The sequence below is a fragment of the Schistocerca gregaria genome, chromosome 5 (assembly GCF_023897955.1).
Source record: "Schistocerca gregaria isolate iqSchGreg1 chromosome 5, iqSchGreg1.2, whole genome shotgun sequence".
Classification (NCBI taxonomy): Eukaryota; Metazoa; Arthropoda; class Insecta; order Orthoptera; family Acrididae; genus Schistocerca; species Schistocerca gregaria.
Genome location: NC_064924.1, coordinates 25,072,274 through 25,144,362, shown reverse-complemented (window position 1 = coordinate 25,144,362; position 72,089 = coordinate 25,072,274).

Sequence of the window (72,089 nt, the reverse complement as noted above, 5' to 3'; positions counted from 1 at the left end):
ATACAAAAGCAAATTGTCGTATCCAGTCCAAAGGGTGTATTTGTGTTTTGCATTTTTAAATACTTTAAATTTTCTCACGCATATAACGTGCTTGTAATCAAAATTATCGTCTCTGAATGTTTGAACAGGTTCAGGGTTGTATGAGAATCTATTTGTGTGTGTCTGTTCGGATTCTAACCCACGTACTCTCTGTAAATTATCTAAATTATACTGGATGTGTGAGTGTGAGAAATGTTTGGAGAGTGGCGTATGCTGTGTCGTGTTACAGGCTGACATTTCTCATCTCTGTCATCTCTTGCTGTAAAGACGACACTTTTCTACGTAATGTATTATTGGACGAACCTATCTCCCAGATCGTCTGCTGTAAATTTTGGAATTCGGGTGTTTGATTAAACGAAACTGGTGGCGTATCGTCTGATTTGGTGTCATTATTATTTTCGATAACATCAATATGACTGGCCAATTTATCATATTTTTCAGTCAGTGCTTTTACCTGATCATCGTTTTTAGTGTCACAAACATTAATTTGTTTTTGTATTTTGCGTGTGGTTTTGTTCAATTTCTTAACGTCTGCTTTGATGGCATCGGAATCCTATATTAGTTCCAACTTTTCAAGTCTGTTGGTCATTGTCTGAAAGTCTAATGTGTGTGTGTCTGTTTTTGTTTTAAGATCGGAGATTTCATCATGCAATTCGGTGTTCAACTGTTTGATTTCGTCTGATACTGTAGCAATATTGTTGTCTACGTATGTTTTTGCCTTCGTAAACATATTACGCTTATCTTCCTGTCTCTGTGCAGTAATTGTTTCCATGACTTGTTTCTTTACTTTATTCTGTTCCTGTATAAAATTACGGTAACGCGTTTCACTGTGTTTTAGGTGATGATTAAAACGTTCGTCAATTTGGCTATTTCGTTGTTCAAATTTCTTGTCGACTTTCGCATCCAGTATGCGTGAAAGTTCTGCTGACATTAATTTAAACTCGTCGCGTAAGTGTGTTGCGTTTTCTGAACATTGTTTAGCAACTGCTCTATTTTCATCTCTAAGTAATTTTGTTGTGGGTGCTTGCGTATTACTTAATTCTTGTGGAACAGATCTAATTTCTCCACTACTGTTCCTAGCACAAACCTTAATTTCCTCGCTTAATTGTTCTTTAGTATCATGACATTGCACGGCAATGGCTGTAATCTGTTCACTAAGCTGTTTGAAATTGTTGTCTTGTTTTTCATTAAGTTGTTTGTTCGATTGATTAAGGTTGTCCTATTTTTCATTCAACTGTTTGAAATTTTCATTAACTTGTTTGCTCGATTCATTAAATTGTTGTTTGAGATTTTCATTAATTTGTTGTTTGAGATTTACATTAAGTTCTAGCAATAATGCCATAACTCGATCCATGCCAAAATTAGCGGCTGTATTCTCTGTGCTGTGTGATGGTGTATCTGCATGTGTCACGTTTTGTATAAGCATTTGGTCATTGTCTAATGCACAGAAAGGTTTGCTAACCGGATGTACTCTGTTGGTCACTACATCGGAATCAAATAAATCTGACGCCTTTAGTATATACTGTTCACCTTCGTTAGAAACATTTGTCTCTTCACTGTGTAAATTTTTCAAATCAGGTGTTTCAAAATGGGCAGCGTTCATTGTAACGGAACGTGCCACGTTATCAATTGTCGTTAAATTTACAGTGGACGCAATTGAATTTGTTTGCTCATCGTTAGGATTAAAATCATTACTAGTGATCGGCCCGCACTGATTATCTATAATTAGAGGATTATCACTATTACACTGAGTGTCGCTAGTATTATCGGCCAATTTATTCGAATCGGCTTTTTCACTCATTGTACATCGCGATGAACTGTTAGCAGTTTTTGGCGGCACTTTCACAGATCAAAGCTAAACACAAAATCAAACAAAGACAAAGCACAATGGAACAATTACAATTACAACAAAGAGCCATAAATTGCCGATGATCTGTGAAAGAAAGAATGACAAGTTAGTAAAGGCGTTGCGCCAGATGCAAACTACCTTTAACAATAGTGTTAATGAGAGCAGATATATAACTGACAACTTCTCAGAAATTCACAAAAATACGATCCTTGCCGGTTGTCGACATATGTAACCTCCCCACAAAATAGATTCCGTAACCACCCAACATTAAAAACAATATAATTATTTCTTTCTTTCAGTGTAACCTCCCCACAGTTAAATAATTTCAGTAATATGCTCATTTAGTGTAACCTCCCAAAAAATAAATTGCGTTACCTATCAATAATAAAATGTGACTAATCTCTAAATAATGAAAATGTGACTCACTTATAACCTTTCAATAATTGACTGCGAATTTAAACTGGTAAAGTTTGGACGTCATCAGTGCTGTGTCATGGCCCTGAAAGATTGCAATGAATAAATTGAGAATTCCTACCTCAATAAGGTCGCCGGATAACGCAATATATCTGCTCCTATACGAAATTTTACTGGCACAGCCGAGTGCAATCTGGCCGATAAATTTGTCATGCATAAAAGAACAACTGATTTTACTTCGCAATAACTGGGATGACCAAGGATTGGAGAAATTATTAAATTCTTTTAATTGAAACGAATTATTGTCAGTATCTTTTTATATGCAGGATTATTATTGAGAGATTTTTTAAAAACATTTACATGGGACTTGATACAACAATACTACATATGCATGAGGCTGCTTTTACCTTATATTATATCGCTCAGGCTCCGCCACCCCTCCACCACGACCGGCCCAGCCAACTCGATACACACGACTACTCGCTAGCAACTACTTACTCCAAATGCACACAGTTCCTACTGCATACAACACTGCTCTTTGGTCTGAGACTCTCTTATAGCTTACATATCGCAGGCAGCGCGTGAGCAATCCATCGAAATTACACCTGCTCTAGTGCGCTAACAACAAATTCCTTAATCATGGACCTCTTACAAGGGTAACTAGAGTTTTCTGTTCGCTTCTTTTGATGTTATGTGGAGAATTGTACAAGAGAAACAATAAACCGTTATTATTCCATGAGAACAAAGGTGAGCGTCACGACCTTTATTAGTATTTTTGGAAGTGTTGAAATAGCAGAATGTTTTAGATTGAATGCGACGTGTATGGGAAGAGACGTGGACAACAGCCTGCAATTTCATGTATGAATAGTTGCTAAAAATATCCAGCCGTCTCTCCCAAGACTCTTCATACGAGGTTTGTCCGGAAAATACGTATAAAAGTTGAATACTGTCTTTATGTTACAAGTTGAAGTTACCGCCAGGTGGGACTACTGCTGCAATCAAATCCATCAACGCTCCGTTCGAATCAGAGCACTCTGCGTGAAGGTGGGAGTGTGCGGCAGCTTGTTGACAGTTACCCTTTTTCACCTGCCGTCGGCATGGAGCTCTCTCTGATTGAGGAACAGTGCGTCAACATAAAGTTTCTTGCAAAGCTAGGCAAGATGGCCGTGAGATTTTTGAGTGTTTGAAACAGGTTTACGGAGACAATTCTCTGAAGGAACCAACCATGAACGAGTGGTTAAAAAGATTCCGGGATGGCCGAGAAGAAGTGAACGATGACCCTCGCCCAGGACGGCCGTCGACATCGAGTTCCGATGCAAATTTTGAACTAATTCGGGCTTGTGTTCTTAAAGACCATAGATTGACAGTCAGAATGATTGCTGACAAGCTGTCAATCCCCAAAGCAATCTTTCACGAAATCCTCACTCAGAAGCTTGAAATGAAGAAATTGTGTGCGAAAATCGTACTGAAGCTCTTGACGCCAGAACAGAAAGCAAAGAGGGTTGAGTGCTGTGATGATTGGCTGGAAGCAGAGGAACGAGGGGACTTTCTCAACCGAGTCATCACTGGAGACGAGTTCTGGTTTTACGAATTAGATGTGGAGCTCATATCTCAAAGCAAGGAATGTAAACTAGCGAAGAACAGAGAACAAAAAAAAAAGTCGAAAAATCAAGGTCCAATGTGAAGACAATGTTGATTGTTTTCTTTGATTCTAGGGGCATTGTTCATAAGGAATTTGTCCCTCCTGGCTAGAGAGTGAACGGAAATTTTTACGTTGAAGTTCTGACACGTCTCAGAGTTCGTGTGGCCCAAGTTCGACCGGAGTTGGCAAAAGGGGGCAGGTGGATCCTTCATCACGACAATGCGCCCGCTTACACGTCGCTCGTTTTGCGCGAGTTTCTGGCCCGAAGCTCAATCACCGTGACAGACCAACCGCCTTATTCATCCGATTTAGCCCCGTGTTACTTCTTCATGTTCCCGAAATGCAAAATGGTGCTTCGGGGACGGCACTTGGGAGATGTGGAAGCCATCAAGGCGGTAACGTCACGGCAACTGAACAACATCACAACTGAAGACTTTCAGCAATGTTATCAACAGTGAAAACGGCGTTGGCAGAAGTGTATCGTTCCTCTGGGCGAGTACCTTGACGGAGATCATATTGTAATACCTGAATAATTGTAAAATAAAGTTATTATTCAACTTTTATACGTATTTTCCGGACAAACCTCGTATGCGCAACAAACAGTAATTCTCTTAACAGCACTATCAGAGACAATTTTATCCCGTTGTCACGACCTTTTACTGCGAGCATAATACATCGACAACAGACAAACAAAAAATAGACAAACACATAAAAGAATCTACCACATTTGACGGCCGTGACAGGACACCATACATGAGCACACACACACATGGTTGTCGTAGCAACAAAAGTTTGTATGTGTATTGTGATTAATGTTGTATGATGTTAATTGTATTTTCTTTTTCATGTAACCATTTGTGACGAAACGAGAGCACAAAGTTACAACAGAGGAGATGAATAGCAGAGATATGCCAGTCTCTATCGCTGTTATCTACAAGCAGTAAGTGTACATTGTCCTATTCTAGTCTGCTGACTCACTATGGGTAGTAGCAAAGAGATAAGTGTAGACAGGCACATACTTCCTTAGTAGATTAGCGGTAGTTTGTGTTACAAATTATGTGTCAGTTCAATACGAGTATTTGTCGTAAAACGGTCATCAGCATAACCATTAGCACGTCATTAGCTACTGAGTAAACAGTATATGTTAGTATTAATTATTGTGTGATTGTATGGTTAAGACACGATCTCAGACCAAGATGGCTCAATCGGGTGAAACTAGTGTGCCTCAAACTAATATGCAGGAGGTAGTTGGCCCTATGACAGTTTTACTGAAACGAACAGAGGAAATATCTCGAGAATTTCGAGAAAGTCAAGCTGCGTCTCATAACGAACTACTGTCTGCTCTGCAAAAACAAATAACAGAATCACAGTCGATATTTAAATCAGCGATTAATATAATGAAAACAGCTTTACAAATGCAGGTTGTAAATACGCAAGAGGAAATTAAAAATAAAATAGAACAAGTTTGTCTTACGCAGACAGTTTTAATAACAGAGTTTGAAATTTTTCGGGAAGCACACAAGCACCTACCAGTAGCGGTTAACAATCTTCAGTTAGAATTCAATAAAGCGCCGCAAAAGCATGAGGAGCTATCGGCCACAGTTACAGAAATGTCACAGTAATTACTAATCTTCACAATTGGGCAAGCTAACGTGGTTAAGCAACAGCTTACACATCAGATGGAACAGTTTTCCGATGTTTTTAATCAGTGGTTCGGTGATCGTGATTCGCAATTAGTGGACGCTGTTGAGCAGAAAGATCAGTCCGCAGTCACCGCAGCGATAAATGACACTGATTCTCAGAACAAAGAATTATCAAATGACTTATTGAAAATTAGGAAACAATTCGAAGAAGTATTGACAGACACAGAGCTTTCACACCAAGAATATTTCAAAGGTGTGCAAGAGGTGCATAAACAAATTGACGATAGGCGTCAGTGTGACCAATATTATCACTCAGTAGGTTCCGCGACATCTACACAAGCGAGAGAGTTAATCCATCTCGCATCCAACAAACTGCTGGTGTACATAAACATCGACATACTGACAATTCCCCATATAGTTGTGGCATGCGGGATCGTGTATCAGATTATGCAACACTTCATATGCAGGAAGACCTTATTAAATATAGACAATTTCCAACTTTCAATCCAGAAAAGAAAACAATTCATCCAATCGTGTTCATAAAATCGTTTAAAGGAGTTTTACCCAGCATTTGGACAGAAAGACAGAAAATTAGTTATGTAAGTGGACATATGGTAGGAGACGGAGTTATGTGGAGAAGTGAGGCAATAGACACTTATCTTATGTACTCAGATTTTGAGCAGGCTTTTATCGACAAATATTGGTCTCCTTCAATACAGGAAAGGATAAGAAAGCAATTATATAACCCAGAACCATATAATTCAAGACTTGGAACACTCAGGAAATATTTTGAGCGATATCTCAACAAAACAAAATATTTGTGTGGACCAATTTCTTCCAAATAGTATTAAAATCCAGATTGCCGATTGACATACAAACAAAATTGCTGCATGTCAACGACAATAACCTGGAAGAATTCTTGACAGCAGTCGATGCAATCGATATGCTATTAGAGGATATTAAAGCTAGATCCTACATTCCACATGAGTTCAATGGTTTAAATGAAAGGAACTATAACAATAGTAATCACAACAACAGCAGGAAACAACAATCAAATAGCGATAATGGGCAACAAGGACAGAGTTATGGATCAAATAGTAATTCTCGTCAGGATAATGGTAACAACCAGTGTTACAAATCCCATAAGAACAGGAAACAGGGAGCAAGATATAATCCTGGATAAGTCAAAATTCCAGAACCTCTGGTTGGAAACAGCTACAAAATAACAACAATACTCCACACAATCACAACAATAACAGCAATAATTAGAGAGATTATTCCCAAATAATTACTGATGTTAGTGATGAACACAACGTACCTAAAAATGAACAAGAAAACATAAATCGACCAACTTTAGCCCCGAAAGGCTGGTCGGAACTTGTAAATGGTGTGTGACAATAAAATAAAATTGATTAGATACAACCATGCTGATATCAGGGAATAATTGCATGAAGGTGATAAAACTTGTAACTTTAATACATGAAGCATGCAATAAGCAGATACAGAAATTAATATTGAGGGTTTTAAATTCACAGCAATATTAGATACAGTGGCAAGTGTAAATGCCATCTCCACAGCTCTCATGAAGAGGTTACAGGAACGAGCAAATATACCGACCTTATCCGTGGCGCAGTGCAAAATATTAGGTGTTGTAGGAGGACGCTCCCAGTCAGTGAAGCTACAGACAAGAATTAAAATGAATTTAGGTAACGGAGCTATTGATTGCACGTCCCTAATTGTCCCAAATCTTGTCGTAGACTTTATTTTAGGACATGAATTACTGAGGGAGTTAAATGCAATTATTGATTTCGCCTCCAGTAAACTCATGTTGACTGTTGATGGTGTATCTCTGACAATTAATTTAATTCAAAAGCAGGAACTACATGAACGCTACTGCCGCAGTATCGAAATTAAGCTGATAAAGAGAAGTTTCAACAGGATGATTTCTAGCTCTCTAACCGAAGAATCAGAGTTAAATATACGAGAACAGATTGATGTTAAAGTAACTGAAGCAAATGCCCGGATATCTCAACAGAAGTATGAGTTGAAACAATTGTTAAGCAATTACACCATGGTATTTGATAAGAAACTGGGTATTATCAAAAATTATGTGTGCCATTTAAATATAGGCCACACAAAACTTACTGTCACCGATATTACTCCATTCCATGGGCATTAAGATCTGCTACCAATCGGGAGATTAGCTGGAACATCATTGAACCAAAGGAAAAGAGAATATTATAGCTGATGCTCTTTCCAGACTACCAGAAGGATTAACTAAATCTGAAGAAGATCAAACAACAGAATTCAAAATCTTATTAATGAAGGATGTTGAAAACAGAAGAGGTTATAGTAAGATGTGCAAAGACATGACACATTTACAACTAGAAAATCCTCAATGGACGCAAATAATTCAGAAGATACAGGCAAATGACTCACCTAAACTGAAAGAGGTGTATCAATTACATGACAATGTCTTATTCCATGGAAGACATTCCCAATCGAACCAATGGTGTGTCTGCATTCCACACGATTATGAAAGGAAATTAATAAGGCATACACATAGTCTGGGGACATTGTGGGGTAAGTAAATGTACAGAAAAGATAGGTAGATACTGCCACATTCCTAACTTGGGAAAGGTTGTACAAACTACAATAAGGAGTTGTCAGATTTGCCAGAAGGCAAAGTCTTTGAACCATGGAGCAAGAGGACTGTTACATCCGATTGCGATTGAGGAACCTTTGAAGGTAGTAAGTTTTGATGTAATGGGACCCCTACCACGAGCCAGAGGGAATGTTAAGTATATTGTGGGATTTTACGATTTATTCACCAAGTATGTAAAACTGTACATAATCAAGACTTGTATTGCAAAGGCAACTATTAAGAAAATCATCACTGATTATATCCCAGGTGTTGGAAAACCCAACGTTTTATTATCTGATAATGCATCAAATTTCACTGGATACAGATGGAAAAGATTCTAGAAGGAAAGCTGGATTAAACACCTATTAATTTCTAGATTTCATCCAGAAGCCAGTCCTATTAAGAGGCTATTCCGAGAAGTTAACAGATTTCTAAGGATTTATTGTCACCATAAACAAACTTCGTGAGTGGACTATTTAAAACAATTTGAAGAAGTTTACAATAATTTACCACACACTTCAATCAACTATACGCCAATGGAATTGATGTTTAATAGAAAAGAAAATAATGAGTGGATAAATTGTCTACCTAAGTTATCAATCAATGAAGAATCTAAGGAGGTAAAGATTCGTCAGGCACTACCAGTGATTAAAAGAAAAGCTCAACAGAGAAAAATTTAATATGATGAAAGTTTAAAACGGAAAAAGACGTTTCAGACTGGGACGAAGGTGTTACTCAAGACACATCCCAAAGCACCATTGTTCAAGAAAAGGAATAAGAAGTGGTCATTAATTTTTTCTACATGCTGCAGAGTAATTTCAATGCCAAATCCGGGAGCCTATATTCTAGCACATCCAACGAATAACAAAGTAAAGGGCGTTTACCTGCATAAAGATTTAAAGACATATTTCTCAAAAGACTGATACAGTCAATGATCTAGGATAATTGTGAAAAGTTTGATTTTAATTGGTATATTGTACTAGTGATGTTGTGTTATTTGATCTTGTATGTTGGTATTAAGTGTTTTTAAGGTGATGTTTCTATAATTTAGTAGTTATGTATATAAGCGCTTTGCCATTGAACTTCATACATAGCACATAAAGGTAGGGTTGTGTCTTTCCATCCTTAACCTAAATGGAATCGAGTTGAATATTCATTTGACTTTCTTGGGAAGGAGTTAATCCTTTTATGACCTGACGTATTAGGATGTCTTTTGCCCTTGAGATGAGTCTGTATACATGAATATGGGGACGTACACAATGTGGTACCAAAGGTATTCATGTTATTTAAGTTTTAATTTATTTGTATGATAGAGTAATAGACCATCCGAAAATTGTGAATGTGGGACATTTGTTTTCTACAGATATTCGGACACAGTGTTTGATAAGGATTGTTCTGTGGATTCGTATTCTCATGCAATGACTTAAATGGACACATTATTATGTGTGAAAAGATTGTACATTGGATGACTTCAGTGTTTCAGTGGAGAACTGTATTCATTTGAAAAGTTTGAACACGGTATTGGTGGGAGGATGTGGTGCCACACAATGTGATGTGATCTGACATGAACTCTCATACAGTGTCATGAAATATGATCCAAACTCTATTCACACAAACTTGAGTGAACAGTAGTGTTGCAATAAACATCGCATTTCCTAAAGTGATAACTATAATTTCTTATGAAACCTATAATAGTGACATTTGATAATTTTTTGTTTAATTTTGACTAACTGTATTGAGTGTTGGTTTCACTCAACTGTGCGAACTAAATAGTGACACCTACAGTGTTGTCTGGGGAATTCATGACAATAAACTCTGAATCCGAATTTCCCAAGATCACAGATTCGTCATGTGAGAATGGATTTGATTTGTAAATTCATTCACATCTTACAGGTGTATTGAGTACTATTGCAAAACTCTAATATTTAATTTTGAATGTTTCATGTCCTATCCGTGAGCTGAGTCCCAAACCAATCCCATGCAAGAGTAGACTTCATGTATGTTATCAGTCCTGAACCAGAACCTCAATCCCGATCCTGGTCTCTTCTTCCCATCGCCTGCAACGTCGCTCACCACAACCATCATCGTTCGTTGACATTTAAAGAGAATAATTTGATGTATTGGACCAGAAGACTGTAAAACATTTAAAGTTTTCCTCTATTCAGGACAGTGAAAGATCAATGTGTCATAGTAAAGAAAACCATTGCAGTTCACAATATTGAAAGCCTCGATGCGGTTTTTTGTCTGGTTTTCCCGTTATCCATGCTCGAATGAGGAGGCAAGAGATATATCCAGGATTGTCTTTTTGTTTTCCGATACTGAGGACTGTAGTGGCGACACAATACACACACACACACACACACACACACACACGCACACACACACACACACCATACAATACCATCGTTCACAAAACAAACATTAAAAAGTGTTATCAGTTTGTTGATATTATACATGTGTTAAATAATGAACAACTATGCGTAGGAGTTCATAATCGACCTTCAGTACTCTTATGTACTCCTAGGGAGGCATGTGTAGAGTAATAAATATGTAATGTACTGAATCGACTTGAGAAAGCTACGTGGCAAAGACGTTATCTGAGAGACTCTATGATAATTATATTGTTGACTCGGAATCTGCATCTACATCTACATCCATACTCCTCAAGCCATCTGACAGTGTGTGGCTGAGGGTACCTTGAGTACCTCTATCGGTTCTCCCTTCTATTCCAGTCTCGTATTGCTCGTGGAAAGAAGAATTGTCGGTATGCATCTGTGTGGGCTCTAATATCTCTGATTTTATCCTCATGGTCTCTTCGTGAGATATACGGAGGAGGGAGTGATATACTGCTTGACTCCTCGGTGGAGGTATGTTCTCGAAACTTCAACAAAAGCCCGTACCGAGCCACTGAGCGTCTCTCCAGCAGAGTCTTCCACTGGAGTTTACCTACCATCTCCATTACGCTTTCGCGATTACTAAATGATCCTGTAACGAAGCGCGCTGCTTTCGCTGGGTCTCTATTATTATTTGCTTTGTTTTACTATTACTCGCGCAACAAGGAATATATGAGATAAAATATGTTGGTACGAAAAGAGCCCCGAAATACTTTTAGTGATGCTGTGCTATGACTTTCTTTGGATCATTAATTTTCAACAAAACAAAATATATTATGTCCTTGTTATTCTGGATCTGGCTTTCTATTAAAGGAACATTTTTTTTTCGTTACTGTAATTCGCCGTAAAGTTCAACATATCTTCCTTACTTTAAAGTTAATTAAAAGGTTAATGAAAATTATTCGTTATTAATATTGATGTTACAGTGTGCAATGATGGTTCAACATCAAAATTTTGCAGTGGATTTTTGTTAACAGTAAAACACCAATAATTACCACGACTAACACGAGAACATGAGACTATTATTGGAGAAAAAGATGTTTTTACTATAAGGTTTGCCAGACCAGAACTACGCACTGCAAGATTTCATTTATGTTATGAAGGTAAATTATCTTTTTGCGCTGTTAGTAATATATTATCAGCAGAGCGCGTCAACCTGTAAAACACTGCATAAAATCTGCTGCTCTGCTCTGTAATTCCGAAAGCTGAAAGAAGTAATTTTACTTCACTATTACCTGCCCGCTTCTTTGCGGTATGACAGATTTCATTTAATGCAGTTGGAATGCGTCGCGGCAGCGGCTCGTTCGTTCGTAGCGCAGCTCTGCACCACGAATAATATTTAAATAACTGAAAATGTCTTAAAGGGATGGGATAAAATACCAGCCAAGCTTATTACAAATCATAATGCAAGGTTTAACTAAGTAACTCTATTCAAAACATTGAAACAAATCAATTAATTACACACCTTTCCAAGGCTATGTCTAATGGCGTCCCCCTCACAATCTTGACAAAAGAATGCTGCGCTAGCGTGCAATATAACGTCACAGGCTATCCTACTCACGTAGCTCCATGAAGAAGACAGAGAAATTAATGTTCGTTTTTTACTATTTATACTAGTCACCTATTCTCATCTTTGTTTGATATTTAATAAGTATCGTCTGTGGCGGTTTCAGTACTCGCCGACACAGATATTATCTGAAAAAAAGCAGTACATAATTCTATACAAGAACAAAACATCACACACAATGTTTTCTCTTTATTACATAATATGTCTTTTGCTAAGAGACGTTACAATACCCCCTGGCAGCAGTTGACTAACGTTAAGAATGTTCGGCAATATGCTGCCACTAACGACCGTTTTGTCATTGTTTGTCACCTTATTTGAAATATTGACTATTCACTTGTTTGCTCTTTTGCACTATAGTTTTAATTAGACTCTTTATGGTTTTCTCACACTTTGCGAGGTGACCGTAAACCTAGTCCCAGGGTCATTACAGTTTTCTGGCTCCCCGTCACAATGCATGAACCAAATATTCCACAACGGTGTACTGTCTTTAAGGACACAGATTATTAGCTGTGGAAGAAAATGCAACTTGGTTAAAAGCGCTTATTGTTCAGTAAGCCGTCGTTTCGCTGGTATGCACAGGATGTTTTGGGGTGATAACGGGTTTCTTGTGACTTCACAAGTGAATCGCATTGTGTATTTAGGGTTCGTCACACGCACGTTGTACTACACACTTTCATTTGATCTCACGGTCGATCTCACGTGTCTCTCAACACGCAAAAATGTTTCGGTTCACACACACTAAATGTTTCCTTCGAGCGATGTTTGTTTGAATCGACTCCGAACGGATCAGTAACTACCGTTTTTACACACAGTAAATTCATTGTTCGTTGAGCACTGTACTATGACAGTTAGTTACTTAACACTTGACTTATTCCGACGTATATATTGGTGCAGATACAACAGTCATTTCCTGTCCCTGCTACGCACAACATTCCGCCCTTTCCTAGATTTTTTATGCACACAGCTTAATTTTAATGCATCTCAACTGTTCTTTGCATAATCACTCTCATTTACATTGAGTCCATTGTGTTTAACATGTCATTACAAAGTTTTAGTATTGTTACTAGGCATATATGGCTTTTTTTGTAATTATTTAAAAGAGTGTGATTTTTGGTACATAGTTTTTTTTCCTTTTTCGGTGTAGTTTCCCAGGTTATCACCCATCTAGCAAACAGATTTTACCATGTGCATGACAGCTGGACTTGGGCATATTGCTCAATAAATACTTCATTGAGTTCTAGTATTTTTTTAATGATCTGTCCTACAGGGCTACAGTGTAGTTTCCGCATTGATTGACTTGATTCGCGTACCGCATAATTAATATTCAAGGACGTGTACCAGGTACACGGGCTTCAATTGAAGCATCGATACATACCAAGCGTAGGTTACACGGAACAGGATGTCTTTGATTGAATTCTGCTCCAGTGGCGCTCTCAGATCACTATTGGCAGTAAAGTTACATCACATAATTGTTTCATACTACAAAGTCATTTTTTATTCAGTAGAGTCTCTCTCTCAGGGTTCCGTAATTCTAACACAATTACATCTGTTACATTACTATATGAAATCTCATCATTAATTGTACTTACTTACTACAAATGAAAAATGGTTCAAGAAATTATTCATTATTTTGTCAACAAAAAGATTGTTCCTTGCTTGATGAGCATATAGTATTTTAATGACACTAATTGTCTGTAAACAAAATCTTCAATTTACATGCTGTTGCTCAGTTTGTTGATTCTACTTTCATGCTATGCTTACTTATTTATGTCTTGCTTTCTCAAGATTTTAAATACACACAAATTCTTTCTTAAAGCTAACATACTTCGACTGTAGAACACAATTGAAATCGACCTACTGCTACTATTTACATCTGACAGGTCATTGAATAAATAATTTTACTATTCCACTCTAATATCTTTCGAATCTCTTTAGCCACTACTTCCCTCCTCGACCAAGGGATGGAGTAAGACGCACGACAGTACGTTTTGTGGGGCATCACCTCTATGTGATAGTGGTACCCCTTGATTATTCCTAGTCGGTCGGTAAATACCGTGGTATATTCCGATAGCAGCTGCGGTAACTGTTGCTTTTGTATGTTGCTTAAACTTTCAGATTCCTGTACTTTGATTTGAAATGCATCAACATTTATTTCAAAATTTCTATCTTCCACACTAGGATAATAGAGACCTGCCACATGTGAATAATCATCGAGGTGTAGTACCCAGGGGTTCCTACATTTGATATTAATTCGGTTGCAACATGGCACAAGTACCTCCTTCGATTTCATCATAGACAACTCAATCCTCCTACATTTATTAACTATGCTTAGTTTTCCCGAGGAGAGGTCGATCACTGCGTCCCTCTCACGGAGAAAATCTACTCCCAGAATGCAGGCCACCTTTAACCCTTTAACAATGAGGAACGAGCTCACTATGGCTTCGCCCTCCTTACAAATCTCCACCTGCACCTGCTACTTAACTAATTGACTCTGTGCACTTATAGCTCCAGACACCTTGCAATTATTAACCGGGAAAGTCGGTGTGCTACGTCCCTTCCCCAGCGCTTTAAACAATTCTGTACTCATTACACTCACTGAGGCACCTATGTCGATGATTATATTCATTGCAACATCATTGATTTTCGCTTCTATTATGGCTTGGACATTTTCGTTGCTAGCTTTCTTGCATTCATGCGGTTCGATCAGTAGATCTTTATCCATACTGATACCGTAGTTGTATCGCAGCATACGTATTCCAGGCATATTATTGTCATTCGTGTTGCTCTCACTCCACCCCTCGGTCAGCGATGGAGAGCATATCGTGGCCGATTCTAGTTTGTTGGATGGCTTGCTTGCGAGGTACTTGGACGGCTATTGACCGCGACCTCTACTATGTGTACGTTTTTTATTTGTAGGCCTCCATGACTGCGCAATAGGCGCGTTTTGCAGTAGTGGTCTGTTGTTATCGTACCGGTCATTACCTTGCCGTTCTGGGCTTGGTCGCTGATTCTGATTCCAATTGCGATTACTGTCGCTATAATTGCTATGCCACTGACCTCGCGCATTTTTCCAGGGGTTGGTCCCTGGCAGTCCGGAATCGTACCGGTCGTCAAATCGACGCCTTTTGTTATGGGACGGCTGCCCATACCCGTTCTGACTTCCACCATTATTACTATTTTGCGAGTGCTCTTGCCGCTTGTTACCGCCCCCACCATTTCCATGGTTGTGGTTTTGTGCACTATTATTTCTGTCATGTTTACACCCTGATCCATTGTTCCGTGATAGATCACACGCTGCTTTTGCGTCTTCCTGGATTAAGTCTATTGAATCTAGAACAGACAGGAAATGTTCCATGTCGTTCTCTGGTACGTGTATTAGTTTCTCTTTGATATGAATGGGTAAATGTGATTTTAGGAGTCTTATTATGTCTCTTGGTGAGATAGGCTCATCCCAGTAGCGCGTCTTGTTTATATACTTCTCGAAATACCGTCTCAGATTCCCAAGACGGGGTGAGTACGGTTCGGGATTGTATACTACTTTTCTTAGACGCTCTTGTATACAAGGCGACCAGTATTTCGACAAAAACGCCCTTTAGAACTGTTCATACGTCATGCAGCTGTCTGCTACTTCTGTAGCCCAGAACGCTGCACCTCCCTGAATGTATGACATTACGTATTGAATTTTCTGTGCTTCGTTCCACACACTAGGCAAGATATTTTTAAAGCTTTTTGTAAATACCACTACTTCCATTCAGTAGTAAACGTCTGAAACTGCCTATTTTTGATCAAAGTTTCTTCAACCAATATTTATGGACTATACTGGTTTGTTCCTGGGAGATAGGCTGTGTCCTCTGAACCGAAGCTACAGCTCTTCGCATTATCGCCTAAGGATTCCCCATTGTTGCGTCGCATATAAGTTTGTGCGTTGCTAAAAACATTGGCTGTTGGCGACATAGTTTCATGTTTAAGATGTTTGCTGCTCTGTGCTAAACCCTTTTCCAATTCGGATATCCGTTTGGTAATATTCACTTGCCACTCCGAAATATCCTCTTTGAGTATTTGTTTGACAGTTTGCACGTCGTTCTGTACTTGACTATTTACTGCGGTACTGAACGATTCGAAATCTCTGTCTGCCATGGCTGCTTGTACCTTAGAATTAATATTTTTGTCGATCTCGCTCTCCTTCGTTTCTAGCCAAGAGTTGAATTCGGTTTCAATTTTAGTCGCTTGTTCGTTCCACTTCTGTTCTAGAAGCTGTGTGAAATCTATTTCTAGCTTTTCTAATTGGTTGGCCAAGACACCCTTCTCGTCTACAAAGTTAGTGTTTGCTACTTGCAGGTTGTTGACCTGTACAGTCAACTCCTGCACGGCCTTAGGTATTGACTCATAATTCTGTTACATACAAGCAATCTCTTTTTTCATAATTTCTAACGATTGCACAAGTTGCTGATCCCGCTCAACTTGCTGGCCATCCCACTCGGATTGCTGGGCAAGAGACTTTTCCTCTAGCTGGCGATCTCGCTCACCTTTCTGTGCAAGGAAAACTTTCCGTTAGCTGGGCAAGGAAATTTTCTGTTAGCTGGCGATCTCGCTCAGCTTTCCGTGCGAGAATGATCTCAATTTTTTCGTCCTTTTCAGCTTGTTGTTGCGCAAATTTTGACTGGTAATCCAGCGCGCGCTCTAATATCGCCTGAAGTGAATACCCATCAGGCAGATTACCACTCTCTGGTTCCTGTTTTTCTGGGGGTGGTGCAATTTCCTTATCTACATCTCCTTGAGCACTGGTGGGCGGTGGCACCACTTCCTGTGCCCCTGCCCCCACATTTTCGCATGGTATATCCTCAAAGAGAGTACTTGTACTGCTTAATGCACCCGTTTCTACATTTCCTGCACTAACTAATGGCTGTTCCTCAGTATCCATATTGCTCGGACGTTGACTACGCAGTTTAACCATATTCATAAATTACCTAATCGAACACAGGATGACAGTTTTGCCACTTGCACACAAAATATGGTAATTTATCTAAAATACACTGCACACTAAAAATTACTATCTACACTCAATATTGCCCTGTCATAAATACTAACATCAAACTACGCACACCACTAGCGATATGAGATCACTTCACTGGAGTTAAGCTTCTACAAACAGGACACCTACACTGTAGTCTTACCTTTAGTTTATCTGATTTCGGGGTTCGGCTGCCCCCAGATTATGTAGTCGTTACAGTTTCTCAGTACTATCAGGATCTTTTCCTCTGACTCGCTTGCAGTGGTGCGTTTTTTCATGAAAGAATGTTTGTACATTCATTAATACATGGCATTAATTATGAAACACATACATACATTTATCACTAAATACATACATTTATATAACAATAGACAATGAAAGAAAAAAACATAAAACAGTTATTTTCGTGGCCACTGCAAATTTGGCCCCGGGTTTTTGGGCGACAGTTTCGCTGGCTCTATTATTATTTGATTTGTTTTACTATTACTCGCGTAACAAGTAATATGTGACATAAAATATGTTGCTACGAAAAGAGCCCCGAAATACCTTTTAGTGATGCTGTGCTATGACTTTCTTTGGATCATTAATTTTCAACAAAACAAAATATATTATGTTCTTGTTGTTCTGGATCTCGCTTTCTATTGAAGGAACATTTTTTTTCGTTACTGTAACTCGCCATAAAGTTCAACACATCTTCCTTACTTTATAGTTATTGAAAAAGTTAATGAAAATTATTCGTTATCAATACTGATGTTAAAGTACGCAATGATTGTTCAACATCAAATTTTTGCAATGGATTTTTGTTAACAGTAAAACACCAATTATTACCACGACTAACACGAGAACATGAGACTATTATTGGAGAAGAAGATGTTTTTACTATAAGGTTTGCCAGACCAGAATTACGCACTGCAAGATTTCATTTATGTTATGAAGGTAAATTATCTTTTTGCACTGTTAGTAATATATTATCAGAAGACCGCGTCAACCTGTAAAACATAAAATCTGCTGCTCTGCTCTGCAATTACGAAAGCTGAAAGAAGTAATTTTACTTCACTATTACCTGCCCGCTTCTTTGCGGTATGACAGATTTCATTTAATGCAGTTGGAATGCGTCGCGGCAGCGGCTCGTTCGTTCGTAGCGCAGCTCTGCACCACGAATAATATTTAAATAACTGAAAATGTCTTAAAGGGATGGGATAAAATACCAGCCAAGCTTATTACAAATCATAATGCAAGGTTTAACTAAGTAACTCTATTCAAAACATTGAAACAAATCAATTAATTACACACCTTTCCAAGGCTATGTCTAATGGCGTCCCCCTCACAATCTTGACAAAAGAATGCTGCGCTAGCGTGCAATATAACGTCACAGGCTATCCTACTCACGTAGCTCCATGAAGACGACAGAGAAATTAATGTTCGTTTTTTACTATTTATACTAGTCACCTATTCTCATCTTTGTTTGATATTTAATAAGTATCGTCTGTGGCGGTTTCAGTACTCGCCGACACAGATATTATCTGAAAAAAAGCAGTACATAATTCTATACAAGAACAAAACATCACACACAATGTTTTCTCTTTATTACATAATATGTCTTTTGCTAAGAGACGTTACAATACCCCCTGGCAGCAGTTGACTAACGTTAAGAATGTTCGGCAATATGCTGCCACTAACGACCGTTTTGTCATTGTTTGTCACCTTATTTGAAATATTGACTATTCACTTGTTTGCTCTTTTGCACTATAGTTTTAATTAGACTCTTTATGGTTTTCTCACACTTTGCGAGGTGACCGTAAAACTAGTCCCAGGGTCATTACAGTTTTCTGGCTCCCCGTCACAATGCATGAACCAAATATTCCACAACGGTGTACTGTCTTTAAGGACACAGATTATTAGCTGTGGAAGAAAATGCAACTTGGTTAAAAGCGCTTATTGTTCAGTAAGCCGTCGTTTCGCTGGTATGCACAGGATGTTTTGGGGTGATAACGGGTTTCTTGTGACTTCACAAGTGAGTCGCATTGTGTATTTAGGGTTCGTCACACGCACGTTGTACTACACACTTTCATTTGATCTCACGGTCGATCTCACGTGTCTCTCAACACGCAAAAATGTTTCGGTTCACACACACTAAATGTTTCCGTCGAGCGATGTTTGTTTGAATCGACTCCGAACGGATCAGTAACTACCGTTTTTACACACAGTAAATTCATTGTTCGTTGAGCACTGTACTATGACAGTTAGTTACTTAACACTTGACTTATTCCGACGTATATATTGGTGCAGATACAACAGTCATTTCCTGTCCCTGCTACGCACAACATTCCGCCCTTTCCTAGATTGTTTATGCACACAGCTTAATTTTAATGCATCTCAACTGTTCTTTGCATAATCACTCTCATTTACATTGAGTCCATTGTGTTTAACATGTCATTACAAAGTTTTAGTATTGTTACTATGCATATATGGCTTATTTTGTAATTATTTAAAAGAGTGTGATTTTTGGTACATAGTTTTTTTTCCTTTTTCGGTGTAGTTTCCCAGGTTATCATCCATCTAGCAAACAGATTTTACCATGTGCATGACAGCTGGACTTGGGCATATTGCTCAATAAATACTTCATTGAGTACTAGTATTTTTTTAATGATTTGTCCTACAGGGCTACAGTGTAGTTTCCGCATTGATTGACTTGATTCGCGTACCGCATAATTAATATTCAAGCACGTGTACCAGGTACACGGGCTTCAATTGAAGCATCGATACATACCAAGCGTAGGTTACACAGAACAGGATGTCTTTGATTGAATTCTGCTCCAGTGGCGTTCTCAGATCACTATTGGCAGTAACGTTACATCACATAAGTGTTTCATACTACAAAGTCATTTTTTATTCAGTAGAGTCTCTCGCTCAGGGTTCCGTAATTCTAACACAATTACACCTGTTACATTACTATATGAAATCTCATCATTAATTGTACTTACTTACTACAAATGAAAAATGGTTCAAGAAATTATTCATTATTTTGTCAACAAAAAGATTGTTCCTTGCTTGATGAGCATATAGTATTTTAATGACACTAATTGTCTGTAAACAAAATCTTCAATTTACATGCTGTTGCTCAGTTTGTTGATTCTACTTTCATGCTATGCTTACTTATTTATGTCTTGCTTTCTCAAGATTTTAAATACACACAAATTCTTTCTTAAAGCTAACATACTTCGACTGTAGAACACAATTGAAATCGACCTACTGCTACTATTTACATCTGACAGGTCATTGAATAAATAATTTTACTATTCCACTCTAATATCTTTCGAATCTCTTTAGCCACTACTTCCCTCCTCGACCAAGGGATGGAGTAAGACGCACGACAGTACGTTTTGTGGGGCATCACCTCTATGTGATAGTGGTACCCCTTGATTATTCCTAGTCGGTCGGTAAATACCGTGGTATATTCCGATAGCAGCTGCGGTAACTGTTGCTTTTGTATGTTGCTTAAACTTTCAGATTCCTGTACTTTGATTTGAAATGCATCAACATTTATTTCAAAATTTCTATCTTCCACACTAGGATAATAGAGACCTGCCACATGTGAATAATCATCGAGGTGTAGTACCCAGGGGTTCCTACATTTGATATTAATTCGGTTGCAACATGGCACAAGTACCTCCTTCGATTTCATCATAGACAACTCAATCCTCCTACATTTATTAACTATGCTTAGTTTTCCCGAGGAGAGGTCGATCACTGCGTCCCTCTCACGGAGAAAATCTACTCCCAGAATGCAGGCCACCTTTAACCCTTTAACAATGAGGAACGAGCTCACTATGGCTTCGCCCTCCTTACAAATCTCCACCTGCACCTGCTACTTAACTAATTGACTCTGTGCACTTATAGCTCCAGACACCTTGCAATTATTAACCGGGAAAGTCGGTGTGCTACGTCCCTTCCCCAGCGCTTTAAACAATTCTGTACTCATTACACTCACTGAGGCACCTATGTCGATGATTATATTCATTGCAACATCATTGATTTTCGCTTCTATTATGGCTTGGACATTTTCGTTGCTAGCTTTCTTGCATTCATGCGGTTCGATCAGTAGATCTTTATCCATACTGATACCGTAGTTGTATCGCAGCATACGTATTCCAGGCATATTATTGTCATTCGTGTTGCTCTCACTCCACCCCTCGGTCAGCGATGGAGAGCATATCGTGGCCGATTCTAGTTTGTTGGATGGCTTGCTTGCGAGGTACTTGGACGGCTATTGACCGCGACCTCTACTATGTGTACGTTTTTTATTTGTAGGCCTCCATGACTGCGCAATAGGCGCGTTTTGCAGTAGTGGTCTGTTGTTATCGTACCGGTCATTACCTTGCCGTTCTGGGCTTGGTCGCTGATTCTGATTCCAATTGCGATTACTGTCGCTATAATTGCTATGCCACTGACCTCGCGCATTTTTCCAGGGGTTGGTCCCTGGCAGTCCGGAATCGTACCGGTCGTCAAATCGACGCCTTTTGTTATGGGACGGCTGCCCATACCCGTTCTGACTTCCACCATTATTACTATTTTGCGAGTGCTCTTGCCGCTTGTTACCGCCCCCACCATTTCCATGGTTGTGGTTTTGTGCACTATTATTTCTGTCATGTTTACACCCTGATCCATTGTTCCGTGATAGATCACACGCTGCTTTTGCGTCTTCCTGGATTAAGTCTATTGAATCTAGAACAGACAGGAAATGTTCCATGTCGTTCTCTGGTACGTGTATTAGTTTCTCTTTGATATGAATGGGTAAATGTGATTTTAGGAGTCTTATTATGTCTCTTGGTGAGATAGGCTCATCCCAGTAGCGCGTCTTGTTTATATACTTCTCGAAATACCGTCTCAGATTCCCAAGACGGGGTGAGTACGGTTCGGGATTGTATACTACTTTTCTTAGACGCTCTTGTATACAAGGCGACCAGTATTTCGACAAAAACGCCCTTTAGAACTGTTCATACGTCATGCAGCTGTCTGCTACTTCTGTAGCCCAGAACGCTGCACCTCCCTGAATGTATGACATTACGTATTGAATTTTCTGTGCTTCGTTCCACACACTAGGCAAGATATTTTTAAAGCTTTTTGTAAATACCACTACTTCCATTCAGTAGTAAACGTCTGAAACTGCCTATTTTTGATCAAAGTTTCTTCAACCAATATTTATGGACTATACTGGTTTGTTCCTGGGAGATAGGCTGTGTCCTCTGAACCGAAGCTACAGCTCTTCGCATTATCGCCTAAGGATTCCCCATTGTTGCGTCGCATATAAGTTTGTGCGTTGCTAAAAACATTGGCTGTTGGCGACATAGTTTCATGTTTAAGATGTTTGCTGCTCTGTGCTAAACCCTTTTCCAATTCGGATATCCGTTTGGTAATATTCACTTGCCACTCCGAAATATCCTCTTTGAGTATTTGTTTGACAGTTTGCACGTCGTTCTGTACTTGACTATTTACTGCGGTACTGAACGATTCGAAATCTCTGTCTGCCATGGCTGCTTGTACCTTAGAATTAATATTTTTGTCGATCTCGCTCTCCTTCGTTTCTAGCCAAGAGTTGAATTCGGTTTCAATTTTAGTCGCTTGTTCGTTCCACTTCTGTTCTAGAAGCTGTGTGAAATCTATTTCTAGCTTTTCTAATTGGTTGGCCAAGACACCCTTCTCGTCTACAAAGTTAGTGTTTGCTACTTGCAGGTTGTTGACCTGTACAGTCAACTCCTGCACGGCCTTAGGTATTGACTCATAATTCTGTTACATACAAGCAATCTCTTTTTTCATAATTTCTAACGATTGCACAAGTTGCTGATCCCGCTCAACTTGCTGGCCATCCCACTCGGATTGCTGGGCAAGAGACTTTTCCTCTAGCTGGCGATCTCGCTCACCTTTCTGTGCAAGGAAAACTTTCCGTTAGCTGGGCAAGGAAATTTTCTGTTAGCTGGCGATCTCGCTCAGCTTTCCGTGCGAGAATGATCTCAATTTTTTCGTCCTTTTCAACTTGTTGTTGCGCAAATTTTGACTGGTAATCCAGCGCGCGCTCTAATATCGCCCGAAGTGAATACCCATCAGGCAGATTACCACTCTCTGGTTCCTGTTTTTCTGGGGGTGGTGCAATTTCCTTATCTACATCTCCTTGAGCACTGGTGGGCGGTGGCACCACTTCCTGTGCCCCTGCCCCCACATTTTCGCATGGTATATCCTCAAAGAGAGTACTTGTACTGCTTAATGCACCCGTTTCTACATTTCCTGCACTAACTAATGGCTGTTCCTCAGTATCCATATTGCTCGGACGTTGACTACGCAGTTTAACCATATTCATAAATTACCTAATCGAACACAGGATGACAGTTTTGCCACTTGCACACAAAATATGGTAATTTATCTAAAATACACTGCACACTAAAAATTACTATCTACACTCAATATTGCCCTGTCATAAATACTAACATCAAACTACGCACACCACTAGCGATATGAGATCACTTCACTGGAGTTAAGCTTCTACAAACAGGACACCTACACTGTAGTCTTACCTTTAGTTTATCTGATTTCGGGGTTCGGCTGCCCCCAGATTATGTAGTCGTTACAGTTTCTCAGTACTATCAGGATCTTTTCCTCTGACTCGCTTGCAGTGGTGCGTTTTTTCATGAAAGAATGTTTGTACATTCATTAATACATGGCATTAATTATGAAACACATACATACATTTATCACTAAATACATACATTTATATAACAATAGACAATGAAAGAAAAAAACATAAAACAGTTATTTTCGTGGCCACTGCAAATTTGGCCCCGGGTTTTTGGGCGACAGTTTCGCTGGCTCTATTATTATTTGATTTGTTTTACTATTACTCGCGTAACAAGTAATATGTGACATAAAATATGTTGCTACGAAAAGAGCCCCGAAATACCTTTTAGTGATGCTGTGCTATGACTTTCTTTGGATCATTAATTTTCAACAAAACAAAATATATTATGTTCTTGTTGTTCTGGATCTCGCTTTCTATTGAAGGAACATTTTTTTCGTTACTGTAACTCGCCATAAAGTTCAACACATCTTCCTTACTTTATAGTTATTGAAAAAGTTAATGAAAATTATTCGTTATCAATACTGATGTTAAAGTACGCAATGATTGTTCAACATCAAATTTTTGCAATGGATTTTTGTTAACAGTAAAACACCAATTATTACCACGACTAACACGAGAACATGAGACTATTATTGGAGAAGAAGATGTTTTTACTATAAGGTTTGCCAGACCAGAATTACGCACTGCAAGATTTCATTTATGTTATGAAGGTAAATTATCTTTTTGCACTGTTAGTAATATATTATCAGAAGACCGCGTCAACCTGTAAAACATAAAATCTGCTGCTCTGCTCTGCAATTACGAAAGCTGAAAGAAGTAATTTTACTTCACTATTACCTGCCCGCTTCTTTGCGGTATGACAGATTTCATTTAATGCAGTTGGAATGCGTCGCGGCAGCGGCTCGTTCGTTCGTCCGTAGCGGAGCTCTGCACCACGAATAATATTTAAATAACTTAAAGGGATGGGATAAAATACCAGCCAAGCTTATTACAAATCATAATGCAAGGTTTATCTAAGTAACTCTATTCAAAACATTTAAACAAATCAATTAATTTCACACCTTTCCAAGGCTATGTCTAATGGCGTCCCCCTCACAATCTTGACAAAAGATTTCAGTACTCGCCGAAACAGATATGATCTAAATAAAAAAAAGCAGTACATAATTCTATACAAGAACAAAACATGACACACAATTTTTTCTCTTTATTACATAATATGTCTTTTCATAAGAGACGTTACACCTATTATCTGCGTAACGCTTTCGCGATTACTAAATGATCCTGTAACGAAGCGCGCTGATCTCCGTTGGATCTTCTCTATCTATTCTGTCAACCCCATCTGGTATGGATTCCACACTGCTGAACAGTATTCAAGCAGTGGGTGAACAAGCGTACTGTAACCTACTTCCTTTGTTTTCGGATTGCATTTCCTAAGAATTCTTCCAATGAATCTCAGTCTGGCATCTGCTTTACCGACGATCAACTTTATATGATCATTCCATTTTAAACCACTCCTAATGCATACTCCCAGATAATTTATGGAATTAACTGGTTCCAGTTGCTGACCTGCTATTTTGTAGCTAAATGATAAGGGACCTATCTTTCTATGTATTCGCATCACATTACACTTGTCTACATTGAGATTCAGTTGCCATTCCGTGCACCATGCGTCAATTCGCTGCAGATCCTCCTGCATTTCAGTACAATTTTCCATTGTTGCAACCTCTCGATACAAGACAGCATCATCTGCAAAAAGCCTCAGTGAACTTCCGATGTCATCCACCAGGTCATTTATGTATATTGTGAATAGCAACAGTCCTATGACACTCCCCTGCGGCACACCTGAAATCACTCTTACTTCGGAAGACTTCTCTCCATTGAGAATGACATGCTGCATTCTGTTATCTAGGAACTCCTCAATCCAATCACACAATTGATCTGATAGTCCGTATGCTCTTACTTTGTTCATTAAACGACTGTGGGGAACTGTGTCAAACACCTTGTGGAAGTCAAGAAACACGGCATCTACCTGTCAACCCGTGTCTATGGCCCTCGTCTACATTGAGATTCAAGTGTCATTCCCTTCACCATGCGCCAATTCGCTGCAGATCCTCCTGCATTTCAGTACAATTTTCTAATGTTACAACCTCTCAGAATACCACAGCATTATCTGCAAAAAGCCTCAGTGAACTTCCGATGTCATCCACAAGGTCATTTATGTATATTGTGAATAGCAACGGTCCTACGACACTCCCCTGCGGCACACCTGAAATCACTTTTACTTCTGAAGCCGTCTGTCCATTGAAAATGACATACTGCGTTCTGTTATCTAGGAGCTCTTCAATCCAATCACACAATTGGTCTGATAGTCCATATGCTCTTACTTTGTTCATTAAACGACTGTGGGGAACCGTATCGAACGCCTTGCGGAAGTCGAGAAACACGGCACCAACCTGGGAATCCATGTCTATGGCCCTCTGAGTCTCGTGGACGAATGGCGCGAGCTGGGTTTCACATGATCGTCTTTTTCGAAACCCATGCTGATTCCTACAGAGTAGATTTCTAGTCTCCAGAAAAGTCATTATACTCGAACATAATACGTGTTCCAAAATTCTACATGTGATCGACGTTAGAGATATAGGTCTATAGTTCAGCACATCTGTTCGACGTCCCTTCTTGAAAATGGGGATGACCTGTGCCCTTTTCCAATCCTTTGGAACGTTACGCTCTTCTAGAGACCTACGGTACACCGCAGCAATAAGGAGAGCAAGATCCTTCACGTTTGTTGTTGTGTCTTCAGTCCTGAGAATGGTTTGATGTAGCTCTCCATGCTACCCAATCCTGTGCAAGCTGCTTCATTTCCCAGTACTTACTGCAATCGACATCCTTCTGAATCTGCTTAGTGTATTCATCTCTTGGTCTCCCTCTACGATTTTTACCCTCCACACTGCCTTACAGTAAAGCAGCATGCCCTCGGGAAAAATTACGGCCGTAGTTTCCCCTTGCTTTCAGCCGTTCGCAGTACCAGCACAGCAAGGCCGTTTTGGTTAATGTTGCAAGGCCAGGTCAGTCAATCATCCAGACTGTTGCCCCTGCAACTACTGAAAAGGCTGCTGCTCCTCTTCAGGAACCTCACGTTTGTCTGGCCTCTCAACAGATACCCCTCCATTGTGGTTGCACCTACGATACGGCCACCTGTATCGCTGAGGCACGCAAGCCTCCCCACCAACGGCAAGGTCCATGGTTCATGGGGAAGGTCCTTCGCGTACTCTGTGTGGAATATTACTTTCTCTGTGGTTTACTCGTAACTAAGGGTAACTAGAGTTTTCTGTTCGCTTCTTTTGATGTTATGTGGAGAATTGTTCAAGAGACACAATAAACCGTTATTATTTCATGAGAACAAAGGCGAGCGTCACGACCTTTATCAGTATTTTTGGGAGTATTGAAATAGCAGAACTGTTTCAGATTGAATGCGACGTGTACGGGAAGAGACGTGGACAACAGCACTCGAACCTGCAGTCTCATGTATGAATAGTTGCTAAAAATAACCAGCCGTTTATCCCAAGACTCTTCATATGCGCAACAAACAGTAATTCTCTTAACAGCACTATCAGAGACAATTTTGTCACGTTGTTACAACCTTTTACTGCGAGCATAATACATCGATAACAGACGAACAAAAAAAAGACAAACACATTAAAGAATCTACCACAGTGTCAACAGGAGCGAGGTGGTGGTCCAGTGGTTGATATTACCTTCTATTGCCAGGACCTGAGCCAGGGTTGAAGCAGGCACAAACAGTTGGAGTTGAGGCCAATTTGAGCGTCTATTGCCAGGACATGGGCCAGGGCGACATTATTTATTTTTTTAAAATTTATTTATTGTCCCGTGGGACCAAATTAAGGGGAAGTCTCCATGGTCATGGAATGAGTCAATACATGAAATTATAACACCATAGTAGAAACAGATAAAACGAAATATAAGAAACATATTCAGGCGACAAGTCGTAAGTTTAAATAAAGAAAATCAACAATGTAACACTGGAATTTGCTTAATTTTTTAGCTCTTCCAGTAGCTCCTCGACAGAATAGGAGTGAGCCATGAGGAAACTCTGCAGTTTAGACTTGAAAGAGTTTGGGCTACTGCTAAGATTTTTCAGTTCTTGTGGTAGCTTATTGAAAATGGATGCAGCAGATACTGCACTCCTTTCTGCACAAGAGTCAAGGAAGTGCATTCCACATGAAGATTTGATTTCTGCCTGGTATTAACTGAGTGAAAAATGCTAACTCTTGGGAATAGGCTAATATTGCTAACAACAAACGACATTAAAGAAAATATATACTGTGAGGGCAGTGTCAGAATTCCCGGACTGTGGAATAGAGGTCGACAAGAGGTTCTTGAACTTACAGCACATATAGCTCGAAAAGCCCGTTTTTGAGCCAAAAATACGCTTTTTGAATCAGAAGAATTACCCCAAAAAATAATACCAAACGACATAAGCGTATGAAAATATGCGAAGTAGACTATTTTTCGTGTTGAACTGTCACTTATTTCAGATACTGTGCTAATGGTAAATAAAGCAGCATTTAGTTTCTGAACAAGATCCTGGACATGGGCTTTCCACAGCAGCTTACTATCTATCCAAACGCCAAGGAACTTGAGTTGTTCCGTCTCGCTAATAATATGCCCATTCTGAATGATCAGAATATCGGGTCTTGTACAATTGTGAGTTAGAAACTGTAAAAACTGAGTCTCACTGTGATTTAGCATCAAATTATTTTCCACAAATCACGAACTTATTTCATGAACTACATTATTTGAAACTGTTTCAATATTACATACAAGATCCTTCACTACCAAGCTGGTGTCATCAGCATATTTTTGAATCACCTGTAATACTAGAAGGCATATCATTTATGTAAATAAGAAACAGCAGTGGCCCCAGCACCGACCCTTGGGGAACGCCCCATTTGACAGTGACCCATTGGGACTGAATATCACTACCACTCTAAATTTTGCGGAGAATTACCTTCTGCTTTCTGTTCTTAAAGTAAGAGTCGAACCAATTGTAAGCTACTCCCCTTACTCCATAATGGTCCAACTTCTGCAGTAACATTTTGTGGTCAACACAGTCAAAAGCCTTCGTTAAATCAAAGAAAACACCTACCGTTCGCAACCTTTTATTTAATCCGTCAAAATCCTCACAGAGAAAAGAGACTATAGCATTTTCAGTCGTTAAACCATTTCTAAAACCAAACTCTACACTTGACAGCAAATTATGTGAATTTAAATGCTCCAGTAACCTTGTATATACAACCTTCTCGGTAACTTCAGCAAACACCGATGGCATAGAGATAGGTCTAAAATTGTCAACAATATCCCTGTCTCCATTTTTATAAAGTGGCTTCACTACTGGGTACTTTAATCGGTCAGGAAACCGACCACTCCTAAAGGAAAATTTACAGATATGGCTAAGTATTGGGCTAACATACATAGAACAATACTTCAGTATTCTGCTAGATACCCCGTCATATCAATGAGAGGTCTTGGTCTTTAGTGATTTAATTATTAACTCAATGTCCCTCTTATCAGTATCATGGAGGAGCATTCAGGTAACAGTCTCGGAACACTTTTTTCTAAGAGCTCTATATGATTTCCTGTTGGGACTAGGTCTCTATTTAGTTCACCTGCTATATTCAGAAAGTGATTGTTAAATACTGTACATATATGCGACTTATCAGTAACACGAACATTCCCACTAAGCACTGATTCTATATGCTCGACCTGTCTCTGCAGACCAGCCACTTCCTTTACGACTGACCATATGGTTTTAATTTTATCCTGAGACTTAACTATTCTATCTGCATACCACATACTTTTTGCCTTCCTAGTAACATTTCTAAGCACCTTACAACACTGTTTGTAATGGGCTGCTGCGTTTAGATTCTGACTGTTTCTAACGTTTTGATATAATTGCCACTTTGTTCTTCGAGATATTCTTATCCCTCTAGTCAGCCGCCCAGGCTGCCTGTTTATGCTAGTACCCTGTTTTGAACGTTCTAACGGAAAGCAACTTTCAAAGAGAACGAGAAAAGTATTGAGAAAAGTATTATATTTATCGTCTACTGTGTCAACGCTATAAACATCTTGCCACTCTTGTTCCTTGATAAGGTTTACAAAGGTCTCTACAGCAACTGGATCAGATTTACTAAACAGTTGATGACTATATTTAACATGTGTTACAGCACAAAAATCTTTTAGAGTTAAATTTTGTGCATCATGATCTGAACGGCCATTCACCGTTTTGCTAACAGAATGCCTTTATAGTAATGAGGAATGAACAAGAATTTTTTCTATGATTGTTCTACTATTCCCTTGCACCCACGTTGGAAAGAACACGGTTTGCATAAGATTATATGAATTAAGGAGGTCTACCAGAATCCTTTTCCTTGCACAATCACTTATACAATTAATATTGAAGTCACCACATATAACTAATTTTTGTACTTCCTGTAAAGTGAACCAAGAAACTCCTCTAGCTTGAGCAAAAATGTTGTGAAATCAGAGTCTGGGGATCTATAAATAACAACAGTAAGACGTTTAGCTCCACTAAATTTAACCACACCTGCACAACATTCAAACACATTTTCAGTGCAGTACTTTGAAACATCAATTGACTCAAATGGGTTATCGTTCTTCACATACATGGCTAATTCCCCACACCGCAAAGAGCTCCTAGAAAAGCTGCCAGCCAACCTGTACCCTGGTAAACGAAGCCTCTGCATTATCTCCTTATATAAGAAGTGTTCAGATATACAAGTAATTTCAGAGTCATTATCTATGTTCACTAACTTTATCTCTAATACCTTGTATATTCTTATGAAATATACTAATTCCCTCATTACTCGGATACCTAAGCTTTATCAAAAGTGGTTCCTTTGTTGGAGAGACTTCCCTTAAGCAGGAATATCCTTCAGATGACTTCAATCTAAAAAAGGTGCAGCTCTAACACACACTACTGCAGGAAATTGTCCCATGAGTGATCCCACCACCCCCACCTATACTGAAACCTATAAGCTTTGCCAACCTCCCCTTCCCATACTTCTTGAGGTGCAGGCCACGTCTAGTGAAACCCATCCTGCTGATAGATATGTGTGAGGAGGTGGCACTGTGTCCGATGTGAACGTCTCTTGCCATTACCATTGCCAGGGTGGCAGCAGTCACGAAAAGGTGGAGTGGTGGTTGCTGTGAGCGTCTATTTCCAGGAACTGTGCCAGGGTGGCAGCAGGCCTGGAGATGTCGAAAGTTGTCCATTATGAGCATCTATATCTCGGACCTTTGTGAGGGAGGCAGCAGGGGGGGGGGGGGGGGATGGCGAGGTTGCAGATGTGAGCATCTATTGCTAGGGCGTGATCCGGGGTAGCAACAAGCGCGAAGTGGTGGAGTGGTGGCTGATGTGAGTGTCCATTTCCAGGACCTGGGACAGGTGGATAGCAAGTTCTAAGAGGTGGCGTGGTTCTGATGTGAGCGTCTGTTGCCAGGACTCAGGGCCAGGTAGGCAGGAGGCATGACGAGGTAGAGTGGAGGCTGATTTGAGCATTTATTTCCAGGTCCTGAGATAGTATGGCAGGAGGGGCGACATGGGGAATCGGTGGATGATGTGAGATTCTATTGCCAGGACTTGGGCCGCAGTGGCAACATTGGGGAGGATGAGGCGCGGTTGCTGATGTTAGATATATTGCGAGGCCCTGGGCGTGGTTGGAAGCAGGTGCAAGGAGGTGGCGTGGTGGCACATGTGAACATCAATTGGCAGGACCTGGGACAGGGTGGCGGCGGGGGCGAGGAGGTTACGTGTTTGGCGATGTTGACGTCTATCGAGAGATCGTGGGCCTTGTTGTCAGCAGGCGTGAATAGGTGGAGCGGTGGCCGAGCTTAGCATCTATTATCAGACTCAGTGGCTGTTTGGCAGGAGGCCCGGCGAGGTGGAGCAGTGGCTGATGTGAACGTCTACATCCAGGATCTTGGGAAGGGTGACAGCAGGCTAAATGAGGTCGAATGTAGGCCAATACTCGGGGCCAGGGTAGGAGCAGGAGTGAGGAGGTGTAGCAGTGTCTGATGTGAGTGTCATTTGCCTGGACCTGGGTCTGTGTGGAAACATTTGTGGGGAGGTGGTGTGGTGCCAGATGTGTGTGTCTATTGCCAGATCCTGGGCCAGGCAGTCTGCAGGAGCCAGTAGGGGCAGGATGGCCGATGTGAGATTCTACTGCCATGACCTGGGCCAGAGTGGCAGCTGGTGTGGAGGTGTGGTAGATTATGTGAGCGCCTATTCCGAGAACATGGGACAGAATGGCAGCAAGGAAGATGAGATGAAGTGGTGTCTGATGTGAGTGAATATTACCAGGACCTTGGTCAGTGTGGTAACAGGCGCGACGATGTGGAGCGGTGGTCGATGAGAGTGCTTATTGCCAGAACCTGAGCCAGCTTGGCAGCAGGCACAAGGAGGTTGTATAAATGCCGATATGAGCGTCTTCCGCAAGGTCCTAAGCTTGGGTGGCTGCAGGGGTGACTAGGTGGCGCAGTGGCCGATGTGAGCACTTATTGGCAGTACCTTAGACTTTTCTGGAGTCTAGAAATCTAATCTGTAGGAATCAGCATGGGTTTCGAAAATGACGGTTGTCTGAAACCCAGCTCGCGCTATTCGTCCACGAGACGAGGGCCATAGACACGGGTTGACAGGTAGATGCCGTGTTTCTTGACTTCCGCAAGGCGTTCGATACAGTTCGCCACAGTCGTTTAATGAAAAAAGTAAGAGCATATGGACTATCAGACCAATTGTGTGATTGGATTGAAGAGTTTCTAGATAACAGAACGCAGCATGTCATTCTCAATGGAGAGAAGTCTTCCGAAGTAAGAGTGATTTCAGGTGTGCTGCAGGGGAGTGTCGTAGGACCGTTGCTATTCACAATATACATAAATGACCTTGTGGATGACATCGGAAGTTCACTGAGTTTTGCAGATAATGCTGTGGTATTCTGAGAGGTTGTAACATTAGAAAATTGTACTGAAATGCAGGAGGATCTGCAGCGAATTGGCGCATGGTGCAGGGAATGACAATTGAATCTCAATGTAGACAAGTGTAATGGTTCAAATGGCTCTGAATACTATGTGACATAACTTCTGAGGTCATCAGTCGCCTAGAACTTAGAACTAATTAAACCTAACTAACTTAAGGACATCACACACATCCATGCCGGAGGCAGGATTCGAACCTGCGACCGTAGCGGTCGCTCGGTTCCAGACTTTAGCGCCTAGAACTGCACGGACACTCCAGCCGGCCAAGTGTAATGTGCCGCGAATACATAGAAAGAAATATCCCTTGTCATTTAGTTACAATATAGCAGGTCACCAACTGGAAGCAGTTAATTCCATAAATCATCTGTTAGTACGCATTAGGAGTGATTTAAAATGGAATGATCATATAAAGTTGATCGTTGGTAAAGCAGATGCCAGACTGAGATTCATTGGAGAAACTTAAGGAAATGCAATCCGAAAACAAAGGAAGTAGACTACAGTACGCATGTTTACCCACTGGGGAGAACTGATAGAGGTACTCAAGGTACCCTCCGCCACACACCGTCAGGTGGCTTGCGGAGTATGGATGTAGATTTAGATGTAGATGTAGATGCCAGTGTGGCAGCAGGCGTGAGGAGGTCTCACGGTGGCCAATGTGAGAGTTTGTTGCCAGTCCCTGGGCCTGGGTGGAGGAAGGTGTGTGGAATTGGCATAGTAGCAGATGTGTCCATCAATTGTCAGGGCTTGGGCCTGGTTGGCTGCAGGTGTGGGGAAGTGGAGCACTGGCCAATGTGAGCGTTTGTTGCTATGACCTGGGCTAGGATAGCAGATGGTGCGAGTAGTTGAAGCTGTGGTGTTGTGAGAATCTATTGCCAGGGCCTGGGTGGCCTCAGTAGCGTGGAGGTGGAGCAGTAGCTGATGTGACCGCCTATTGCTAGGACCTTAGCCAGGATGGCATGAGTCACTGTGAGCAGGCGCTGTTGCTGATGTGTGCTTCTACCACCATGAACTGGGACAGGGCGGCAGCAGGTGCGAGGAGGTTGCCAGTGGTGGATGTGAGCATCTATTGCAAGGACGTGGCCCAGGAAGGCAGCAGGTGCAAGGAGGTGGCACAGGGACCAATGTGAGTTTCTTTTGCCATGACGTGGGCCACGGTGGCTACTGGTGAGAGGAGATGGTGTGGTTGCCGATCAGAGTGGCTTATTCCGGTAACCCAGGCAATGGCGGCAGAAGGCAAGATGAGATGGATTGCTGGTTGATGTGAGTGAATATTGCCAGGGTCTGGCCAAGGGTGGCGACAGGATGGAAGAGGTGGTGCGGTTGCCAATATTAGCATCTACTGACAGTATTTGGGCCATTGTGGCAGCAGGTATGAGGAAGTGAGCTGGAGGCCGATGTAAGCGTGTATTGTTAGGGACTGGGCCAATTATGTGATTGGATTGAAGAGTTCCTAGATAACAGAAAGCAGCATGTTATTCTCAATGGAGGCTTCCGAAGTAAGAGTGATTTCAGGTGTGCCGCAGGGAAGTGTCGTACGACCGTTGCTATTCACAATATACATAAATGACCCTGTGGATGACATCGGAAGTTCACTGAGGCTTTTTGCGGATGATGCTGTGGTATATCGAGAGGTTTTAACAATAGAGAATTGTATTGAAATGCAGGTGGATTTGCAGCGAACTGACGCATGGTGCAGGGAATGGCAATTTAATCTTAATGTAGAAAAGGGTAATGTGCTGAGAATACAGAGAAAGAAATATCCCTTATCATTTAGCTACAAAATAGCAGGTCAGCAACTGGAAGCAGTTAATTCCATAAATTACCTGGGAGTACGCATTAGTAGCGATTTAGAATGGAATGATCATATTAAGTTAATCGTTGGTAAAGCAGACGCCAGACAGATTCATTGGAAGAATCCTAAGGAAATGCAATCCGAAAACAAAGGAAGTAGGTTAGAGTCAGCTTGTTCGCCCACTGCTTGAATACTGCTCAGCAGTGTGGGGCCGTACCAGATAGGGTTGATAGCAGTAGTAGAGAAGATCCAACGGAGAGCAGCGCGCTTCGTTACAGTATCATTTAGAAATCGCGAAAGCATTACGGAGATGATAGATAAACTCCAGTGGAAGACTCTGCAGGAGAGACGCTCAGTAGCTCGGTACGGGCTTTTGTTAAAGTTTCGAGAACATACCTTCACTGAAGAGTCAAGCAGTATATTGCTCCCTCCTACGTATATCTCGCGAAGAGACCATGAGGATAAAATCAGAGAGATTAGAGCCCACACAGAAGCATACCGATAATCCTTCTTTCTAAGAAAAATACAAATCTGGAATCGAAAGGAGAACCGATAGAGGTCGTCAAGGTACCCTCCGCCACACACCGTCAGGTGGCTTGCGGAGTATGGATGTAGATGTAGATGTAAATGAGACTGCAGTTGTTGGGAGTTGGCTCAGTGGATGATGTGAGCTTGTATTTCGAGGACCTTGTCCAAGGTAGCAGCAAGCGTAAGGAATAAGCACAGTGGTTAGTTTGATTGTCTATTGCCAGTACCTGGGCAAGGGTGGTAGCAAGCACGAAGAGTTGGAGTGGAGGCCAATTTGAGCGTCTATTGCCATGACATGGTCCAGGGCGACAGCAGATGAGAAACGGGGGAGTGGTGGCTGATTTAAATGTCTACTGCCAATACCTGGACTAGGGCGACAGCATGTGTGGGAGGTGGCGCTATGCCTGGTGTGAAAGTCTTTTGCCATTACCTGGGCAATGATGAGGAATACTGTTATCCTGAAATATAATTTGCAATAATAATATGTTATTTACTTAGTAAGGAAGGTTGGAGATTGTTTTCGAAAGTTGTTCTGATCTTTTATGTATTCACTTATGTCAAAATACCTGTAACACTGATGAGTATGTTTTAAATTACTGCAACTGTTATCGTTATTATTATATTTTTAATGATATTTTCTGTACCTTTGTAATTGTACTCTCATGTCACAAAATTGTAATAGACCGCAGTTCATCAAATTAAGTGACTTGAATGTATTCATTTGAGTGTCATAGTATATGCACAATATGTGAGAAGTAGGGGCTGTTAGTGTTTGCATGTATGTTAATAATTCAGCAAGGGACTTTTAACACCATTGCTGGTTGTAAAGACAATTCCAAAAACTTTGTGAGTGCATAAATAGTGGTTTATGGACTTGCTGTAGTGTCTGCAAGACTCTTCAATAGTGATTGTGCACCTGCACAGCCGCAACAGATGACTGCTGGCCGTCTCTACAAGGACTGCAGTGGATCAGCACCTTTGATGGCCTACCAGTACCTTACTCTTTACCAGGACTACAGTGGGTCTGCTCTGTGATGACCTACCTACCAATATTCTTCAAAAATTCGAATGACTCTGTTGTGGCCCATTACCTGTCTGCATGTCAAGAGTCAGCACTGTCTTTCCATTGGAAGGACAAGACTACTTCGTCAAGACTGCATGGAAATCCACCACTTTCGAGTGCATTTTCTTCTACTGCTCAGATTTCGAGAAAAGAAAACATTAATTACTACTGTGATGAATGATCTGGACTGTCTTTATGAGAACAATTTTTGCTTTTGACCAACATTGCATCAATAAGTGTGTGTGTTTGATAACTTTGTTATTGTAATTATGAAAAATTTTATCAAATCATTATTGGCTACTGCAAAAACTATTATAAAAATTTTTTGTGGGGAGAATAGGGGCTATGTATGTAGGCTGTTTAAGTTTATATGTGGTAACGCCGCGTAGCGGTCGGTATGAAGACCATTGAGTGTGCTGTGTGCTGTGGCTGGTTTGTATTGTTGCAATATTTGCTATTGCAGTGTTGGGCAGTGGAATGTGAACAGTGCGTAGCGTTGCGCAGTTGGAGGTGAGCCATCAGCATTGGTGGATGTGGGGAGAGAGATGGCAGATTTTAAGAGCGGACGATCTGGACGTGTGTCCGCCAGAAAGAGCAAATCTGTAATACTGGATATCATGAAGTGATATATATATATATTATTCAGGTAAATACATTGATTTCTCTCTATCGAAATCTTTCATTTGATGACTCTGCCTATTAGCATTGCCTGCAGTAGCTAGAACCTTTTATGTAGCTGACAGTAGTGGCGCTCGCTGTATTGCAGTAGTTCGACTAACGAAGATTTTTGTAAGGGAAGTGGTTTATGAAAGGTATAGGGTCATTCTTTTGTAGGTGTCAGTTGAGTGTTGATCATAACAAGTAAAGAGAGAAATGACTAAGCACGTTAAGTTTTTCTCATCTGTTTGAAAATCAAATAACTCAGAGGTTTATCCCCACAGTAATTCGTTAATTTTTCAGAGTGTATGTTTCAAGTGGTGTGGAGGTGGCACGGTGGCCGATGTGAGCGTCTATTGCCAGGATCTGGGACAATGTAGCAGTAGGCAAGAGCGCTGAAACGATTACTGATATGTCTATTGCCTGGACCTGAGCCAGGGTGACAGCTGGAACTAGAAGGTTGCGTGGTTGCCATTATGTGTGTTTATATCCAGGTTCTGGAACAGGATGGCAGCAAGTGTGAAGGGGTGGCGCGGTGGCCGATGTGAGCATCTATTTGCTGGACCTGCGTTAGGTTGGCAGCTGGCACAAGCGGCTGGAACAGTGGCCAATGTGAACATACACTCCTGGAAATGGAAAAAAGAACACATTGACACCGGTGTGTCAGACCCACCATACTTGCTCCGGACACTGCGAGAGGGCTTGACAAGCAATGATCACACGCACGGCACAGCGGACACACCAGGACCGCGGCGTTGGCCGTCGAATGGCGCTAGCTGCACAGCATTTGTGCACCGTCGCCGTCAGTGTCAGCCAGTTTGCCGTGGCATACGGAGCTCCATCGCAGTCTTTAACACTGGTAGCATGCCGCGACAGCGTGGATGTGAACCGTATGTGCAGTTGACGGACTTTGAGCGAGGGCGTATTGTGGGCATGCGGGAGGCCGGGTGGACGTACCGCCGAATTGCTCAACACGTGGGGCGTGAGGTCTCCACAGTACATCGATGTTGTCGCCAGTGGTCGGCGGAAGGTGCATGTGCCCGTCGACCTGGGACCGGACCGCAGCGACGCACGGATGCACGCCAAGACCATAGGATCCTACGCAGTGCCGTAGGGGACCGCACCGCCACTTCCCAGCAAATTAGGGACACTGTTGCTCCTGGGGTATCGGCGAGGACCATTCGCTACCGCCTCCATGAAGCTGGGCTACGGTCCCGCACACCGTTAGGCCGTCCTCCGCTCACGCCCCAACATCGTGCAACCCGCCTCCAGTGGTGTCGCGACAGGCGTGAATGGAGGGACGAATGGAGACGTGTCGTCTTCAGCGATGAGAGTCGCTTCTGCCTTGGTGCCAATGATGGTCGTATGCGTGTTTGGCGCCATGCAGGTGAGCGCCACAATCAGGACTGCATACGACCGAGGCACACAGGGCCAACACCCGGCATCATGGTGTGGGGAGCGATTTCCTACACTGGCCGTACACCTCTTGTGATCGTCGAGGGGACACTGAATAGTGCACGGTACATCCAAACCGTCATCGAACCCATCGTTCTACCATTCCTAGACCGGCAAGGGAACTTGCTGTTCCAACAGGACAATGCACGTCCGCATGTATCCCGTGCCACCCAACGTGCTCTAGAAGGTGTAAGTCAACTACCCTGGCCAGCAAGATCTCTTGATCTGTCCCCCATTGAGCATGTTTGGGACTGGATGAAGCGTCGTCTCACGCGGTCAGCACGTCCAGCACGAACGCTGGTCCAACTGAGGCGCCAGGTGGAAATGGCATGGCAAGCCGTTCCACAGGACTACATCCAGCATCTCTATGATCGTCTCCATGGGAGAATAGCAACCTGCATTGCTGCGAAAGGTGGATATACACTGTACTAGTGCCGACATTGTGCATGCTCTGTTGCGTCTGTCTGTGTGCCTGTGGTTCTGTCACTGTGATCATGTGATGTATCTGACCCCAGGAATGTGTCAATAAAGTTTCCCCTGCCTGGGACAATGAATTCACGGTGTTCTTATTTCAATTTCCAGGAGTGTATATTGTGAGTACCAATGCAGGATGGCAGCAGTTGTGTGGAGATGGCACAGTGGCTGATATGAGCATCTATTGCCAGGACCTAGGTTAGGATGGCAGCCGGCACAAGCAGGTGGACCTGTGCCCAAAGTGAGCATCGATTGCGAGGACCTGGGCAGCAGGCATGGAGGAGTGGTGGCTGATGTGAATGTCTACACAAGTGCGTCTATTGTCAGGACCTGGGCCAGTGTGGCAGCAGGGCAACGAGATGGGGCAGTGGCTGATGGGAGTGTTAATTGCCAGCACCTGGGCCACGGTGGCAGAAGTGTGAGGAAGTTGTGTGGAAGCCGATGTTAGCATGTATCGCCAGGTCCTAGACCAGGGTGGCAACAGGTGTGAAGAGGTGGCGTGGTGGCCGATGGGAGCAGTTATTGCCATGGCCTTGGGCTAGGGTGGCAGCAGGCGCGAGGAGGTTGCGTGGCTGCCGATGTGTTTGTCCATCACCAGGTCCTTGGCCATGGTGGCAGAAGGCGGGAGGAGATGGGTTCATGGCCGATGCGAGTGTTTACTGACAGGATCTGGGCCTGGATGAAAGCAGGTGTGGGGAGATGGTGTGGTGGCGGTTGTGTGCGTCAATTGCCAGAGTGTGGGCTGATGGGAGCATCTATTGTCAGGGAGCAAAGAGGAAGAGTTGGAGTGGAGGCCAATTTGAGCATCTATTTCCAGGACATGGAGGAGTGTGGCAGCAGGTGAACGGAGGTATAGAGATGGCTGATATAAATAACTACTGCCAAGACCTGGGCTAGTGCGAAATCATGTGTGAGGAGGCGGCGCTGTGTCCAATGCAACCATCTCTTGCCATTACCTGGCTCAGTGTGGCAGGGTGGCTGTTGACACACCATGTCGCCTTACCTGGTGGTTAAGTAGCTGAACTCCGACGTACCACAATGAACTTAACATAGCCTTTCCAACCTCAGAATGAAGATGCAACACAGAAATTGCGCCGCGATTGAATTCGCGATTGAATATTGTAGTCTCCAAGGCGGCTTCTTTCCGAGTGACTACTGTGGCTGTTGTCGCAGCATTTGTCCTCACCTGGTGGTCCATTAGCTGAACTACGATGTACCACAATGTGCTTAACTTACACTTCGCTTCCTCAGGATGAAGATGAAAACAGAAATACCATCGCGATTGAATACTGAAGTCTCCAACGAGGCTTCTCTCCGAGAGACTAGTGTGCCTGTTGTCACATCACGTATCCTCACATGTCGGTCCACAAGCTGGACTCTGATGCACCACAATGAGCGTAACGTAGCCTTCCCACTTTCAGGATATTGATGCAACACAAAAATTGCGTCGCGATTGAATACTGAAGTCTCCAAGGCGTCTTCTATCCGAGAGGCTAGTGTGGCTGATGACACATCATGTAGCCTCACCTGGTGGTCCCATAGCTGGACTCAGATGCACCACAATGAGCGTAACTTAGCCTTCGCACTCTCAGGATGAAGATGCAACAGAGAAATTGCGTCGCGATTCAATATGTAAGTTTCCATGGCGGCTTTTCTCAGAAAGATTAGTGTTTCTGTTGTCACAGCATGTCTGTTCACCTGGTGGTCCAGTAGAAGGACTCCGGTGCCCCATAATGTGCTCAACTAAACCTTCGTACCCTCAGGATGAGTATCCAACACAAAAATTGCAACACGATTGAATTCTGAAGTCACCCAGGCGGCTTCTCTCCCAGAGCCTAGCGTGGCTGGTATGACAGAATCTAGCCTCATATGGTGGTCCAGTAGCTTTACTGCGATGCACCATCAGGATGAAGATGAAACACAGAAATTGCGTCGCGGTTGAGTTCTGAAGTGAACAAGGCGCTTCTCTCCGACTGACTAGTGTGGCTGTTATCACAGCTTTAAGCCTCACCTGGTAGTCCTGTAGCTGGATGCCGATGCACCACAATGAGCCTAACTTAAACTTTGAGCCCTCAGGATGACGATGAAACACAGTAATTGCGTCGCGATTGAATACTGATAAGTACATGGAGGCTTCTCACCGAGACTCTAATGTGGCATTTATCACAACATGTAACCTCACCTGGTGGTCAAGTACCTGGACTCCGTTGCACCACAATTTGCTTAACTTAGCCTTTTGCTCCTTCAGGATGAAGATGCAACACAGAAATTGCGTCGCGTTTTAATACTGACGTCTCCATGGAGGCTTCTCTCCGAAAGACTAGTGTGGCTGTTGTCACAGCATGTCTGTTCACCTGGTGGTCCAGTAGATGGACTTCAGTGCACCACAATGTTCTCAACTAAACCTTCGCACCCTTAGGATGAATATCCAACACAGAAATTGCGTCGCTATTGTATACTGAAATTAACATGGCGGCTTCTCTCCAAGAGACTAGTGTGGCTGTTGTCACAGCATGTAGCCTCACCTGGTGGTCCAGTAGCTGGACTCCAAAGCACCACAATGTACTTAACATAGCCTTCCTACCCTCAGGATGAAGATCCAACACAAAAATTGCGTCACGATTGAATAATGAAGTCTCCAAGGCGGCTTCTCTCAGGGAGAGTAGTGTGGGTGTTGTCACAGCATGTAGCCTCACGTGGTGCAGTGGCTGGACTCCGATGAACCACATTCTGTTAAAATTAACCTTCGCACAATCAGCATTATGATGCAACACAGAAATTGCGTGACGATTGAATACTGAAGTCATCAAGGCGGCTTCACTCCCAGAGCCTAGCGTGGCTGCTGTCACAGCATGTAGCCTTAGATGGTGGTACTGTAGCTTTACTCATATGCACCACAATGTGCTTAACTTTAAATTCGCACCCTCAGGATGACAATGCAACACAGAAATCGGGTCGCAGTTGAATACTGAAGTCTCCATAACTAAACCTCTCCGAGAGGCTAGTGTGGCTGTTGTCGCAGCATGTAGCCTTACCTCGTGCTGTAGTAGATGGACTCCAATTAACCACAATGTGTTTAACTTATCCGTTGCATCCTCAGGATGAATATGAATCACAGAAATTGTGTCGCGATAAATACTGTGGTCTCCAACGCGGTTTCGCTCCGAGAGACTAGTGTGGCTTTTGTCACAGCATGTAGCCCCCCCCCCCCAGGTGGTCCCGTAGCTGGACGCCAATGCACCAGAATGAGCCTAACTTTAACTTCGAGCCATCAGGATGATGATGCAATACAGTAATGGCGGCTTCCCTCCAAGAGACCAGTTTGGCTGTTGTCACAGCATGTAGCCTCACCTGGTGGTCCAGTAGCTGGACTACGATGCACCACAATGAACCCATCTTAGCCTTCACACCCTCAAGATGATGATGCAAAACGGAAATTGCGTCAGAATTCAATACGGAAGTTTCCTTTAAGGCTTCTCCCTGAGAGACTCGAGTACCTGTTGTGACAGCATGTACCCTCACCTGGTGGTCCCATAGCTGGCCGATGATAAACCACAATGTGCTTAACTTAGACTTCACTCCATCAGGATGAAGATGTAACACAGAAATTGTGTCGCGATTGAATAATGAGGTTTCCCACGCGGCTTTTCTTCGACAGACCAGTGTGGCTGTTGTCATTGTATGTAGCCTCACCTTGTGGTCCAGTAGCTGGGCCCCAATTTACCATAATGTGCTTAACTTAGCTTTCTCACCCTCATAATTAAAATGAAACAGAGAAATTGCTTCACGATTGAATACTGAAGTTTACATGGCGGGTTCTCTCCCAGAGTATAGTGTGGCAGTTGTCACAGCATGTAGCCTCACCTCGTGCCGTAGTAGTTAAACTCCAATGAACCACAATGTGCTTAACATAACCGTGGCAAATTAGGATGAAGATGATACACAGAAATTGCGTCACGATTGAATACTGAGGTTTCCAAGGCGGCTTCTCCCTGAGAGGTAGAGTTACAGTTGTCACAGCATGTTGCCTCACCTGGTGGTCCAGTTGCTGGACTACGATGCACCACGATGTGCTTAACTTAAATTTCGCACCGTCTGGAAGAAGATACAACAAAGAAATGGCGTCGCGATTGAACGCTGAAGTCTCCAATGAGGCTTCTCTTCGAGAGACTTGTGGGGCATTTGTCACAGCATGTAGCCTCACCTCGTGGTCCAGTAGCTTAAATCCAATGCTCCACAATGTGCGTAACTTAACCATTGCTCCCTCAGGATGAAGATGCATCACAGAAATTGCATCGGGGTTGAATAAAAAAGTTCACATCACGGCTTCTCTCCGAGAGACTAGTGCGGCTGTTGTCACAGCATGTTGTATCACCTGGTGGTCCAGTAGCTGGATTCCGATGAACCACAATCTGCTTAAATTTACCTTCGCACAATCAGGATGAAGATGCAACTCAGAAGTTGCGTCGCGATTGAATAGTGAAGTTTACAAGACGGCTTATCTCCGAGAGACTAGAATGGTTGTTGTCACAGCATGTCTGTTTACCTGGTGGTCCAGTAGCTGGTCTCCTATGCATCACAAGGTTCTTACGTTAACCTTCGCACAATCAGGATGAAGATGCAACACGGAAATTGCGTTGCGATTCTTTACTGAAGACTCCTCGATTGCACCTCTCCGTGTGTCTGTTGCGGCAGTCGTCACACATGAAGGCTCAACTGGTGGTCCATTAGCTGGATTCCGATTAACCACAATGTGCTTAACATAACCTTCACACCCTTAGGACCAAGATGCAACACAGATATGGCGTCTCCATTAAATACTGAAGTTTACTTGGCGGTTTCTCTCTCAGAGACTAGTGAAGATGCAACTCAGAAGTTGCGTCGCGATTGAATAGTGAAGTTTACAAGGCGGCTTATCTCCGAGAGACTAGAATGGTTGTTGTCACAGCATGTAGGCGCACCTGGTGGTCCAGTAGGTGGTCTCCTCTGCATCACAATGTGCTTACGTTAACCTATGCACAAAAAGAGTGAAGATGAAACACAGAAATTGCGTCGCGATTGAATACTGAAGTCTGCACGGTTGCACTTGTTTGTGAGACGAGTATGGCTATTGTCACAGCATGTAGCACTACCTGGTGGTCCAGTTCAAAAATGGCTCTGAGCACTATGGGACTCAACTGCTGTGGTCATTAGTCCCCTAGAACTTAGAACTACTTAAACCTAACTAACCTAAGGACATCACACACATCCATGCCCGAGGCAGGATTCGAACCTGCGACCGTAGCAGTCGCACGGTTCCGGACTGCGCGCCTAGAACCGCGAGACCACCGCGGCCGGCGGTGGTCCAGTAGCTGGGCTCCGGTTCACCACAATGTGCTTAACTTAACCTTCGCATAATCAGGATGAAGATGCAACACTGAAATTGCGACACGATTGAATACTGAAGTCTTCAACGCGGCTCCTCTCCGAGAGATTAGTGTGGCATTTGTCATAGCATGTTACCTCACCTTGTGGTGCAGTAGCTTCAATCCCATGCACCACAATGAGCCTAACTTAAACTTTGAGCCCTCAGGATGACGATGAAACACAGTAATTGCGTCGCGATTGAATACTGATAAGTACATGGAGGCTTCTCACCGAGACTCTAATGTGGCATTTATCACAACATGTAACCTCACCTGGTGGTCAAGTACCTGGACTCCGTTGCACCACAATTTGCTTAACTTAGCCTTTTGCTCCTTCAGGATGAAGATGCAACACAGAAATTGCGTCGCGTTTTAATACTGACGTCTCCATGGAGGCTTCTCTCCGAAAGACTAGTGTGGCTGTTGTCACAGCATGTCTGTTCACCTGGTGGTCCAGTAGATGGACTTCAGTGCACCACAATGTTCTCAACTAAACCTTCGCACCCTTAGGATGAATATCCAACACAGAAATTGCGTCGCTATTGTATACTGAAATTAACATGGCGGCTTCTCTCCAAGAGACTAGTGTGGCTGTTGTCACAGCATGTAGCCTCACCTGGTGGTCCAGTAGCTGGACTCCAAAGCACCACAATGTACTTAACATAGCCTTCCTACCCTCAGGATGAAGATCCAACACAAAAATTGCGTCACGATTGAATAATGAAGTCTCCAAGGCGGCTTCTCTCAGGGAGAGTAGTGTGGGTGTTGTCACAGCATGTAGCCTCACGTGGTGCAGTGGCTGGACTCCGATGAACCACATTCTGTTAAAATTAACCTTCGCACAATCAGCATTATGATGCAACACAGAAATTGCGTGACGATTGAATACTGAAGTCATCAAGGCGGCTTCACTCCCAGAGCCTAGCGTGGCTGCTGTCACAGCATGTAGCCTTAGATGGTGGTACTGTAGCTTTACTCATATGCACCACAATGTGCTTAACTTTAAATTCGCACCCTCAGGATGACAATGCAACACAGAAATCGGGTCGCAGTTGAATACTGAAGTCTCCATAACTAAACCTCTCCGAGAGGCTAGTGTGGCTGTTGTCGCAGCATGTAGCCTTACCTCGTGCTGTAGTAGATGGACTCCAATTAACCACAATGTGTTTAACTTATCCGTTGCATCCTCAGGATGAATATGAATCACAGAAATTGTGTCGCGATAAATACTGTGGTCTCCAACGCGGTTTCGCTCCGAGAGACTAGTGTGGCTTTTGTCACAGCATGTAGCCCCCCCCCCCCCCCAGGTGGTCCCGTAGCTGGACGCCAATGCACCAGAATGAGCCTAACTTTAACTTCGAGCCATCAGGATGATGATGCAATACAGTAATGGCGGCTTCCCTCCAAGAGACCAGTTTGGCTGTTGTCACAGCATGTAGCCTCACCTGGTGGTCCAGTAGCTGGACTACGATGCACCACAATGAACCCATCTTAGCCTTCACACCCTCAAGATGATGATGCAAAACGGAAATTGCGTCAGAATTCAATACGGAAGTTTCCTTTAAGGCTTCTCCCTGAGAGACTCGAGTACCTGTTGTGACAGCATGTACCCTCACCTGGTGGTCCCATAGCTGGCCGATGATAAACCACAATGTGCTTAACTTAGACTTCACTCCATCAGGATGAAGATGTAACACAGAAATTGTGTCGCGATTGAATAATGAGGTTTCCCACGCGGCTTTTCTTCGACAGACCAGTGTGGCTGTTGTCACTGTATGTAGCCTCACCTTGTGGTCCAGTAGCTGGGCCCCAATTTACCATAATGTGCTTAACTTAGCTTTCTCACCCTCATAATTAAAATGAAACAGAGAAATTGCTTCACGATTGAATACTGAAGTTTACATGGCGGGTTCTCTCCCAGAGTATAGTGTGGCAGTTGTCACAGCATGTAGCCTCACCTCGTGCCGTAGTAGTTAAACTCCAATGAACCACAATGTGCTTAACATAACCGTGGCAAATTAGGATGAAGATGATACACAGAAATTGCGTCACGATTGAATACTGAGGTTTCCAAGGCGGCTTCTCCCTGAGAGGTAGAGTTACAGTTGTCACAGCATGTTGCCTCACCTGGTGGTCCAGTTGCTGGACTACGATGCACCACGATGTGCTTAACTTAAATTTCGCACCGTCTGGAAGAAGATACAACAAAGAAATGGCGTCGCGATTGAACGCTGAAGTCTCCAATGAGGCTTCTCTTCGAGAGACTTGTGGGGCATTTGTCACAGCATGTAGCCTCACCTCGTGGTCCAGTAGCTTAAATCCAATGCTCCACAATGTGCGTAACTTAACCATTGCTCCCTCAGGATGAAGATGCATCACAGAAATTGCATCGGGGTTGAATAAAAAAGTTCACATCACGGCTTCTCTCCGAGAGACTAGTGCGGCTGTTGTCACAGCATGTTGTATCACCTGGTGGTCCAGTAGCTGGATTCCGATGAACCACAATCTGCTTAAATTTACCTTCGCACAATCAGGATGAAGATGCAACTCAGAAGTTGCGTCGCGATTGAATAGTGAAGTTTACAAGACGGCTTATCTCCGAGAGACTAGAATGGTTGTTGTCACAGCATGTCTGTTTACCTGGTGGTCCAGTAGCTGGTCTCCTATGCATCACAAGGTTCTTACGTTAACCTTCGCACAATCAGGATGAAGATGCAACACGGAAATTGCGTTGCGATTCTTTACTGAAGACTCCTCGATTGCACCTCTCCGTGTGTCTGTTGCGGCAGTCGTCACACATGAAGGCTCAACTGGTGGTCCAGTAGCTGGATTCCGATTAACCACAATGTGCTTAACATAACCTTCACACCCTTAGGACCAAGATGCAACACAGAAATGGCGTCTCCATTAAATACTGAAGTTTACTTGGCGGTTTCTCTCTCAGAGACTAGTGAAGATGCAACTCAGAAGTTGCGTCGCGATTGAATAGTGAAGTTTACAAGGCGGCTTATCTCCGAGAGACTAGAATGGTTGTTGTCACAGCATGTAGGCGCACCTGGTGGTCCAGTAGGTGGTCTCCTCTGCATCACAATGTGCTTACGTTAACCTATGCACAAAAAGAGTGAAGATGAAACACAGAAATTGCGTCGCGATTGAATACTGAAGTCTGCACGGTTGCACTTGTTTGTGAGACGAGTATGGCTGTTGTCACAGCATGTAGCACTACCTGGTGGTCCAGTAGCTGGGCTCCGGTTCACCACAATGTGCTTAACTTAACCTTCGCATAATCAGGATGAAGATGCAACACTGAAATTGCGACACGATTGAATACTGAAGTCTTCAACGCGGCTCCTCTCCGAGAGATTAGTGTGGCATTTGTCATAGCATGTTACCTCACCTTGTGGTGCAGTAGCTTCAATCCCATGCACCACAATGTGCCTAACTTAACCTTTGCTCCCTCAGGATGAAGATGCATCACAGAAATTGCGTCGCGATTGAATACAAAAGTTCACATTACGGCTTCTCTCCAAGAGACTAGTGCGGCTGTGTCACAGCATGTTGCCTCACCTGGTGGTCCAGTGGCTGGACTCCGATGCACCTCAATGCGCTTAACTTAGCATTTGTACCCTCACGATAAAGGAGCAACACAGAATAAGTGTCGCGTCTCAATACTAAAGTTACCATGGTGGCTTCTCTCCGAGAGATTAGTGTAGCTGTTGTCACAGCAATTAGCCTCCCCTGGTGGTCCAGTAGCTGGACTACCAAACACCACAATGTGCTAACATAACTATCGCACCCGCAGGATGAAGTTGCAACATAGATATTGCGTCGCGATTGAATTCGGAATTCGCGAAGGCGAAACCTCTCCTAGAGACTAATGTGGCGGTTGTAACAGCATGTAGCCGGTCCTCGTGCTGTATTAGCTTGACTCCAATAAGCCGAAATGTGCTTAACACAACAGACACACTCTCGTGATGATGATGAAACACTGAAATTGCTTCGCGATTGAATATTGAAGTCTCCAAGGCGGCTTCTATCCGACTGACTAATGTGGCTGTTGTCACAGCATTTAGCCTCACCTTGTGGTGCAGCACCACAATGTGCTTAACTTAGACTACGCACCCTCAGGATGAATATGCAACACCGAGTTGCGTCGCGATTGAATACTCAAGTCTCCAACGCGGCTTCTATCTGAGAGACTAGTGTGGCTAATGTCACAGCATGTAGATTCACCTGGAGGTCCAGTAGCTGGACGCCCTTGCACCACAATGAGCTTAACCTAGCGTTCGCACCCACAGGATGATGATCACCAAAATTGCGTCGCGATTTAATACGGAGGTCTTCAAGCGGGCTTCTCTCTGGGAGACTAGTTTGGCTGTTGTCGCATCATGTTTCCTCACCTGGTGGTCCAGAAGCTGGACTACGATGCACAACAATGTGCTTAACTTATCTTTCTCACCCTTACGCTGAAAATGCAACACGAAAACTGTGTCGCGATTGTGTACTGAAGTCTCCAAGATGGCTTCTCTCCGAGAGACTAGTGTGGCTGATGACACATCATTTAGCCTCACCTGGTGGTCCAAAAGCTTGACTCTGGTGCACCACAATGTACTTAACTTAAACTTCGCGCTCTCAGGATGAAGATTGCTTCGCGATTGAATTCGAAAGTTTCCGATAGACTATTGTGGCTTTTGCCACAGCATGTAGCCTCACCTGCTGGTCATCTAGGTGGACTCCAATGTACCACAATTTCCTTCACTTAACCTTCGCACCCTCTGGATGAGGATGCAACACAGAAATGGCGTCTCGATTGAGTACTGAAATTTACAAGGCTGCTTCTCTCCCAGAGACTAGTGCGGCTATTGCCAGAGCATGTAGCCTCAACTAATGGTCCAGTAGATCGACTGAGTTGCACCACAATGAGTTTAACTTAGCATCCTCACCCTCAAGATGATGATGCACACAGAAATTGCGACGCGATTCAATTAGGCGGATTTCACGGCGGCTTCCACTTTGTTGCTCCACAATGAGCACAACTTCGCACCCTGAGGATGATAATGCAACACAGAAATTGTGTTTCTGTTCAATATGGAGATTTTCATGGCGGCTTTTCTCCGAGAGACTAGTGTGCCTGTTGTCACAGACTGTAGCCTCACCTATTGGTCCACTAGCTGGACTTCGTTGCACAACAATGAGCTTATCTTAACCTTCCCAACTTCAGGATGATGATGCAACAAAAAAATTGGGTCGCGATTGAATTCTGAAGTCTCCAAAGCGGCTTGTCTCAGAGAGACTAGTGCGGCTGATGACACATCATGTAGCCTGACCTGGTTGTCCTATAGCTGGACATCGGTGCATCACAATACGCTTAAAGTAACCTTCGCGCAATCAGGATGAAGATGCAACACAGAAATTGCGTCGCGATTGAATCTTGAAGATTACATGGCTGCTTCTTTCCGAGAGACTAGTGTGGCTGTTGTCACAGCATGTAGCGTCACCTGGTGGTCCAGTAGCTAGACTCGGACGCAGCACAATTTGCTTATCTTAGCCTTCGCTCTCTCCTGCTGAAGATGCAACAAAGATATTGTCTCGCGATTGAAGTCTCCAAAGCGAATTCTTTCCGAGAGACTAGTATGCCTGATGACACATGAAGTTGCCTCACCGCGTGGTCCGATAGCTGGACTCCGGTGCACCACAATGTGCATAACTTAACCTTGCCAACTTCAGGATGATGCTGCAACAGAAAAATTGGGTCGCGATTGAATTCTGAAGTCTCCAAGGCCGCTTTTCTCCGAAGCGGCTTCTCTCATCGCACCCTTAGGATGAATATCCAACACAGAAATTGCGTCGCGATTGAATACTGAAATTAACATGGCGGCTTCTCTCCGAGAGACTAGTGTGGCTGATGACACAGCATGTTGCCTCTCCTGGTGGTCCAGTAGCTGGACTGCGGTGAACCGTAATGTGCTCAAGTCAACCATCGCACCGCCAAGATGAAGATGCAACACAGAAATTGCGTCGTGATTGAATACGGAAGTATATATAGCGGCTTCTTTCAGGGAGACTTGTGTGGCTGTTGTCACAGCATGTTGCCTCACCTGGTTGTCCAGTAGTTGAACTCTGCTGCACCACAATATGCTCTGGCTGAAGATGCAACACAGAAACTGAGTCGCGATTGTATAGTGAAGTCTTCAAGGCTACTTCTCTCCGAGAGACTAGTGGGGCTGATGACACATCATGTAGCCAGACCTGGTGGACCAATAGCTGGACTCCGGTGCAGCACAATGCGCTTAACGTAACCTTTGCGCCCTAAGGACGAATATGCAACACAGAAATTGAGTCGCGATTCAATACATAAGTGTTCATGGCGGTTTCTTTCGGAGAAACTAGTGTGGCTATCGTCAGAGAATGTAGCCTCAACTGTTGGTCCACTAACTAGACTCCGATGCACAACAATGTGCTTAACTAGCCTTCGCTCCCTCAGGATGAAAATGCATTACAGATATTCCATTGGGATTGAATACTGAAGTTTACATGCGGGCTTCACTCCGAAAGCCTAGTGAGGCTGTTGTGACACAATGTAGCTTCACAGGGCGGTCCAGTTGCTTGACTTTGATGCACAACAATGTTCTGAACTTAATCTTTGCACCCTCAGGGCTAAGAAACAACACAGAAATTGGGTCGCGATTGAATATTGAAGATTACACGGCGGCTTCTTTCCGAGAGACTAGTGTGGCTGTCGTCACACCATGTAGCCTCACCTGGTGGTCGACTAGCTGGACTCCGATGCCCCACAATGTGTTCAATTAGCCTTCACAACCTCAGCCTACAGATGCAAAATAGAAATTGCGTCGCGATTGAATACTGAAGTCTCCAAAACGACTTCTCTTCGAGAGACAAGTGAGGCTGATAACACATCATGTAGCCTAACCTGGTGGTCCAATAGCTGGACTCCGATGCGCCACCATGAGCTTAACTTAACCTTCGTACCCTCAGGTCGAAGATGCAACCCAAAAATTGCGTTGATATTCAACACGGGAGTTTCCACGGTGGCTTCTCTCCGATAGACAAGTGTGGCTTTTTTCACATCATGTAGCCTCACCTGGGGTCAACTAGCTGGACACCGATGCACCACAATGTGCTTAACTTAACCTTCGTACCCTCAGGATGAAAATGCAGCACAGAAATTGCGTCGCGAAACAATAGGTCAGTTTCGATGGCGGTGTCTCTCCGAGAGATTGGTGTGGCTGTTGTCACAACATGTAGCTTCAAATGGTGGTCAACTAGCTGCACACCGGTGCGTCACAATGACCATAACTTAACGTTTGTACCCTCAGGATTAAGATGCAACACAGAAGTCGCGTCGCGATTCAACAATGGTGTTTCCATAGCGGCTTCTCTTCGAGAGTCTAGTGTGGCTGGAATCACAGCATGTAGCATCACCTAGTGGTCCACTAGCTCAACTCCGATGCACCACAATGAGCGTAACTTATCTTTCACACACTCAGGATGAAGATGCAACACAGAAATGGCGTCGCGATTCAATACGTAAGATTCAATTGCGGCTTCTCTAGGAGAAAATAGTGTGGCTGTTGTCACAGTATGCAGCTTCACCTAGTGGTCCACTAGCTATAATCCGATGCGCCTTAATGTCCTTAACATAACCTTTGTTCCCCCAGGATTAGGATGCAACACAGAAATTGCATCGCGATTCAACACTGGAGTTTTCATTTCGCTTTTTCTCCTAGACACTAGTGTGGCTGTGGTGGTCCTCTAGTTGGACTCGGATGCTCCACAATGAGCGTAACTTAGCCTTCGCACCCTCAGGATGAAGATGCAACACAGAAATAGCGTCGCGATTCAATACGTAAGACTCCATGGCGGCCTCTCAGCGAGAGACTAGATTTTCTGTAGTCACAGCATGTACTCTTACCTGGTGGTCCACTAGCGGGACTCCGATGCCCCACAATGAGCTTAACTTAACCTTCGTACCCTCCGGATGAAGATGCAACAGAGATATTGCGTCGCGATTCAATACGTAAGTTTCCATGGTGGCTTCTCTCCGAGAGTCTAGTGTGGCAGGAATCACAGCATGTAGTATCACCTGGTCATCCTCTAGCTGGACTCCGATGCACCGCAATGAACGTAACTTAGCTTTCGCACCATCAGAATGAAGATGCAACACAGAAATAGCGTCGTGATTCAATACGTAAGTTCCGATGGCGACTTCTATCCAAGGGACTAGTGTGGCTGTTGTCACAACATGTAGCCTCACACAGTAGTCCACTGGCTGGACTCTGATGTGCCACAATGTGATAACTTGTCCTTCGTGCCATCAGGATGAAGATGCAAAACAGTAATTACGTCGCGATTCAACACTGGAGTTTCCCTGACGGTTTCTCTCCGAGAGACTAGTTCGGCTGATATCACAGCATGTGGCCTCACCTGATGGTCCACTAGAAGGACTCCGATGCTCCTCAATGTGCTTAGCCTAACCTTCGTACCCTCATGATGAAGATGGAACACAGAAATTGCGTTGCGATTCAACATGGGACTTTCCATGGCGGCTTCCCACCAAGAGAAGAGTGTGGCTGTTGTCACAGCAAGTAGCATCACCTCATGGTCCTCTAGCTCGTCTCCGATCCACCACAATGACCGTAACTTAGCCTTCGCACCCTCAGGATGAAGATGCAACACAGTAATTGCGTCGAGATTCAGTAAGTAAATTTCCATGGCGGTTTCGTTCTGAGATACTACTGTATCAATTGTCACAGAATGTACCCTCATCCGGTGGTCCAATAGCATGACTCCGATGCACCACAGTGAGTGCTTCTCTCCGAGAGTCTAGTGTGGCTGTTGTCACAGCATGCAGCCTCACCTGGTAGTCCACTAGCTTCACTCCGATGCATGACAATGTGATAACTTAACCTTTGTAGCCTCAGGACGGAGATGCAGCACAGAAGTTGTGTCGCGATTCAATATGTAAGTTCCCATGGCGGCTTCTCTCCGAGAGGCTAGTGTGGCTGTTGTCACAGTATTTACCCTCACCTTGTGGTCCACTAGCTGGACTGTGATGAACAACTATGAGCTTAACTTAACCTTCGTACCCTCAGCAAGAAGATGCAACAGAAAACTTGCGTAACGATTCGACACGGGAATTTCCATGGCGGCTTCTCTCCGAGACTAGGCAACTCTAGTCACAGCATGTAGCATCACCTGGTAGTCCTGTAGCTGGACTCCGATACACCACAATGAGCGTAACTTACCATTTGTACTCTCATTATGAAGATGCAACACAATATATGCGTCGCAATTCAATTCGGAAGTTTCCATGGCGGCTTCTCTCCAAGGGACTATTGTGGCTGTTGCCACATTATGTAGCTTCACCCGGTGGTACACTAGCTGGACTGCGATGCGCCACAATGTGATGATTTAACCTACGTACCCTCAGCATGAAGAAGCAACACAGAAATTGCATCGCAATTCAACGCTGGAGTTTCAATGGCGGCTTCTCTCCGAGAGACTAGTGTGGCTCTGGTCACAGCATGTAGCATTACCTGGTGGTCCTCTAGCTGGACTCTGATGCACGACAATCAGCGTAACTTAGCATTCGCAATCTCAGGCTGAAGATGCAACACAGAAATTGCGTCGAGATTCAGTAAGTAAATTTCCATGGCGGTTTCGTTCTGAGATACTACTGTGGCAATTGTCACAGCATGTACCCTCATCCGGTGGTCAAATAGCATGACTCCGATGCACCACAGTGAGTGTAACATAGCCTTCTTACCCGCAAGATGAAGATGGAACACAGAAGTTGCGTCGCGATTCAATAAGTAAGTATCCATGGCGTCTTATCTCCTATAGACCAGTGTGGCTGTTGTCACAGCATGTAGCCTCACCTGTTATTCCATTTGCTGTACTGAGATGCACCAATATGAGCTTAATTTAATTTTCACACTCTCAGGATGAAGATACGACACAGAAACATTGTCGCGATCCGACATGGGCGTTTCCATAGCGGCTTCTCTCCGAGAAACTAGTTTGGCTGTTGTCACAAAATGTAGCATCACCTGGTGGTCCTCTAGCTGTGCTCTGAGGCACCACAATGAGCGTAACTTAGCCTTCGTACACCCAGGCTGAAGATGCAACAGAGAAATTGCCTCGGGATTCAGTACGTAAGTTTACATGGCGGCTTCTTTCCAAGATACTAGTTTGGCTGTTATCACAGCATGTAGTATCACCTGGTGGTCCTCTAGCTGGACTCCGATGCACCACAATGAGCGTAACTTAGCCTTCGCACCCTCAGGCTGAAGATGCAACACAGAAATTGCTTCGCGATACATTACGTAAGTTTCCATGGCAACGTCTCCCTGTGACATTATGGTGGCTGACGACACATCATGTAGCCTCACCTCTCGGTCCTGTTCCTGGCCTCCGATGAGCCACAATGTTCTTTACATAACCTTCTTACCCTCAGGATGAAGATGCAACACAGAAATTGTGTCGCGATTCAACATGGCAGTTTCCATGGCGTCTTTTTACCGAGATACTAGTGCGGATGTACCCTCACCAGGTGGTCCACTAACTTGACTCCCATGCGCCACGATGTGATGAACTTAACCTTCGTACACTCAGGATGAAGATGCAAGATAGAAATTGCGTCGCATTTCAAAACGATAATTAGCATTTCCGGCTTCTCCCCGAGACGCTAGTGTGGCTGTTGTCACAGCATGTAGCATCACCTGGTGGACCTCAACCTGGTTTCTGATGAACCACAATGAGCGTAACTATGCAGTCGCAATCTCAGGCTGAAGACGCTAGACAGAAATTACGTCGAGATTCAGTACGTAGGTTTCCATGGAGGCTTCTTTCCGAGATACTAGTGTGGCTGTTGTCACAGCATATACCCTCACCTGGTGGTGAACTAACTGGACTGAGATGCGCCACAATGAGCTCAACTCAACCTTCGCACCCTCAGGATGAAGATGCAACACAGAAACTTTGTCGCGATCCAACATGGACGGTTCCATGGCGATTCTCTCCAAGAGACTTATGTGGATGTTGTCACAGCATGTAGCATCTCCTGGTGGTCCTCTAGCTGGACTTTGATGCACCACAATGAGCGTAACTTATCATTCGCACCCTCAGGATGAAGATGCATCACAGAAATTGCGTCGCGATTCATTACGTAAGTTTCCATGGCGGCTTCTTTCCGAAAGACTAGTGTGGCTGTTGTCAAAGAATGTAGCATCACCTGGTACTCCATTAACTTTACTACGATGCAGCACAATGAGCGTAACTCAGTCTTTGCACCCTCATAATGAAGATGCAACAACGAAATTACGTGGCGATTCAGTAAGTAAGTTCCCATGGTGGCTTCCTTCCGAGACACTAGTGGAAATGTTGTCACAGCACGTACCCTCACCTTGTGGTCCACTAGCTGGACTGTGATGCGCCACATTGAGCTTAACTTAACCTTCGTACCCTCAGCAAGAAGATGCAACACAAAAATTGCATAACGATTCGACACGGGAGTTACCATTGCCGATTCTCTCCGAGAGACTAGTGTAACTCTAGTCACAGTTTGTAGCATCACCTGGTGTTCCTGTAGCTGGACTCCGATGCACCACAATGAGCGTAACGTAGCCTTTGTACCCTCAGGATGAAGATGCAACTCAATATATGCTTTCAATTCAACACTGGAGTATCCATGGCGGCTTCTCTCCATGAGACTATTATGGCTGTAGTCACAGCATGTAGCCAAACCTGGTGGTGCACTAGCAGGACTCCTTTGTTCCACAATGTGCTTAACCTAACCTTCATACCCTCAGGATGAAGATGGAACACAGAAATTGCGTCGCGATTCAGTACGTAAGTTTCCATGGCGGCTTCTTTCCGAGATACTAGTGTGGCTGTTGTCACAGCATGTACCCACACCTGGTGGTCCCCTAGCTGGATTCCGTTGCAGCACAATGAGCGTAACTTAGCCTTCGCACCCTCAGGATGAAGATGCAACACAGAAATCCCGTCAGATTCAACACGTGAGTTTCAATGGCGGCTTCTCCCAGAGAGACTAGTGTGGTTGTTGTCACAGCATGAACTCTTATCTGGTGGTCCACTAGCTGTACTCCGATGCACCACAATGTGCTTAACGTATCCTTCGAACCCTCAGGATGAACATATAACACACAAATTGAGTCGCGATTGAACACAGGAGTTTCCATGGAGGCTTCTCTCCGAGAGACTAGTTTGGCTGTTGTCACAGCATGTAGCATCACCTGGTAGTCCTCTAGCTGGACTCCGATCCATCACAATGAGCGTAACTTAGCATTCACACTCTCAGGATGAAGATGGAACACAGTAATTATGTCGGCATTCAATACCTAAGTTTCCACGTCGGCTTCTCTCCGAGACGCTAGTGTGGCTGTTGTCACTGCATGTACCCTCACATTGTGGTCCACTAGCTAGACTATGATGCGCCACAATGAGCTTAACTTAACCTTCGTAGCCTCAGAATGAAGTTGCAACACAGAAATTGCATCGTGATTCAATACGTAAGTTTCCATATCGGCTTCTTTCCGACAGATTAGTGTGGCTGTTGTCAGAGCATGTAGCATCACCTGGTGTTCCTCTCCTGGTTTTTGATGCACCACAATGAGCGTAACTCAGCAATCGCAGTCGCAATCTCAGACTGAAGACGCAACACAGAAATTGTGTCGAGATTCAGTACGTAAGTTTCCATGGCGGCTTTTTTCCGAGATTCTAGTGTGGCTGTTGTCACAGCATGTACCCTCACCTGGTGGTCAACTAGCTGGACTGAGGTGCGCCACAATGAGCTCAACTTAACCTTCACACCCTCAGGATGAAGATGCAACACAGAATCTTTGTCGCGATCCAGCAAGGTCGTTTACATGGCGGGTTCTCTCCGAGAGACTAGTGTGGATGTTGTCACAGCATGTAGCATCTCCAGGTGGTCCTCTAGCTGGACTCCGATGCACCACAATGAGCGTAATTTAGCATTCGCAACCTCAAGATGAAGATGCAACACAGAAATTTCTTCGTGTTTCAGTAAGTAAATTTCCATGGCGGTTTCGTTCTGAGATACTAGTGTGGCTATTGTCACAGTATGTACCCTCATCCGGTGGTCCCCTAACATGAGTCCGATGCACCACAGTGAGTGTAACTTAGCCTTCGTATCCGCAAGATGAAGATGGAACACAGAAGCTGCGTCGCGATTCAATACGTAAGCATCCATGGCGACTTATCTCCTATAGAGCAGTGTGGCTGTTGTCACAGCATGTAGCCTCACCTGGTATTCCATTTTCTGGACTCCGATGCTCCACAATGAGCGTAATTTACTCTTTGACCCCTAAGGATGTATATGCAATACAGAAATTGCGTCGCCATTCAATACGAAAGTTTAATTGGCAGCGTCCCTTTGTGAGACTAGGGTGGCAGATGACACATCATGTAGCCTCACCTGTCTGTCTATTTGCTATCCTCCGATGCGCAACAATGTGCCTAAAGTAACCTTAGAACACTCAGGATGAAGATGAAACACCGAAATTGCGTCGCGATTCAGTACGTAAGTTTCCATGGCGGCTTCTTTCCGAAATGCTGGTATGGCTATTGTCACAGATGTACAATCACCTGGTGGTCCACTAGCTGGACTCCGATGCTCCACAATGTTCCTAACTTATCCTTTGTACGCTCAGGATGACGGTGCAACACAGAAATTGGGTAGCGATACAACACGGGAGTTTCCATGGCGGCTACTCCCCGAGAGACTAGTGTGGCTGCTGTCACAGCATGTAGCCTCACCTGCTACTCCAATAGCTGGACTCCGATACACTACAATGAGCGTAACTTAGTCTTCGCCCCCTCAGGATGAAGATGCAACAAAGAAATTCCGTTGCGACTAATTACGTTAGTTTCCATGGCGGCGTCTCTTTGTGAGATTAGGTTGGCTGATGACACATCATGTAGCCTCACATGTCGGTCCAGTTGCGGGCCTCCAATGCGCCATAATTTGCTTAACATAACCTTCGTACACTCAGTATGAAGATGCAACACAGAAACTGAGTCGGAATTGAACACGGCAGTTTCCATGGAGGCTTCTTTGCGAGAGACTAGTGTGGATGTTGTTACAGCATGTAGCATCACCTGGTGGTCCAGTAGCTGGACTGAGATGCACCAATATAAGCTTAACTTAATTTTCACATCCTCAGGGTGAAGATGCAACACAGATACTTTGTCGCGATCCAACATGGGCGTTTCCATAGCGGCTTCTCTCCGAGAGACTAGTTTGGCTGTTGTCACAAGATGTAGCATCACCTGGTGGTCCTCTAGCTGGGCTCCGATGCACCACAATGAGCGTAACTTAACCTTCGTACACTCAGGCTGAAGATGCAACAGAGAAATTGCGTCGGGGTGGTCCACTAGCTGGACTCCGATGCACCACAAAGTGCTTAACGTAACCGTCACTCCCTCAGGATGAAGATATGACACAGAAATTGAGTCGCGATTGAACACAGGAGTTTCCATGGAGGCTTCTCTCCGAGAGACTAGTTTGGTTGTTGTCACAGCATGTAGCATCACATAGTGGTCCTTTAGCTGCACTCAGATGCATCACAATGAGAGTAACTTAGCCTTCGTACCCGCAAGATAAAGATGCATCACAGAAATTGCGTCGCGATTCAATATCTAATTTTCCTGGCGGATTGTCTCCTAACGACCAGTGTGGCTGATGTCACAGCATGTAGCCTCTCTTGGTATTGCATTAGCTAGACTCCGATGCACCACAATGAGCATAACTTAGTCTTCGCCACATTGGGATGAATATGCAACACAGAAATTGTGTCGCGATTCAATACGTAACTTTCCATGGCAGTGTCTCCCAGTGAGATTAGGGTGCCAGATGACACATCTTGTAGCCCCACCGGTCGGTCCAGTTGCTGGCCTCCAATGCGCCACATTGTGCTTAACTTAACCTTCGCACCCTCAGGGTGAAGATGCAACACTGAAATTGCGTCGTGATTAAACATGGGAGTTTCCATGGCGGCTTCCGTCCGAGATACTAGTGTGGTTGTTGTCACAGCATGTAGCCTCACCTGGTGGTCTACTAGTTGCATTCCAAAAGCGCCAGAATGTGCTGAACTTACAATTCCTACCCGCAGATTGAAGATGCAACACGCAAATAGCGTCGCATATTAACTCGGGTGTTTTCTTGGTTGTTTCTCCCCGAGACTCTAGTGTCGCTATTGTCACAGCATGTAGCATCATATGGTGGTCCTCTAGCTGCACTCTGATGCACCTCAATGAGTGTAACTTAGCCTTCGTACCCGCAAGATAAAGATGCAACACAGAAGTTGCGTCGCGATTCAATATGTAATTATCCATGGCGGCTTCTGTCCTAAATACCAGTGTGGCTGTGGTCACAGCATGTAGCCTCTCTGGGTATTCCATTAGCTAGACTCCGAAACACCACAATGAGCATAACTTAGTCATCCACCCTTTACGTAATTTCCATGGTGGCTTCTCTGCGAGAGACAAGTGTGGCTGTTGTCACAGCATGTAGCCTCACCTGGTGGTCCTCTAGCTGGACTCCGATGCACTACAATGAGCGTAACTTAGCCTTCGTACCCCCAAGATGAAGATGCAACACAGAAATTGCGTCGCGATTCAATACGTAAGTTTCCATGGCAGCGTCTCCCTGTGAGAATAGAGTGGCTGATGACACATCATGGAGCTTCAACGGTCGGTCCAGTTGCTGGCCTCCAATGCGCTGAAACGTCCCCTTAGAACAAGTGTACACGACTGTGCTTCAACTGACACACAATATTTTATTGCGCAACGCAATCTGACTTTCAGTAATCCCTACAAGAGAATGGCCCTGACTTACATTAATCTACACTCCTGGAAATGGAAAAAAGAACACATTGACACCGGTGTGTCAGACCCACCATACTTGCTCCGGACACTGCGAGAGGGCTGTACAAGCAATGATCACACGCACGGCACAGCGGACACACCAGGAACCGCCGTGTTGGCCGTCGAATGGCGCTAGCTGCGCAGCATTTGTGCACCGCCGCCGTCAGTGTCAGCCAGTTTGCCGTGGCATACTGAGCTCCATCGCAGTCTTTAACACTGGTAGCATGCCGCGACAGCGTGGACGTGAACCGTATATGCAGTTGACGGACTTTGAGCGAGGGCGTATAGTGGGCATGCGGGAGGCCGGGTGGACGTACCGCCGAATTGCTCAACACGTGGGGCGTGAGGTCTCCACAGTACATCGATGTTGTCGCCAGTGGTCGGCGGAAGGTGCACGTGCCCGTCGACCTGGGACCGGACCGCAGCGACGCACGAATGCACGCCAAGACCGTAGGATCCTACGCAGTGCCGTAGGGGACCGCACCGCCACTTCCCAGCAAATTAGGGACACTGTTGCTCCTGGGGTATCGGCGAGGACCATTCGCAACCGTCTCCATGAAGCTGGGCTACGGTCCCGCACATCGTTAGGCCGTCTTCCGCTCACGCCCCAACATCGTGCAGCCCGCCTCCAGTGGTGTCGCGACAGGCATGAATGGAGAGACGAATGGAGAGGTGTCGTCTTCAGCGATGAGAGTCGCTTCTGCCTTTGTGCCAATGATGGTCGTATGCGTGTTTGGCGCCGTGCAGGTGAGCGCCACAATCAGGACTGCATACGACCGAGGCACACAGGGCCAACACCCGGCATCATGGTGTGGGGAGCGATCTCCTACACTGGCCGTACACCTCTGGTGATCGTCGAGGGGACACTGAATAGTGCACGGTACATCCAAACCGTCATCGAACCCATCGTTCTACCATTCCTAGACCGGCAAGGGAACTTGCTGTTCCAACAGGACAATGCACGTCCGCATGCATCCCGTGCCACCCAACGTGCTCTAGAAGGTGTAAGTCAACTACCCTGGTCAGCAAGATCTTCGGATCTGTCCTCCATTGAGCATGTTTGGGACTGGATGAAGCGTCGTCTCACGCGGTCTGCACGTCCAGCACGAACGCTGGTCCAACTGAGGCGCCAGGTGGAAATGGCATGGCAAGCCGTTCCACAGGACTACATCCAACATCTCTACGATCGTCTCCATGGAAGAATAGCAGCCTGCATTGCTGTGAAAGGTGGATATACACTGTACTAGTGCCGACATTGTGCATGCTCTGTTGCCTGTGTCTATGTGCCTGTGGTTCTGTCAGTGTGATCATGTGATGTATCTGACCCCAGGAATGTGTCAATAAAGTTTCCCCTTCCTGGTACAATGAATTCACGGTGTTCTTATTTCAATTTCCAGGAGTGTATATGTTTCAAAAATCACTTATCTCACAAAAATCTTCGCTACTCGAACTACTGCAGTACGCGAGCGCCACAACTGCCAGCTAACTAAAAGATTCAAACTATGGAAGTCACTAACTACTGAAAGGCACAGTTGGCAAATGAAAGATTTTAATAGAGAACAAACAATGTATTTACCTTTATGGTCATAATATATATATCAGTTCATGACACCAATTCTTACAAATTTCAAAACTCCGCCATCTCTGTCCCCACAACCACCACTGCTGGCGGCTCACCTCCAACTGCGCACCGCTATGCGCTGTTAACATCCAGCTGCCCAACACTACAATGGCGAGTATTACAACAATACCAACCAGCCACTGACTGCACACAGCACAGCCAGTGATTTTTCATACAGAGCGCTATGTGGCGTTACCAATAAAAAACCTAAACAGCCTACTTACATAGCCCGCATGCTCCCCACAAAAAAATTTTACAAATTGTTTTGGGCAGTGGCCAATACAGATTTGAAATTTTTTTCATAATTACAATAACAAAGAAATGCAATGCACATACTTATCGATACACTGTTGGCCAAAAGCTAAAATTTTCTCACAGTCCATAAAGACAGTCCTGATCGTTCATCACAGTAAAATAGCAGAGTTTTTGCTCAATGTATGAGCAGTAAAAGAAAATGCACATGGAAATAGTGGATTTCCATGCAGTCTTGAAGAAGTAGTGTTGTCCTTCCAACGGAAAGACATTGCTGACTCTTGACGTGCTGACAGGTAAGGGGCCACAACAGAGCAAACCGACAGCAGAGTCAGTCGAAGTTTTGCAGAATATTGGTAGGTTGGTCATCACAGAGCAGACCCACTGTAGTCCTAGTGGAGATTATGGTATTGGTGGACCACCAGAGGTGCAGATGCACTGCAGTCCTTGTAGAAATAATGGTATTGGTGAGTCATCAAAGGTGTAGACCCACTGTAGTCCTTGTAGAGATGGCTAGCAGCCAACTGTTGCGACTGTGCAGGTGCACAATCACCATCGAAGAGTCTTGCGGAGAATATAGCAAGTCCATCAACCACCACTTGTCCACTGAATTATTAACACACGTGCAAACACTATCAGTCCCTACTTCTCACATATTGTCCATATACTATGACCAACAGAAACGTGTGCAGGGAAATGTAATTTACAAGTTACTTAATTTGATGATCTGGTGTCAATTACAATTTTATAACATGAGAATACAATAACAAAGGTACAAAATATATAATTAAAGAACATAATAGTACAGATAACATTTGCAGTATTACAGGCTTTACAAAAGAATCGAAATAACATATACATCAGTGTTACAGGAATTATGACATAAGTACATACATAAAAGATCAGAATAACTTTTGAAACATCAACTTCACACATGAGCATTAGAACAAAACAGAATAATTAATGTGTAAACATCTTTACGAAGTAAATAACATGTTATTAATGAAAATTATATTTGAGGATAACAGTATTCCTCATCATAGTCAATGTAGCTTAGTATTAGAAGAGAAAAAATTCTATGAAACAGTACACAGGCACAGGAAGAAAATAAATACACAAGGGTACACAAACACATAGTGGGATAACACGAAAGGAAAGGACAGGGTTTGTTTTCAGTGTAACGTTTGGTACTGCAGTCCAACCCAAAACTTCATTCCATAGATCGTCCGTCTTATTTAAACATTTGCTCCAGCCAAAAAAAATCCTATCCAAGCATGCTTTCTGTATTCTGTTCTCATCCTCTTTCAAAAATAGTTTTTCTCCACTGTACACTACTTTTTTGGCCAAACCATTTTCTTATAGCTTCTCAATGCATTTCTTCCAATTCATCATACTTATTTTCTTATATGGCCTACCCCATCTTAAGCTAACTTAAATCTACTGAGCTCAGATGCTAAACCAAGGGGCAAGGCAATGCAGCAGCACAAAATAATTAACATAAACAGCAATGACAAAAATTCAAATTGGCAAAGCAAGCAGCACTATTACAACTAATATAAGGCAATGAGCAGCAAACAAGAAAAATAAATCAGTAGTAAAACTGGCTTAACAGAGTAATACAAAGTGAAATTTAGTAGCACTATGCCTGGCAAACAGCAGGAGTAAACGCAATAACTTATATCTAAACATATCAAAGCTCAAGCAGAAAAATTTTACACTGAAGATGTCCATGTCTAATACCTATGTCACATCTTAACACTAGAGTGATGCATCACAATTTATTGTACAAAAGAAATTACCACGTACTAGAAAAGAAAATTATGTATGCAGTTCCTGTGAAGGGAAATGTCTATTTATGTGCCCTCGTTTTCTTGGAAGTAGATTATAAATTTACGATCGAGTGGATATGTAGGCATAAGAAAACTATATTAATAAATCTATTAAATTTTATTTTAACCAATGCTGCAGTGCAGCTAGAAACTAGATATTAAACAAAATAGGCAAAGCAAGGCGTTAAACGTCATTCGCTAGCCATAAGGCATTTCATAATGCAGTAAACAATCTTCCAAAAAGCAAGAGAACAGACATGAAATGTTTCTCATCATTTCATTTCAGTAAATATCATAAATTAAGAACTCTACAGTGTAATCATATTTTCAAGTCTGAGGGTGTCGTATTTACGATTGTTTCTACAATGAAATGTCAATAGCGAGGATAATGGCCTCTTTTTTTTCACCTAATGGCTTTCTTTTGTCAGGTGGTTGTCGCGCAGCTGGGTGCCCACGACGCATTACGTGCAGGTGGTCACTTGACTGTCTTATCGAAATATTTACGACACCACTTTCCGCTACAGTGGCAGTCTCATATAAAAAAATTCACAGGTCAAGAATTTGCGTTACACATCAGTAGAAACAAAATCCTATTGATATAACAGAGTCCGAAAAATTTTCGTCTGCATTGTAATACATTCACGCATTTACATACATTTCATAACTCTTAAAGTGCGATTCTTGGTTTCCAACAACTTTTTCACAAACCAGAGTCCCTAACCTCTACTCATTATTTCTTACATTATTCGTCGACACGTCTTCAATATTTCATCATAACAGATGCATAGCATAATCAAATAACTCATATAGCATCAGCTTATGATCATAAACATACCGCAACAGCATAATACACATTGTCATCATCATAATAACATCATAAAAACTCAGCTAAATCTCAAAATCATCGTAGCTTTCTGCAATAACTTCAAAACCTAAAAAAAATTCTCTGCTCATGTCAAAAGTGTCATCTACCTCAAACGTACTTTAAAAATCATGATCCCATACCAAATACATCATTCAAAGCTCTCATAGTATCACAATGGTTCCGAAAAAAATATGAAATTTTCACAAAGTACAGACAAAATACAATTTCATAAGTGTGAAGTTATCCAAACATGTAATTGCGTAAACATCTGTCACTGACGTAGTAAAAAAAGGTTGTCTCTCAGTTAAATTATCAGATAGCTGTGTAATTTGTGTGTTAGAGAAATATGGTACCGATGTTTAAAGTTGTATAAGTAAATACCATATCAGCTAGGGCTCCTTGTGCTTGCCAAACACATGGTACACAAAGTAAGCGTGTACCCCCCTGAGGATTAATGTAATTATATCCTCAGGTGTTACAGATTACAGCAATGGAATGAAATGTATCACGGGAAACCTTTGTATCATTGTACTTCAAATATCTTTAAAAATAAATGTTTTAAGTACAAAATTAATCACTCAAGTTTGTGTACTGTAGCGCTAAACTGTGTGTCTTGTTGTAAGATAATCTCTGTGGAAGGGTCGTAGTTATCGTCCTCCGATATGTGGCGCTACCAATGTGGCGTTACCAATAAAAAAACCTAAACAGCCTACTTACAGCGCCACAATGTGCTTAACATAACCTTTGTACCCTAAGGATAAAGAGGCAACACAGAAATTGCGTCGCGATTCTATACATAAGTTTCCATGGCGGGTTCTCTCCTAAAGAACAGTGTGGCTCTTCTCACAGATTGTAGCCTCACCTGGTACTTCATTAGCTGGACTCCGATACACTACAATGAGCACCCTCAGGATGAATATGCAAAACAGAAATTGCGTTGCGGTGCAACATGGGAGTTTCCACGGGTGCTTCACGCTGCGATACTATTGTGGCTGTTGTTACAGCATGGGCCTCAATTGGTGGTCGAATAACTCGATTCCGATGGGTCACAATATTCTTAACATAACCTTCTTGCCCTCAGGATGAAGATGCAACATAGAAATTGCGTCATTATTCAACATGGGAGTTTCCAAGGCGGCTTCTCTCCGAGAGACTAGTGTGGCTGTTGTCACAGCTGTAGCATCACCTGCTGGTCCTCTAGCTGGACTCCGATGCACCACAATGAGCCTAACTTAGCTTTCGCACCCTCAGGATGAAGATGCAACATAGAAATTGCGTCTCGATTCAGTAAGTAAGATTCCATGGCGGCTTCTTTCCGAGATAATAGTGTGGCTGTTATAACAGAAAGTAACTTCACTTGGTATTCCATTAGCTGGACTCCGATTCAGCACAATGAGCGTAACTTAGTCTTCGTCCCTTTAGGATGTATATTCAACACAGTAATTGCGTCACGATTAAATACATTAAATTTCCATGGCAGCGTATCCCTGTGACATTACGGTGGCAGATGCCACATCATGTGGCACTACCTGTCGGTCCAGTTGCTGGACTCCAATGCGCCACAATGTGCTTAACTTAACCTTCCACCCTCAGGATGAAGATGCAACACAGAAATTGCGTCGCGATTCAACACTGGAGTTTTCATGGCAGCTTCTCTCCAAGAGACTAGTGTGGCTGTTGTCACACCATGTAGCATCACCTGGTGATCCTCAGGCTGGATTCCTTTACACTACAATGAGCGTAACCTAGCCTTCACACCCTCTGGATGAATACTCAACACAGAAACTGCGTCGCGATTCATATGTAAGTTTCCATGGCAGCGTCTCCCTTGTAGATTAAGGTGGCTGATGACACATCATGTAGCCTCACCTGTCGTTTTAGTTGCTGGCCTCCCATGCGCCACAACATGCTTAACTTAACCTTCACACCATCAGGATTTAAACGCATCACAGAAATTGCGTCAGGATTCAATACATAAATTCCCATGGTGGCTTTTCTGCGAGTGACTAGTGTGCCTGTTGTCACAGTATGTGGCCGCACCTGGTGGTCCAATAGCTGGATGCGCCACAATATGCTTAACTTAACCCTCTTACCCTCAGTTTGAAGATGCAACGCAGAAATTGCGCCGCAATTTAACACGGGAGTGTCCATGGCGGCTTCTGTCTGAGAGACTAGTGTGGCTATTGTTAGAGCATGTAGCATCACCTGGTGATCCTGTAGCTAGACTCCGATGCGCCACAATGTGCTTAACTCATCTATGTGCCCTCAGGATAAGGACGCAACACAGTAATTGCGACGCGAATCAACACCGGAGTTTCCATTGCGGCTTCTCTCTAAGAGACTAGTGTGGCTGTTGTCACAGCATGTAGCCTCACTTGGTAGTCCTTTAACTGGACTACGATGCACCACAGTGAGCATAACTTGGCCTTTGCACCATCAGGATGAAGTTGCAATACAGAAACTTCGTTGCGATTCAATCCGTAAGTATCCATGTCAGCGTTTATCTGTGAGAATATGGTGCCTGATGACACATCATCTATTCTAACTTGTCGGTCCAGTTGCTGGCATCCGATGCGCCACAATGAGCTTAACTCACCTTCGTACCCCCAGGCTGAAAATACAACACAGAAATTGCGTCGCGAATCAACACGGGAGTTTCCATTCGGCTTCTCTCCAAGAGACTAGTGTGGCTGTTGTTGCAACCTGTAGCATCAAATGGTGGTCCACTAGCTGGACTCCGATGCACCACAATGAGAGTAACTTAGCCTTCGTACCGTCAGGATGAATATGCAACACAGAAATTGCGTCCCGGTTCAATATGTAAGTTTCCATGGCTGCCTCTCCCCGAGAGACTAGTGTGGCCGTTGTCACAGCATGTAGCATCACATGGTGGTCCTCTAGCTGCACTCCGATGCACCTCAATGAGAGTAACTTAGCCTTCGTACCCGCAAGATAAAAATGCAACAGAGAAATTGCGTCGCGATTCAATATGTAATTATCCATGGTGGCTTCTCTCCTAAAGACCTGTGTGGCTGTTGTCACAGCATGTAGACTCTCTTGGTATTCCATTAGCTAGACTCCGATGCACCACAATGAGCATAACTTAGTCATCCGCACTTTACGTAAATTTCCATGGTGGCTTCTCTGCGAGAGACAAGTGTGGCTGTTGTCACAGCATGTAGCCTCACCTGGTGGTCCTCTAGCTGGACTCCGATGCACTACAATGAGCGTAACTTAGCCTTCGTACCCTCAAGATGAAGATGCAACACAGAAATTGCGTAGCGATGCAACATGGGAGTTTCCACGGGTGCTTCACTCTGAGATACCATTCTGGCTGTTGTTACAGCATGTGGCCTCAGTTGGTGGTCGAATAGCTCGATTCCGATGGGCCACAATGTTCTTAACATAACCTTTGTGCTCTCAGGATGAAGATGTAACATAGAAATTGCGTCATTATTCAACATGGGAGTTTCCAAGGCGGCTTCTCTCCGAGAGACTAGTGTGGCTATTGTCACAGCTGTAGCATCACCTGCTGGTCCTCTAGCTGGACTCCGATGCACCACAATGAGCATAATTCACCTTTGTGCCCTCAGGACAAAGACGCAACACAGAAATTGCGTCGCGAAACAACACCGGAGTTTCCATTGCGGCTTCTCTCTAAGAGACTAGTGTGGTTGTTGTCACAGCATGTACCCTCACTTGGTAGTCCTTTAACTGCTCGTCGATGCACCACAGTGAGCATAACTTGGCCTTTGCACCCTCAGGATGAAGATGCAATACGGAAACTTCGTTGCGATTCAATCCGTAAGTATCCATGTCAGCGTTTATCTGTGAGAATATGGTGGCTGATGACACATCATGTAGTCTAACTTGACGGTCCAGTTGCTGGCATCCGATGTGCCACAATGTGCTTAACTCACCTTCGTACCCTCAGGATAAAGATGCAACACTGAAATTGCGTCGCGATTCAATATGTATGTTTCCATGGCGGTTACTCCTCGAGAGACTAGTGTGGCTGTTGTTACAGCATGTAGCCTCGCCTGGTGGGCCACTAGCTGGACTCCGACGCGCCACAAAGTGATAACTTAACCTTCGTACCGTCAGAATAAAGATGCAACACACAAATTGCGTCACGATTCAACACGGGAGTTTCCATTGGGCCTCTCTCCAAGAGACTAGTGTGGCTGTTGTTACAACATGTTGCATCAAATGGTGGTCCACTTGCTGTACTTCGATGCGTTACAATGTGATAACTTATCCTTTTTTACCCTGAGGATGAAGATGCAACACAGAAATAGAGTCGCGATTCAAAACGTAACATTCCACACACGGTTCTCTCCGAGACAGTAGTGTGGCTGTTGTCACAGCATGTAGCTTCACCTGGTGGTCCACTAGCTGGACTCCGATGCACTACAATGTGCTTAACTTAACCTTCGTACCCTCAGGATGAACATACAACACAGAAATTGCGTCGCGATTAAACACGTAAGTTTCCATGGAGGTTTCTCTCCGAGAGACTAGTGTGGATGTTATCACAGCATGTAACCTTACCTGGTGAGAGCCAAACTAGGCACTCGGAGAGATGCTGGCTTGGAGACATCAGTACTCAATCGCAATGCAATTTCTGTGTTGCACCTTTATCTTGAGGGTGCGAAGGTTAAGTTAAGCATAATGTGTTGCATAGGAGTCCAGCTACTTATCCACCATTTGTTGCTACAACAGCAACTCCAGTCTCTCGAAGACAAACCGCCTTGGAGACTTCAGTATTCGTTCGCCACGCAATTTCTGTGTAACACTGGAAAGTGTGTAGGTTAAGTTATACATAATGTGGTACATAGGAGTGCAGCTACTTGATCACCATTGGTATCCACATGCTGTGACAAGAGCCACACTAGTTTCTCGGAGAGAAGCCGCCTTGGAGATTTCAGTATTCAGTCGCCACGCAGTTTATGTGTTGCATCTTCACCGAGATAGTGCCAACGTTAAGCATAATGTGGTGGATAGGAGTCCAGCCACTTGACCACCAGTTGAGGCTAAATGCTGTGATAACAGCCACTCTAGTCTCTCGGAGAAATGCCGCCTAAGAGACCTCCGTGTTCAATCAAGAAGCAATTTCTGTGTTGCAGCTACATTCTGTGGGTGCAAAGGTTAGGTTAACTACATTGTGGTGCACCGGAGTCCAGCTAGTAGACTACCTGGTGATTCTACATGCACTGACAAGAGCTAAACTATCCACTCAGAGAGATTCCGCCTTTTAGACTTCAGTATTCAATCGCATCGCAATTTCTGTACTGCATCTCCATCGTGAGAGTGCGTAGGCTATGTTCAGCATTATGTTGTGCTCAGGAGTTTAGCTACTTGACTATTAGGGGATTTTACATGCTCTTACAAGAGCCACGCTATCCACTCGGAGAGATGCCACCTTGGAGACTTCAGTATTCAATAGCGATGCAATTTATGTCTTGCATCTTCATCCTGAGGGTACGAAGGTTTAGATAAGCACATTGTAGTGCATCGGAGACCAGCTAGTCGACCACCAGGTGATGCTAAATGCTGTACCATAGCCACACTGTTCTCTCGGATAGAAGTCGCTATGGAAATTTACGTATTGAATCACGATGCAATATATGTGATGCATCTTTATTATGAGGGTACGAGTGTTAAGTTAAGCACACTGTGGCTCATCGAGTCCAGCTACTGGACCACCAAGTGAGACGACAGATTGTGAGAAGAGCAACACCAGTCTCTTGGTGAGAAGCCACCATGGAAACTTACGTATTCAAACGCGACGCCATTTCTGTGCTTCATCTGCCTAGGAACTTTACATATTTAATAGCTAGGAAATTTCTGTGTTGCATCTTCATCCTGAGGGAACGAAGGTTAAGTTAAGCACATTGTGGCGCATCAGAGTCCATGTAGAGTACCACCAGGTGAGGCTACATGCTGTGACAACAGCCACACTAGTCTCTCGGAGAGAAACCGCCATGGAAACATACGTATTGAATCGCGACGCAATCTGTGTTGCATCTTTATCCTGAGGGTACGAAGGTTAAGTTAAGCACATTGTAATGCTTCGGAGTCCAGCTAGAGGAGCACCTGGTTAGGATACATTCTGTACCATACCCACACCAGTCTCTCGGGGAGAAGCCACCATAAAATTTACGCATTGAATCGCACACAATTTCTGTGTAACATCTTCATCCTGAGGGTATGAAGGTTAAGATAAGCACATTGTGGCGCATCGTAGTCCAGCTAGTGAAACACCAAGTGAGGCTACATGCTTTGAACACAGCCACACTCATCTAACGGTGAGATGCCACCATGGAAACTTACGAATTGAATCGAGACGCAATCTGTCTTGCATCTTTATCCAGAGGGTACGATGGTTAACTCAAGTCCCTTGGTCAGAAGCCATCTTTGAAACTTACATACTGAATCGGGAAGCAATTTCTGTTTTTCATCATGATCCTGAGGGTGCGAAGGTTAAGTTAAGCACATTGTAGAGCATCGGAGTCCAGCAAGTGGACCACCTGGTGAGGATACATTCTGTAATACAGCCACACACGTCTTTCGGAGGGAAGCCACCAAGGAAATTTTTGCATTTAATCGCACACAATTTCTGTGTTGCATCTTCATCCTGAGGGTACGATGGTTAAGTGAAGCACATTGTGTCGCATCAGAGTCCAGCTAGATGACCATGAGGTGAGGCTACATAAGGTTACGTCAGCAACACCAGTCTCTCGGTGAGAAGTCGCCATGGAAACTTACGTATTGAATCACGACGCAATTTCTGTGTTGCATCTTCATCCTAAGGGTACGAAGCTTAAATAAGCACTTTGTAGTGCATTGTACTCTAGCTAGTAGACCTCAAGGTGAGGCTACATGCTGTGACAATAGCCACACTATCGAACAGAAGTCCACATGGAAACTTACGTATGAAACGAGACGCAATTTCTCCCTTGCATCTTCATCTTGATGGTACGAACGTTAAGTTAAGAACATTGTGGGGCATCAGAGTCCAGCTAGTGGTCCACCAGGTGAGGCTACAGGTTGTGACAAGAGCCACACTAGTCCCTTGGTGTGAAGCCACCATGGAACGTACGTATTGAAACGCTACGCAATTTCTGTGTTGCATCTTCATCCTGAGGGTGCGTAGGTTAAGTTAAGCATCTTGTGGCGCTTCGTAGTCCAGCTAGAGGACCACCGGGTGAGGCTACATGCCGCGACATCGGCAACACCAGTCTCTCTGTGAGGAGCCGCCATGGAAACTTACGTATTGAATCCCTATACTATTTCTCTGTTGCATCTTCATC